At 45.3% G+C, this 72,089-nt stretch overlaps 2 protein-coding genes across 3 annotated transcripts; both read right to left on the reverse strand.

Moving 5' to 3' along the window:
* Positions 1-14,174: 14,174 nt before the first annotated feature.
* LOC145349937 (putative methyltransferase DDB_G0268948) lies at positions 14,175-24,889 on the reverse strand. Of its 2 annotated transcripts, none has more exons than XM_080198626.1 (6): positions 24,754-24,889; positions 21,576-21,736; positions 20,781-20,829; positions 20,158-20,258; positions 16,765-16,902; positions 14,175-14,587 (listed from the first exon to the last, which is right to left on the reverse strand). In XM_080198626.1, exons 1-6 carry the CDS (start codon positions 24,862-24,864, stop codon positions 14,497-14,499), a joined length of 651 nt encoding a protein of 216 aa, XP_080054752.1. In that variant the 5' UTR covers positions 24,865-24,889; the 3' UTR covers positions 14,175-14,496. The 2 variants fall into 2 exon arrangements, with proteins under 2 accessions (XP_080054752.1, XP_080054751.1); XM_080198625.1 differs by having other exon boundaries at positions 20,616-20,829.
* A 3,822-nt stretch (positions 24,890-28,711) lies between these two features.
* On the reverse strand, positions 28,712-32,180 carry LOC145349936 (uncharacterized). The gene is made up of 2 exons (XM_080198624.1): positions 32,108-32,180; positions 28,712-31,180 (listed from the first exon to the last, which is right to left on the reverse strand). Exon 2 carries the CDS (start codon positions 30,829-30,831, stop codon positions 29,905-29,907), a length of 927 nt encoding a protein of 308 aa, XP_080054750.1. The 5' UTR covers positions 30,832-31,180; positions 32,108-32,180; the 3' UTR covers positions 28,712-29,904.
* Between the last annotated feature and the right edge of the window lie 39,909 nt (positions 32,181-72,089).

Below are 72,089 nucleotides of genomic sequence, written 5' to 3' on the forward strand. Positions count from 1 at the left end.
TGTACTCGTTAGAGTTTAGAAGAATGAGGGGAGATCTCATTGAGACGTATAAGATGATGAATGGGATGGATAGGATAGAGGTGGAGAGACTCTTCCCGCTCAAAAAAGACAGTAGGACTAGGGGGCACAGCCTCAAGATAAAGGGGAGGCGGTTTAGAACGGAGTTGAGGAGGAACTTCTTCACTCAAAGGGTGGTGAATCTCTGGAATTCTCTGCCCGTTGAAGTGGTGGAGGCTGCCTCGCTAAATATTTTTAAGAAGCGGGTTGATGGGTTCTTGATAAGAGAGGGGATTAAGGGTTATGGGGAGAGGGCGGGAAAGTGGAACTGAGCCACGACAGATCAGCCATGATCTTATTGAATGGCGGGGCAGGCTCGAAGGGCTAGATGGCCTACTCCTGCTCCTATTTCTTATGTTCTTATGTTCTTAATAGAATATAGAATCCCTACAGTGCAGAAGAAGGCCATTTGGCCCATCAAGTCTGCAATCACCACAATCGCCCCCAGGCCCTATCCCCATAATCCCACAAACCCCATTTACCATAGTATTCCCCAACACTAAAGGTAATTTAGCATGGCCAATCCACTTAACCCGCACATCTTTGGACTGTGGGAGGAAAATGGAGCCCCCGGAGGAAACCCACACAGACAAACTCCACACAGACAGTGACCCAGGCCAGGAATCGAACCCAGGTCCCTGGCACTGTGAGGCCACAGTGCTAACTGCTGTGCCACTTCTTGAAGAAGAGGAGTCTTGGAATAACTAATATTAAATAGCCAAATGGTGGAGTCTGAATCACATCAGCAGGCAGTCACAGAAAGTCAGAGCCTTCAGACTCCTAGGAAGTTTATTCCAGAAGATTGTAGATGTCAGGGTATTGCAAATGCTGTAGAAGATCACAATCGAGGATAAGATAGAGGGTTAGAATCCCTACAGTGCAAGGAGGAGGCAATTTGGCCCACCGAGACTGTGTCACTGTGCTGCCAGAAAAGGCCAAGCCTAGTACTGGACTGTTCTTGCAAAAAGGCTATACAACCAGGGACAATGCAATTAAAGGCTACCAGGCAATGCAATTAAACCGTATTTCTATGACAAAGGATAATCATGGAGTTATTAGTTTAATGGCTACCCATTAAAAATAAATGGATATGGAAACTGTGGTCTCCACTATCAGGGAACAGACACCGTTTCTGGGCTCGTATTCAGCTCCTGAACTTAAAAAGTACAAAATCCAGGCTGGCCACCTACCCAGGGGACCCACAGCAACCCCAAAACTCCTATCAGGCTCCCCATGGGCAGTTCCAACCTTGCACTGCCCTCTGGCACCCTGGCACTGATAGTGACCCCTCGACACACTGGACCCCAAAGAGGGTCAAGGGGGTGAGTCCAGTGCTCATGTGCCCCTCTGTCACTGCCAGACAGCAGAAAGAGGGTCCCCCCATGGATCCTGGGGATTGGATTGGCTTGGACTGGGGGCAAAGGCCTCAGCACTCTCCCCCGAATGAGGGTCTTGTGGCTGGATTGCCCCTTCTAACCCTAGGAAGCTTGAACAATTCCTGGCATGGTGATTTCAGGCACTTCTCTGATCAAAATCTTTATTCTGGTCTCTTTGAGATGGCCTGATCACTTGAACCTGCATGCCACCTGGAAACCTGGTAGGCTTCCAAATCTCAGCAGTACCCCATTTAGCAGAAGGGATTCCTCTTTCTCTCTTTCAGAAGCTGCAGGTGTGAGAAGACCCCTTTCAAGTCTTCTGACTGACAGAAGTCAGTCACTTTCACTAAGTGGGGGAATATAGCTGCAGGCAACTTAAAAGCAGCTAAGTGCTCTCAGCTCCTTTTCTGTGTAAACATTATGCTTAGGGACAATGAAGGGGGTGTGGGGTACTGTGACGGGATAGGTAAGCAAAACTGACTGCATGCTGTCTTGAAAACCATTAAGCTATCAATCAAAGGACTGGACTAATATTGAACAGAAACAAGACTATTCAAAGGGATTTCAAAGGCTTTGAGCTTTCTGTGAAGGATCAGAGACTTGAAATAAAAGCTATGTTAAAAGAATGGGGACGAGTGAGCATCTAGAATCCCAGCGGGGTGGGCCGGGAGCATCAAGATGGGTTTGCCACTTGGCTTCCATCCCTTTTTAGCCAGTGCCATCGGGATTCATGCCAGTGGCGCATAGGGTTGGAAACTCCAAAGGGTTGTGAACATAACCCAGTCCATCACGCAAACCAGCCTCCCATCAATTGACTCTGAATATACTTCCCGGGGCTGGGGAAGGGGGTTCCTCCTCCCAGGACACTCCGAGAATGTACAGCTGCTCAGAATCCCCCCTGCCTGTGCACACCCCCCATTCCAGCAATGCAGGCCCCCAAGGGTGTTCTGCCTCTGAGCAGGAGACCTTGAACAGGCCAGGCCCTCTCCAGAGCTCGGACCACCAGAAGACTTCTGTCAAGATCAATCACAGATATTAGAACGTAGCAGTCAGCAGGCTGCCTCCACCTCTGCTACAGATGTCAGGGTTGCACCAAGACATAGCAGTCGGGTTAGGAAAGCAAAACAAATGTTGATGTCACTTCTGGTTCATGTGTTTGCTCTCATTAAATAAACTGCACTTTACTGAAATCCCTTGGGATGGGTATGTGAATGTTAACTAAAAACATGTTTGATCAAAATAAATTAAGTTTATTTATTAGTGTCATAAGTAAGGCTTACATTAGCACTGCAGTGAAGTTACTGTGAAAGTCCCCTAGTCGCCACACTCTGGCACTTGTTCGGGTACACTGAGGGAAAATTTAGAACAGTCAATGCACCCTAACCTGCAAGTCTTGCGGATTGTGGGAGGAAACTACAGCCCGTGGAAGAAACCCATGAAGACTTGGGGAGAACGTGCAGACTCCACACAGACAGTGACCCGAGCTGGGAAATCGAACCCAGGCCCCTGGCGCTGTGAGGCCACAGTGCTAACCACTGTACCACCATGCTGCTCGCATGCAGCAGGAGTTGACTCAGAGGACTGCAGCATCAATCCAAACAATTGGAACATGAACACAGCTACAAGTTCAGTGTGGAGAGAGAAGTGAGCGCTGTTTAATGGAATGCAAAGAGAAAAGGCCTTACATTTGTAAACATCAACGAGAATCACAGTCGGTTAAAGAAAAACTGAACAAAGTTAAAACAAATAGTTTTCTAAAAGGTTGGCTCAGTTCAAACAGTTTATAAAAAGCTGCTCTTACAACTGATGGCAGCTCAACAGGTAACTGAGAAGTGGAGATGTTATAACTTTATTGAAGAAGACCTCTGTGCGCTCCCACTCTCTCTCCCCCTTGTACATACACACACACAAACATATACACAAATAAAAATACACGCATTCAATTCACTCAGACGCTCACATGCACCCGCTTAGAATCTCTCACACACACACATATTAGCCAACACACACTTTCACACTGAATCACACACACTCAACACGTATCACATTCTCTTGTTTTCTCAAGCACTCTCACAATGGCAATCCTACACACAATTATGCTCACTCACAACCCTCACGCTCACACACATTCAGATATTCACTCTTGTACTCAAACACACACAAACTCAGACATTCACAGACACACACACACACACACACATACAATCTATCACTTTCACGCACTCTCACATTCTCTCTCATATGCACACACACACACATTCAACTCTCGCACTCACACGTTGACAATCCCACACCATCACACACAAACACAAATAAGCTCACTCAACCTTCGCACTTTCACACATACTCAGATATTCACTTTCATACTCAAGCACATACAAACCCAGACAGTGACACACGCTGGCACACTCACACTCACTAACACACACACACACCTGCTCCTACACACGGAGACTGGGTTGGGGGGGGGAGGCGGAATGGGAGAGGCTGCAGCTGGGTGTAGCATGGGATGGAGGCTGGGGTGGGGGGTGATATGAGGGCAAGGGTGGATGATTTAACCCTTCAGACACTGGACTTGAGATGTCGTCATGCAGGTTCCATTAACACTCACTGTCACGCAATCAACACCCAACTCAGAAATAAGATACTGATGGATTGCCTGTGTTAAAACATCACTGACAGACAAGCTGTGATTACCTCCAGATCTGTCCACACAATATTCAAGAACTCCCTGCACTCAACGTGTCTCTGAATTAGTCCCAGGGGGAGATTCTTTTCTCATTCCCTGTTTTTAAAGTTTATTTATTAGTGTCACAAATAGACTTACATCAACATTGCAATAAAGTTACTGTGAAAATACCCTAGTCACCACACTCTGGTGCTTGTTCAGGTGCACTGAGGGTAAATTTAGCATCGCCAAAGCACCTAACCAGCACATCTTTTGGACTGAGAGAGGAAACTGGAGCACCCGGAGAGAACCCATGCAGACATGGGGAGAACATGCAAACTCCGCACAGGCAGTGACTCAAGCTGGGAATCGCAACCAGGAACCAATGCTAACCAATGTGCCATCCCATTTATTAAACATCTCTACCACGTTTCTCATTTATATCACTTCACAGAACATACCAACACCATAGAAAATGAAGTTTATAGTGCACACTCTGTCAAATTTAAAAATAAAACATTGAAAGGAATGAGTTCAATGTACAACATTTGTAGATGATGTTCGGATCAGAACCAACTAAATCTGCAAGCAATAAAAATTTAAAATGAGATTACATGAATTAAACATGATCTAACTGGTCAAGTCAGTCTGTATAGATTCAATCAGTAAGCTGGACAATCTAAGAAGTGCAGCATGCGGTAAAGAAGGCAGACAGAATGTTGGCCTTCATAGAGTCATAGAGGTTTACAGCATGGAAACAGGCCCTTCGGCTCAACTTGTCCATGCCACCCCTTTTTTTAACCCCTCAGCTTGTCCCAATTGCCTGTGTTTGGCCATATCCCTCTACCCATCTTACCCATGTAACTGTCTAAATGCTTTTTAAAAGACAAAATTGTACCCGCCTCTACTACTACCTCTGACACTCACCACCCTCTGCGTGACAAAATTGCCCCTCTGGACCCTTTTGTATCTCTCCCTTCTCACCTTAAACCTACGCCCTCTAGTTTTAGACTCCTCTACTTTTGGAAAAAGATATTGATTATCTAGCTGATCTGTGCCCCTCATTATTTTATAGACCTCAATAAGATCACCCCTCAGCCTCGTACGCTCCAGAGAAAAAAGTCCCAGTCTATCCAACCTCTCTTTATAATTCAAACCATCAAGTTCAGCAGTCTTTTCTGCACTGTTTCTAATTTAATAGTATCTTTTCTATAATTAGGTGATCAGAATTGCACACAGTATTCCAAGGGTGGCCTTACCAATGTCTTGTACAACTTCAACAAGATGTCCCAGCTCCTGTATTCAATGTTCTGACCAATGAAACCAAGCATGCTGACTGCCTTCTTCACCACTCTGTCCACCTGTGACTCCACCTTCAAAGAGCTATGAACCTGTACCCCTAGATCCCTTTGTTCTGTAATTTTTGCAACGCTCTACTATTAACTGAGTAACTCCTGCCCTGGTTCGATCTACCAAAATGCATCATCTCACATGTATCTAAATTAAATTCCATCTGCCATTCGTCAGCTCACTGGCCCAATTGATCAAGATTCCATTGCAATCCTAGATAACCTTCTTCATTGTTCATTATGCCACCAATCTTGGTGTCATCTGCAAACTGACTAATTGTGCCTCCTAAATTCTCATCCAAATCATTAATATAAATAAAGTGGACCCAGCACCAATCCCTGAAGCACCGCTGGTCACAGGCCTCCAGTTTGAAAAACAACCCTTCATAATCACCCTCTGTCTTCTGTCATTAAGCCAGTTTTGTATCCATTTGGCTACCTCACCCTGGATCCTGTAAGATTTAACCTTATGCAACAACCTACTATATGGTACCATTGCGAGAGGTTTCACATACAGGAGCAGGGATGTGTTGTTGCAATTATACAGGACCTTGGTGAGGCCACACCTAAAGTACCTTGTGCAATTTTGGTCTCCTTTTCTGAGGAAGGATGTTCTTGCTCTCGAGGGAGTGCAGCGAAGGTTTACCAGGCTGATTCTGGGGATGGCGGGACTGATGTATGAGGAGAGATTGACTAGGTTAGGATTGTTTTTGCTGGGGTTCAGATGAATGAGGAGCCATCTCATAGAGACTTAAAATTCTAACAGGACTAGACAGGCTAGATGCAGAGAGGATATTACCAATGGTGGGGAAGTCCAGAACCAGACATCAACAATCTGAGGATTTGGGGTAGACCTAACTTCATTAGGACAGAGGTGAGACATTTCTTCACCCAAAGAGTGGCCAGCCTGTGGAATTCATTATCACAGGAAGTAGCTGATGCCAAGACACTGAATGTATTCAAGAGGCAGCTGGATATAGCACTTGGGGCAAACAGGACCAAAGGTTATGGGGAGAAAGCAGGATTAGGCTATTGAGTTGCATGATTAGCCATGATCGTGATGAATGGCCTCTTGCTCCTGCTCCTATCTTCTATGTAGGATGGGTGGGTTTGGGTAGTTGATTATATGAGTTAAGGGCCTATTCCTTTTGCTGTTAGGCAGTCCCTCAGGAACAAGGATGGCTTGATGCCACTTTGCTGGGTTCTGAGATAGCTGATAGGTCTGATGAGTGATCGGCACGCACGCAGGACAGGTGCTGCTTGAAAGGTCGGCTGGATGAACGGTGGGAGATTTCTGCACTCCCTCCAAAGCCTTCACTTCATCCCTGCACACTCCCAATGAAGTCTCTCAATGCACTCAGTACCTTCCCGAATAAAGTTTACTGATTAGTGTCACAAGTAGGCTTACATTAACACTGCAGCAAAGTTACTGTGAAAATCCCCTTGTCACCGTACTCCGGTGCCTGTTCGAGTACACTGAGGGAAAATTTAGCACGGCCAATACAACTAACCAGCACGTCTTTCGGACCATGGGAGGAACTGCCCTAGACACATCCTCATAGAACTCCAATAAATTCGTCAGACACGACTTCCCCTTAATGAAACCGTTCTGTGCCTGCTCTACCAAACAATTCTCCTCAAGATGCCTCGCTATTTTCTCCTTGATCACGGATTCTAACATTTTTCCTACAACAGACATTAAACTAACCGGCCCATAATTCCCCGTCTTTTGCCTGCCACCCTTCTTAAACAACGGCGTAACATTAGCCGTTTTCCAATCTTCCGGCACTTCCCCGGAATCCAGCAACGTTTGGAAAATAATCACCAAGGCATCCAGTATCACCTCCGCCATTTCCTTCAGAACCCTTGGATGCATTCCATCCGGTCCAGGGGACTTGTCCACAATCAGTCCCTCCAGTCTGTCGAGCACCGCCTCTCTAGTAACAATAGTGATGCTAACCACTGGGCCACTGTGCCACCCAAGAGGACTTAGTTATCCATCTGGCAACCAGCTCAACCAGAAAATTACTGTGAGGAACAAGGATTGATATTCTTCTGCAAATGATCGCCTATGAGTGGTGAAAGGAAATAGTTTGATAGTGACCCGAGCCAGGAATCTATGACGCTGTGTGGCAGGAGCCCATGGCGCTGAGAGGCAGCAGTGCTAACTGTTGTGCCACCCATTGGATTAGCCACCAAACAGCAAAGAATACAAGTAGAAAAGCACAAAAGACAAACTTGAAAAACTGGGCAGTTCCACTAAAATCAGGCGGTTTTATCCTTGCACAGTGGAAAGCCAGTCTAGCTGGGCTCTACAGCCAGATTAGAAAGCAGAACAGATGATGCTATAGATGCAAGAGACAGCCACCTTCGATAACCAAGAGAAACCTACGATGGATGTCTATATTCCTTTGGAAGATTTCTGGATTCTTTCTTATGCTAGTCTCTTATACTTTCTATTTGCTGGTATTTCTTTTTTCACTTCTGAACTTTTTATGTTCATCTGCTTCTCACAATATTAACAATCTGAGATCTGTCAAATGCAATATTTTTTTGCTGCACCTTAGATCTCTGTTTCTTTTGTTGTCCAGGGAGCTCTGCATTTGTTAGTCTTAACCCTCATCCTCATGGGAATATACCTTGAGTGACCCAGAGTCTTGTCTGATAAAAATCTGCCCATTGTCCAATGTCAGTTTTGAATTTTTGATTGTATAGCGGTTTACTGGTGTAATCATTTTCTGTGTTAGTCTCGCATGATACCATCCATATTAACACAGAGCTGTAGATCACTTTCTAAGTTACACTTAAGGTAGTGTTTGCATTAACACAGAGCTGTTAGCTGGTGTAATCCCTTCCTGTATTACACTCAAGATACTGTCTATTAACATAAAAGCCTTTTGCTGCTGTAATCCTTTTCTGTGTTAAACTCGAGACTGCCTGTATTAACACAGAGCTGTTTGCTGGTGTAATCCCTTTCTGTGTTATCGAATGATACTGTCCATATGAAAACTGATATTTAGCGTTGTAATCCTTTTCTCGGTTACACTTCACCTTCTGTCCATGTTAAAACAGATGTTAACTGGTGTATTTCCTTCCTATGTTGTACTTGAGTTTTTAGACTGTCTTTCCAAGATGCAGCATTTGGTTCAGCATCAGTAGATCGTCATATGCAATGATTCACAAACTAGTTTTGTTTGTACTCTTGTACTCTGTTTGTAGTCAGTTAATAGATCACTGGGAAATTCATCTCTGTTTCAATTTGTATTAGGTTTATTGTATTGAAAATTTTGTATCTTCGTGTTTAGGGAGAACTTAAGAAGAAGAGGAGGGGCACTTGATCCATTGTGCCTGCATTGACGCTTTGTTAGATCAATTTTAAACTAGGTTAAGTTATTTATTAAAGTCACAAGTAGGCTTGCATTAACACTGCAGTGAAATTACTTTGAGGGTCCCTTAGTCGTCACACTCCGGCGCCTGTTCAGGTACATTGAGGGAGAATTTAGCATGGCCAATGTACCTAACCAACGCGTCGTTGGAGTGTGGGAGGAAACTGGAGCACCTGGAGGAGGCCCATGCGGACACGGGGAGAGCGTGAGGTCTCCACACGGACAGTGACCCGGGCCGGGGATTGAACCCAGGTCCCTGGCGCATTGAAGCAGCAGTGCTAACTACGGAGCCATTATGCTGCCCAACTCATCCCACTGCCCCATCTTTTGTCCAGAACTCTGAATGCCCAGCTGCTTTGTGTACTTACCTGTCCTTCCTTCCAAAGATGCTGTCTCCCCACATTTGGATAAACATTCTGTGTTCTATCAGCTCACAGTAGAGAAATGTCTCTGAATCACCCTTCTGACTCTCAGAGCTTGTAACAAAATCAGAGTCCATAACTAAAGATAGGTAAGAACTCAAGTTGTGCAACAAGGGGACATCTCTTTAGAAACATAGGATCCCAATGCCCATCGAGCCTACACTGACAGCAATCCACCCAGGCCCTAAACCCTTAAAACACCATGTTTACCCTGATAATCCCCCGAGAATAAGGGCCAACTTGGCATGGCCAATTAATCTAACTTGTACATCTTTGGACTGTGGGAGGAAACTGGAGCACCCAGAGGAAACCCACACAGACACGGGGAGAACATGCAGAGTCTGCACATACAGTGACCCAAGCAGGGAATCGAACTCTGGTCCCTGGCATTGTGAAGTAGCAGTACTAACCACTGTGCCACTGTACTAAGTACCAAATTTAGCAAATGATTGGATTGTAGAGTACATGTCACAGGAAGTAGTGAGGCAAATAGCTTGGATGCTTTTAAATGGAAACAAGTTGAAACAAAAAGGAAATAGAAAGATCTGTTGAGCCTGAATAATAGATGGAATGGGAGCAGACGGGAGTGGAGGATAACCACCAACTCGGATCATTTGGGTCAATAGTCTTTTTATGTTCTGTATGTTCTATGTAAATTGGCCATCTCTGTTCCAGGGCAAATAATCTTCATATTCGCGTCTGTTTCCCTATCTCTTTACCTTCTCGTTAACTGTCTTCTTTAACTGTCAGCAGCTTTTGAGATTGTGGTACTGTGTAGCCCATGAATTTACAGAGTGAATTCTCAAAGTACTTTCAAGCAAGAAGCAATCTCAAACCCAACAGGTGACAGGTGCCAAAAATATAAAATCAGTAGAACGGAATCAAACCAAAAATATTCATAAAGAGCAATTCCTGCAGAATGGTGAGCTTTCTTCTGATTCCGAAGCAGGATATGTTGAAGGAGTGATCTGGAAATGAACTTGGATATTGTTGCATCCTATATAATTATTCATAAGAGAAGCCTTCAGAGTGACTTACATTTTTCCACTTTGTAACTCATAGTTTGTGTTCTCTGGTATAGTCGCAGTATTTTGGTAAAGGATTAAGGTTGACAAAGAAATTGATAATCTGCAATGTTACCTGTGGCTCAGTTAGTAGCAATCGTGTCTCTCTGTCAGCTAGCTGTTGGTGCAAGACCCAGTCCTGAACTCAAGCATATACCCCAGATTGATATTCTAGTTCAGTACTGAGGGAGCCTTCCACTGTAAGGGGAAACAAATCTTGGACCCCAACCCCAAGAGATATTATGAAGCCTGATTAGACCCCAACAATTTTTCTGTTTTGATATAAATATGAGGTTAGGATGATTTGCTCCAGGAGTAATTCTGTTGACAAATTAAGGATCTTTTATCAAAACATGCTTTATTCATAACAGTTTAAACATAACTCAAACAAAATGAAGCAGCTTTTAACAGTTGGACAACAGTTAAAAACTGAAAGGAAACAAGTCCAATCTATGACTATTTCAGTTCCAAATAAGCAACAGTCCTCTGAGACTCAATGCCACTTTAAGTACAGTAAGAAATCTCACAACATTAAGTTAAAGTCCAGCAGGTTTATTTGGAATCATGAACTTTCAGAGCACTGCTCCTTCATCTGGTGAGTGGCAAACTGGGTTCACAAAAACGGCATATGTAGGCAAAGACACAATTGCAAGATAATGATTGGAATGTGAGTCTTTACAGATAGAGACATTGCAAGTGGAAAGAGGGATCATCACAGGTTAAAGAGGTGTGAATTGTCTCAAACCAGGGCAGTTAGTAGGATTTTGAAGCCCAGGCCAAATGGTGCGGGTTACAGACAGTGTGATATGAACCGAAGATCTCGGTTGAGGCCGTCTTCATGCGTGCAGAGCTTGGCTATCAGTTTCTGCTCAGTGATTCTGCGTTGTTGTGTGTCTTGAAGGCAGCTTTGGAGAGCACTTACCCAAAGATCGGCTACATACAAAGATCGGCTAAATACAGTCAGCAAACCCAGGCATACTTGCTATAAATTGGGTTAACACCCTTAAACTTTGAGTGGTTTTGATTTCCAGAGCAGCTTGCAGACTTGTGTCTTTAAACAACCCCAGCCAGAAACTGAAAAACTGTTTCTCTGCTACAACCCTAGCTCCTCTCATTAACCATATTATCACATGGCCTTGCATACCTAAACACACCTTCCATTCCTTTAATCAAAAAAAGGAGACCTTTTCATTTAGAAATAAAAAGCAATTAACTCTCTTCTAAATAAACACTACATGATTAAAATGAGTAACTACCCTGCTTTCGCTGCATCTAAGATGCACATTTGAGGGGAACTGCTGGCATCTTGAGAGGAACTGCTTGATAGAGCAGACGCAGCACGGTTTCCTTAAAGGGAAGTCGTGTCTGACAAATTTACTGGAGTTCTATGAGGATGTGTCTAGGGCGGTGGATAGAGGAGAGCCGGTGGATGTGGTCTTTCTTGATTTTCAGAAGGCGTTTGACAAGGTACCTCACAAGAGGTTATTACAGAAGGTCAGGGGGCATGGAGTTGGGGGTAGGGTGTTAGCGTGGATAGAGGACTGGTTGTCAAATAGGAGGCAGAGAGTGGGGGTCAATGGGTGCTATTCGGATTGGCGGTTGGTGACTAGTGGAGTGCCCCAGGGGTCGGTGCTGGGGCCTCAGCTATTTACCATTTATATAGATGATCTGGAGGAGGGAACCGAGTGCAGGGTGTCGAAATTTGCTGATGACACCAAAATTGGTGGAAAGGCAAATTGTGCAGAGGGTGGGGAGAGTCTACAGAAGGATCTAGATAGGCTGGGCGAATGGGCCAGGAAATGGCAAATGGAATTTAATGTTGGCAAGTGCGAGGTGGTCCACTTTGGTAGGAATAATGGTAGGAAGGATTATTACTTATGTGGAGAAAAACTGCAGCAGGCGACGGTGCAGAGGGACCTCGGGGTCCTTGTGCATGAGTCGCAAAAACCCAGCTTGCAGGTGCAGCAGGTGATCAGGAAGGCGAATGGGATGCTGGCCTTCATAGCGAGGGGGATTGAATATAAAAGTAGGGAGGTCTTGCTGCGGCTGTATAGGGCATTGGTGAGGCCGCAGCTGGAGTACTGTGTGCAGTTTTGGGCGCCGTACTTACGCAAGGATATTTTAGCCTTGGAGGGAGTGCAGAGGAGGTTTACGAGGCTGATGCCGGAGTTGAGGGGGTTGAGCTATGAGGAGAGGCTGAATAGGTTAGGCTTGTACTCGTTAGAGTTTAGAAGAATGAGGGGAGATCTCATTGAGACGTATAAGATGATGAATGGGATGGATAGGATAGAGGTGGAGAGACTCTTCCCGCTCAGAAAGGATAGTAGGACTAGGGGGCATAGCCTCAAGATAAAGGGGGGGCGGTTTAGAACGGAGTTGAGGAAGAACTTCTTCACTCAAAGGGTGGTGAATCTCTGGAATTCTCTGCCTGTTGAAGTGGTGGAGGCTGCCTCGCTAAATATTTTTAAGACGCGGGTTGATGGGTTTTTGATGAGAGAGGAGATTAAGGGTAATGTGGAACTGAGCCACGACAGATCAGCCATGATCTTATTGAATGGCGGGGCAGGCTCGAAGGGCTAGTTGGCCTACTCCTGCTCCTATTTCTTATGTTCTTATGAAACCAGAGCCCCTGGAGAAAACCCACACAGACACAGGGAGAACGTGCAAACTCCACACAGACAGTGACCTGAGGCCAGAATTGAACCCAGGTCCCTTGCGCAGTGAGGCAGCGGTGCTAACCACCGTGCCGCCCTTAAACCTTCTCCATTTTGGTCGGCCCCCATTCAGTGTCTCCCACGAGTTAGCTGGAATGTTTGATCACTCTAAGGATGTCCTCAAAGATCATTTCTGCTCTCCTGGGAATGTCTAGTGATGGCCCAGTTCCCAGCGGAATAGTGGCTTCAGGAATCTAGTGTCGGTTATGAGGGCCGACCGAGGGCAGCACTGGATGTGTTGGAGATCAGGGTAGTTACACAAGCTGGCCTTGATCCAGTAGGCCAGCACGGACTCGGAGACAGGCCATTCACTGGAGAGGGGGCAGACTTCATACTACAGCCACCATTCAGATTGGTATCAGGAAGCAATTCTTCACCCAATCACATATTCCTCTGCTGAAGAAGAACAATCCACCCCGTCCACCCAGCACCCCGGCTGTATCCATCCTGTGTTCAAACAGCCAACGATTGAGGAAAACAGATTCAACAGGAATAGAGAAAGCTTCTTGATACAATTGCCTTGGGAGACACAGCCTCCACACATCTCTGGGCCTCACATCTGTGGCAGCCTCAGCTCCGCGCTGGAACTTGGCACAGACCTGATTAAAATATTTAAAACTTCATTTTAGACTTATTAGCGGGCCCGGGACTGAAGGCTCCAAACTCGCTAGGCTCTCCCTGCCCCTGCCCCTGCCAGGAGTGTTTCACTCTAGCGGGGTTTATTCTAGCTCCCCTGGAGCTGGAGGCCCAACCCCACAGGAGTGAAGGGAAGAGGCCATGGATGTCCCCCCCCCCCCAGGAGGTTGGAGGGGGAGACGGGGTTGTCCCCTGCACATTGCCAGCTTGGGAGTGCCAGCCTGACCCCTAGCACTGCCCAAGGGGCAAAGTGGCAATGCCCAAAAGAGTACCTTGGCACAGCCCACCGGCCATCAGGCTGTGCCAAGGGATGGGGGGGGAGGGACCACTGCCACTCTGCACTTAAGATCAGTGACAGAGGAAGGACAGCAATCGAGGCTGGCCATCAGGATGGGGGGTGGTATTGGGGTCTGGGGGGGAATTGGGAAATCAAAGTGGGCTGGGGTGGGGGCTAGGCTGGCCCGGATACATCGGGGAGGCCAGCAATTGGGGGTGAGGGGGGGATCAGAGGGGCAGTGATGTAGGGTCGCAGGCCTGGCCAGTGATCAGGAAGCTGGCAGTGTGGGGCTACTGCGCATGCGCCAATCCCCATTCTGACAGATCAGTGCACGCGCAGTGGCCCCCTCAGCACTATGCTGCCGGCCTCTCCAGCGGGAATAGGCCCCGCCCACTGATTTTCAACATAATTCAATGTGGGTGTGGATGAAACATTTTGAAAATCCCGCTGCAAAAAACAGCAGGAGTTACTCCAGTTTTTATGTGAATTTGGCACTTGGAATTTTTTTGGGAGAATCCCGGCCAGTGTTGCTCGGAGTCTGTCGGGCTCACTCAGGTTTGCTTGCCAGTAAGCAGAAAGCAGTCCGCTTCACTTCCAGTACAGCATCACTGGGCGTCACTCCCACAGTCTGCAGAAAACTGCAAAGAAATAAAAGCGTGGAATGAGTGGAATGAGCCCATTGCCATTAACCCACTGCAGCAAAATATGGCAAAACACGTCCGAGACAGGAGCAGGCTGGATAACACGTCCTTATTAAAATGTAAATGGAACACTGCTTGAGGGGAGGGGGAGATTCACTGGGAATTGCACAGGCAGTGGCATAGTGACTGGACCCGTAATCCACAGACTCTGAGTAATGCTCTGAGTTCGAATCCCACCACGGCAGATGGTGAAATTTGAATTCAATCAAAAATCCGGAATTAAAAAAGTCTAATAATGACCATGAAACCATTGTCAATTGTTGTTAAAAAAAAACATCTGGTTCACCAATGTGGGAAGGAAATCTGCCGTCCTTACCTGATCTGGCCTCCAGACCCACAGCAATGTGGGTCTTACATACCCTTTGAAATGGAGGGCAGTTTGGGATGGGCAATATAAATGCTAGCCCAGCCAGCGATACTCTCATTCTGTAAACTTTTTAAAATTCCAGGATTTATAGATCAATCATATTGCTTCAGTTAACAGAGGAAGCCCCTGTGTGTGTGTGTGTGTGTGTGTCTGTGTGTGCGTGTGTCTCAAGGAGGCTGTGTACAATCATAGAATCCCTACAGTGCAGGAGGCAGCCCATCGAGTCTGCATTGAACACAATCCCAACCAGGCCCTATTCCCGTAACCCCACATATTTATCCTGCCAATCCCCCGACACTAGAGTTTAGCACACCCAATTAACCTAACCCACACATCTTTGGACAGTGGGAGGAAACCAGAGCACCCGGAGGAAACCCACACAGACATGGGGAGAACATGCAAACTCCACACAGACAGTGATCCGAGGCTGGAATTGAACCCGGGTTCCTGGTGCTGTGAGGCAGCAGTGCTAACCACTGTGCCACCGTGCCGCCCCCAACTTCCACATGGAGTGAGTTCCCCCCTCAGCCAATAATCCAGGCTGGCACTGAGGGAATGCTGCAGTGTCAGAGGTGCCAGCTTTTCAAATGTGACGTTAACCAAGAACCCTGGCCTCCCCTTCCAAGTAGATTTAAGGGACACTTTTTGAAGAGGAGCGTGGAAATTCTCCCCAGAGCCACTGATGATCCCCCACCCAACATCACCACAACAGACTAATTAGTCATCGTCCCACTCGCATCCTGCAGTTCAGCCCTCATGTTTCTCACACTATCACGATGAGTACAGCTTAACGCTATACCGTGCTGTCTGAAAACGTCTGGGATGTCCTGGGGTCGTAACCGACGCTACAGAAACGCTCAAATCTTCCTTGCTGTGTTCCTGCCATTTTAACACTGGCCTCCTATGCCAGGGACTGCTGATGACGAGAGAGCCTCCGAGACCCCCTCATCCACACAAACTTACCCTCCCCAAATTTAAAGCCAGCCTTTCCTTTATTTGATAAGCTCTCATTTTAGTCAAGAATTATTTACTGCCCAGGCAACCACATCCTGAGACGTGAGGTTGGATTTTCCTCTGACTTCCGCCTTTGTTTGGGATGGTGAACGGTAAAACATACGATCATTATGTCCACCTTATGAACTGAAAATGACTGACAAAAGACCAGTGTCACCCACACTTATCCATAAGTGTGACCCGCACCCACCCTAGGCTCGTTCAGTGTTCATGTTCAGCTTGTCCAAAGATACACGGGTTAGGTGGATTGGCTAAATTGTGCCTTAGTGTCAGCAGGACTGGCTGGGTAAATGCATGGGGTTACAGGGATAGGGTGGGATTGTGCGTGTGTGTGTGTGGCTGTGTATGTGCCTGATGGACCGAATGGCCGCCTCCTCAGTGCGAGGTACCCAGGTTCAATTCCCTGCTTGAGTCACTGTCTGGGCGCAGTCTGTACATTCTCCCTGTGTGTGTGTAAATTTTCTCCGGGTGCTCCGGTTTCCTCCCACAGTCAGAAAGATGTGCTGGTTGGGATGCATTGGCCATGCTAAATTCTCTCTCTGTACCCGAACCCGTACCAGTGTGGCAACTAGGGGATTTTCACAGTAACTTCATTGCAGTGTTAATGTAAACCTACTTGTGACACTAATAAATAAACTTTAAATATTTCTGCACTGTAGGAATTCTATGATTCTAAAGCCTTTAGCAATAGTGAGTCCATCAAATCAATTCCTACTATCGTTACCACTCTTACCTTTGCTCCATTCTCTCAATGGAAGCTTTCGCGCGTTCCGGATCCTTCTTCCGAAAGGTCTGGTAATATGATAAGGATTCGAAGAAGCCTTTGACCCATGAGACTGACGCTTGTCGCTTGAAATGAATGTTATCAACTCTGGCGGGCGAAAGAAAAAGAAATCTGTTTCGAATTTGAAAGCACAAAAGGCTGGAAACACACTGCAGGTCAGGCAGCATCCGTGGAGAGGGACCGAGACTCAGGCTGGGATTTTCCACCCCAGCCCACTCACCGTGTGTTTTCCTGCAGCAGACGTGGATTGTCATTGGCCACTGATGGGATCTTCCAGTCCTGCTGAAGTGAACAGCATTTTGCACGGTTCACTCGCCACAAGGGCAGTCCCGCTGTAGTGGGGTAACCTTTGACAGGACTGGAAGATTCCACCAGCTGGCAGGACTGGAAAATCTCACCCTTAATGATCCAGCTCAACAACCTATTGACAGAACTGGAGGGAGTCGGAGTTCGTATTACATTTATTATCTCTCAGAGTAAAAACCTACTCCTTTCTTTTCCTGTCTTATCAATCTGAGCTGCCATCTCTAATGTCTCCTGAAACTATCTGCTAAATCCCTCTATTCCTTCAAAGCTGAACTGGGCCAGCAGCACACAGACTGTAGCTACACGGGTAGATCAGGGTCTAGGAATCCTGCAGAGAGAAAGCCATCCTCTTCCTCCCCACAGCCCGTATAAGGCACTTGTCAGGAGTGTTGACATTGATACTGGGACATTAAGATACCAAGGGTCCATTACGTAACAAGCAAGCTTGAGTACTCAAAGACGGTGGCATAGTGGTTAGCACTGCTGCCTCACAGGACCAGGGACCCGGGTTCAATTCCTGGATTGGGTCACTATGTGTGCAGAGTCTGCGCGTTCTCCCCGTGTCTGTGTGGGTTTCCTCCGGGTGCTCCAGTTTCCTCCCACAGTCCAAAAGACATGCTGGTTAGGTGCATTGGCCATGCTAAATTCTCCCTCAGTGTACCTGAGCAGGCACCGGAGTCTGATGACTAGGGGAATTTCACATTCATTTCATTGCAGTGACTTGTGACACTCACAAATAAACTCTGAAGAGTTTCTCTTTCAGAATCTCCTCCACGGGCTCTGTAACCTGAGTTCTCACTGTATATACACGTGTGTGCATTCGAAATGTATGGTCCACATTTATTTTTTAATCTCTTTCTCTGTCAGCCTGGGCCTTCTGAGGACTTCCTCCTCCATCTCTTCCTGAAATCCAAGAAACTCTTCTCAAAAATCACAGAATACTGCAGTGCAGAAGAGGCCCTCCAGCCCATCAAGTCTGCACTGATTTATGAAATGCCCTGACCTGCCCACCTAATCCACTTGCCAGCACTTGGCCCACGGCCTTGAATGTTCTGGCGTGGCAAATATTCATCCAGGTACTTTTTAAAGGATATGAGACATCCCACCTCCACCACCCTCCCAGGTGGCACATTCCAAACCCTCACCACCCTCAAATGCTTTTCCTCAAAACCCCTAAACCTCCCACCCCTCACTTGTGTCCCCTCATAAATAACCCTTCAACAGTTGCTCCTTATCCACCCTGTCCATGCCTCTCATAATCTTGTACACCTCGATCAGGTCGCCCCTCAGTCTTCCCTGCTCCAATAAAAACAACCCAAGCCTATCCAAACTTTCTTTAAACTTAAATGTTCCATCCCAGGCAGCATCCTGGTGAATCTCCCCTGCATCCCTTCAAGTGTGATCACATCCTTCCTATGATGTGACAAACACAACTGCACTCAGTACTCTAACTGTGGCCTCACCAAAGTTCTATACAACTCCATCATAACTCCTTTGCTTTTGTAATCTATATACCCGATTGATAAAGGCATATACCGTATGTGTTTTTCACCATTCTACTAACATGACCTTCCGAGATCTGTGGACAAAAACGCCAAGATCCCTTTGTTTTTCGGAACTTCTCAGTGTCAGGACTTTCATAGTAACTTCCTTCTCATTCCACCTGTCTTTTTTCCCCAACCTTTATCCCTCCTCCAAACCATCATCCTCCTGCCGCACTAACTTATTTCCATTCCCCTTGGCCAACCCTCTGCATATCTCTCCTGACATTCCCCCAGATTTCAGCTTGCCGGGATTTTAATTAAGACTCTACCTTTAAACCGTGCTCTGGTTTCCTCCCAGACTCCAAATTAAGTAATAATATTTCCACCTTTGACTATACTGCACACCCTACTTACTTTGCAGCTTCTCATCATGCTAAATTGCCCCTTAGCATCCAAAGATGTGTAGATTAGGTGGATTAACCATGCTAAATTGTCCCTGAGTGTCAGGGGCTTAGCAGGGTAAATACGTGGGGGTACAGGCATGGGACCTGACTGGGACAGTTGTCAGTGCAGGCTTGATGGGCCAAATGGCCTCCTTCTGCACTGTAGGGATTCTTGTGATTTTATGAACCCCAGTTCTTCAACTGCAATGTGCTCAGAAAGAAGCAATGGAGATAACAGTAGGCAGAAGACTCTGGTGTGGGTAGATCCTACCCTGGCCCTGTGAGTCACAATATAATTATATTGGAACTCCATCTAGAGTTGTGGGATCTACTGGGAAGAGGTGAAAAAAAACAGCTGAAAATCCAGTTGAAACAACATGTACCTGAAAAATTCCCCTCCAATCCCTTTAATTGATCAGAGACCAGTTTGGGCGATTTGATTGCTATTGTCTAATACCTGTCTATTCCATGAGGTTGTTCCCATGAACAAAACCAGCTAGAAATTATGTCCCATCCAGCGACGCCCATGTCACAGGAATAAATTAAAATAAAGACAAGTACCCTATCAGGAAAGTTGATTTTTTCCTTCAAAAAATATATTTTAGTCATAACATTTGTAAAAGTGCATTACAAAATATCTGGATTTGCAAGTGTGATAAAATTCAACTTCTCACTATAGAGCATGTTCCACATTGGGAGGTGCCACAATATAATTGTGGAACTCTTATTCGGGACAACAGATAAAGCCTACCTCAGAGAAGGTGCTAAATGGAGCAATGTCCTCAGGCTGGCACGGACAAGATGGGCCAAATGGCTTCCCTCTATACTGTAACTTCTCCATGGTATGTGGACAGATACACCTTTAGAGATAACCTCAGTGTACTGACTGGGAACAACAACCCTTAACTAGTGAATGTTACAGACTGATAATCCCAACAGATCGCGAGGTTTAATATAGATAAAAACTATTTCCTCTGGTGAGGGAAGGCCAGAACGAGGGACAGAACATTAATATTGAAGCTCAGTGAGGGCTAATAATCAGCAAGCACCCCTTCACCAGTTTATTGAATCTTAGCTCAAGGATTGTTGGTTGTATTATCCAATCTCACCTTTCTTTGTCAGGGAATGTGATAGCGTCAAATATCTCCTCGTATTTATTCCGGACCACATGACATCTTTCACTCATGTAGGGTGCAAGGGTTTTGAACATCTGGAAGCAAAAAATATAAGAGTGAACTGGTCAACATAAGATCATCAAACTAAGGACATGACTATCAGTTACAACGAATGTGTCCCCACCTCCCCGATTCCTCCTCATGGCAAAAACATGACTGAAGAACTATGGTGACCTCAATCCTGACCTCAGCCAATTCCGATGACCCCTGACCCCCACCCCCCGGGCCTACTCCGACCCCCACCTCCCCCACCCCCGCCTCCCCAACCCCGGGCAACTCATTGCATTCAGTCAGCGGAACTGGGGAACTTCTACAACTACACCTTGCGGGATCTGTTCCTGTTTCAGTTGAAATAACTGAAGGTTCCCAATTGGTCCCAATTACTAACTCACCTCTTGGACAATCTGAGTCAGCTGCTCTGAGCAGTCATTGTAATGTAATTCAAAGGGAACTTGGCAACAATACAGAGCCACACAGCCTCTGGGCTTTAGAACCCGCTCAACCTCCTTCATAAACTTCTCCATATCAAACCAGTGAGCCGCTGCTCCTGCTGTTACCAGGTCAACGGAACCATCCTCGAATTCCAGCTCCTCAGCGAGGCCTTGTCTGTCAAGTCAATCCACAAACACAGCAATACGTTAACTGCAATATGGCTGTAGATTTGATGTCCCAGAGACACAGAGAGAGAGAGAAAACAGCCTTTAACCGCCCTTTGCCATGGTCCTATGAGGTGAACTGAAAGTGTTTAAACACACTGATCCTGATGTTAAGGGTTTGACTTGATTCAGAATAGAAATCTCTCTTGGAAACTTAGATTTTTTTTCCCACAGCACTGACTATCTGCCAGCATTCAGCTGAGAGCAGTGACTCTGTTTGAAGGACCCCCCCCACCATTGCAAATGGATTTGTGATCACAACCCCCCTCCAAACTAAATTATAGTTACAAAATGATACTCATCTTGTGAAAGTGGGACATATAAAAAGTGTTTTAATAATGGCACAGTGGTTAGCACTGCTGCCTCTCAGCGCCAGGGACCTGGGTTCAATTCCAGCCTCAGGTCGCTGACTGTGTGGTGTTCGCACATTCTCCCCGTGTCTGCGTGGGTTTCCTCTGGGTGCTCTGGTTTCCTCCCACAGTCCATAAATGTGCAGGTTAAATAGATTGGCAATGCTAAATTGCCCCTTACTGTCCCAGGATGTGTAGGTTAGGTGGATTGGCCATACTAAGAAAGGACAGTTTAGCATGACCAGTCCATCTAACCTGGAACCAATGGCTCAGGGTGCAACATGTTGGAAAAGGGGCAGCACAAACATGCGTGGGTGGCGAGAACACGTATGTATCCATGAGTTACCTGTAAGAGACGTTCTCTGGTCCATCCACCTTCCTGGCCTCCTCGATCTGGGCTCTGCTCACATCAATCCCAATCACTCTTTCAAAGTAAGAAGCCAGGCCCCTAGTACTCTGACCTGAGCCACATCCAATATCCACCGCAAGACTGAACGGCTTCCCCTTCTAAAAAGACCACATTTTTGAGCTAGACACACATCACTACAACCTGCCCACCCCAACCACCCTCACCCTGGCATGGAGTAAAGTCCCACCTTTCACAACTTAACTGTTCATGTTTACACGTACCGGGACATTGTACTTTGTACACCACAGGAACAATGTTCACTTAACCGTGATTTTCTTCTCTGAGAAGTCTCCGGAAGCTCCTTCCATGAGTCAGGGCCATGAATACTTAATCCTTTATGCATTTTTCCAACAGGAATGAGAAGCAGGGGCTGGAGTGGTCGCAGCTAAAGTGTAGCCAAGCTGAGAAACTAACCTGGAAACACCGGGATCTCTCGGTCCAGACCTGCAATGAGGCTCTGTTCAATTTCAAGACATGAAGATTTTTGTCTGACACTTTCTAGTTGACTGATTTTTTTCCACAACTGTCTCACATTGCTGAGCCTCCCCCTGCCTCTCAAATACAGGTATCATAATGTGCTGGGCACTAACTGCACAAATCAACATTCAGCCTTTTGCTGGATGGATAGGTGATTAACTAATCAGGGAATTACTCTGCTTTCCTCTTCAAACTTACAGATTTAGCCTTTATCCGGTGTCTGGAAAGTGAGGAATTATATCTTACGTTGGTGATGTCAGTTTAAAGTTTATTTATCAGTGCCACAAGTAGGCTTACATTAACACTGCAATGAAGTTATTGTGAAAATCCCCTAGTCACCACACTCTGGTGCCTGTTTGGGTACACGGAGGGAGAATTTAGCACGGCCAATACACCCTAACCAGCATGTCTTTTGGACTGTGGGAGGAAACCAGAGCACCCAGAGGAAACCCACGCAGACATGGGGAGAACATGCAGACTCTGCACAGACAGTGACCCAAGTTGGGAATTGAACTCAGGGCCCTGGTGCTGTGAGGCAGCAATGCTAACCACTGTGACACTGTGTGCTCATATCACTGGTCACGTAGTGGAAAACTGGCTGGTGCGAGTGTGATTATTGTCACTGGATTAAGAGACCGAGAGAATGCAGGGGTCAAAACAACAGTGAGAAGTGGTTTTGATAATGGACCAAGAGGAACGTCAATAACAATTTACATAGGGCGATAAAAGAAATGGTTTTGAAGTGGGTTCTTTTAATTCAAAGGACGACATATACAAGTTGTGAAAAATTGTAAAAAGTGAGGTAAAGATAAGTTAAGTTTACTTTTAAAAATATAAGAACTAAGGTAAAGAAAGTAAAGTTTTAGGAAAAGGACACTTCTGGGAGACTGGATGAAACATTAGAAGATAGAGAGACCAAAGGGAATGAGTGCATTTCAGCAAACAATGAAGCCTGTATGAGGGGATAGCTGCTTAGATCTCCCCGAAAACAGTGTGAACAAAGCCAGACCTGGGGAACAAATTGCTATCAATCTCAGAGGTCATCCCAAAAGCAAAAGGGCATCACATGGCAAAATTAGTATTCTATAGATCTAAAAATCTATAAAGACTGTTGCCAAGCAGAAAAAGGAAGGATAGCTCCGAGTATAGTTTAAATTAAGGCATGCAGGTTATTAGGTTGATTGGTCATCTAAATTGACCCTAGTGTCAGGGGGATTAGCAAGATTAATACAGAGAGATTATGGGGATAGAGCTTGGGTGGGATTGTTGTCAGTGCAGACTCGATGGGCCGAATGGCCTCCTTCTGCACTGTAGGGTTTCTATGATTTTTATCTTTTGGAATTGTTTTAAAGCACTGTTAATTATATATACTTATTTTTGCATTTAAGTGTAATCTTTTAAATTTTATTTTATTTTTAACAAACATTTGTTTTAATATAACATCATCACAATTAGTTGGAGATGTCATTTCCTAATTTCAGAAAACCTCCTTGTAATATACAAATTGCAAAACTGTTTTGGCAGCTGTTTAAGTTTCCTTTGAGATTTTGCAGCCATGCTGTAACACCGAGCTCTCCATCCCAGAGGCCCTGGTATTTGATGCCAAGGACTCATTGTGTTGACCTGTCCAAAGCAGACCAGTTGCCCCTTTATGCTTATTATGGGAGCTGAGGGGTAACTAGTAAGTGAGATGTAACTGAAAGCCAGAAGTTAAAACGGCTATGGTCATAGACTGATGATACGGGCGGGACTGATACTCAACCCTTGAGCCACCAAACCATAGACTGGTTACAGTACAGAAGCAGGCCCTTCAGGTCATTGCACTGCTGCTGGTCACACTCCCCCGACTCATGATTAAATTCCTTCCAAGGCCTGACACACCCCCACACAATTCTGCTTTGTCAAAATGTTGATGGTAGAATCATAACATTTGTCAATTGTTTGCAAGAAAATCACTCATGGTCTAAGTTAAAATGTATTTATTAGTGTCACAGGCAGGCTTTCGTTAACACTGCAATGAAGCCACCATTCAGGTACACTGAGGGAGAATTTAGCATGGCCAATACACCTTACCAGCACGTCTTTCAGACTGTGGGGAGGAAACCCACACAGACATGGGGAGAACATGCAGACTCCACGCAGACTGTGACTCAAGCAAGGAGTCAAATCTGGGTCCCTGGTGCTGTGATGCAGCAGTGCCAACCACTGTGCTGCCTTAGCTGCTCATAAGGGAATTCAGACTTTCCCAGCTTGGTTTAAAGACAATGTTTAGTTTTCTTTCTCCCTTGGATCTAGCTGCAGAGTTTACTGAATCATTTACAGCTAGTTAACTCGAAAGCCTGCTCGCTCACAGACAACAAGGTGTTAGCGACAGGTCCAAGGGCAGCTGATGGATCAACGTGAGTTCAGGGGTTAAAACAGTGTTGGACATTCACCCATCAGCTATTTCCAACATAAAATACGTGGAAACTAATCTCACGCAGATAACCTTGTGGACTCGCTGATGATTATGGCATTGCTGGTCAATAAACCCACCAAAGCTTCAATCACTTCACAAACCCCAGGCTGTCAACTGTTACTGTGCCGGTCACCAGCTGACCATGTCCCACCCTGCCACCACCTCTCTCCAAACTCTCACCTTTCTCTGCAGGTAATCCAGAACCAGGTTGTGGATTTGAGAGGGTGAGGGGAGCCGGTATTTCTGGTAGAGGGCGGCATGTTCCTGCTCCTCAAACAACCGCGATGCCATCTCTGTGCAGTCTCCGGCCAGCAACCTTCCCCCAAAGAAAGCTAACCAAGTCTGTTAATAAACACCCCATGAGATTAAAAGTCATGATTATACTCAGTCTCTCCTTCCAGCTAGTCTGCCTTCAGCACACATTCCAATTCTGTGACTGGACAATGCAGCGTGAGATTAATCAATGCAGAAAACAGCACAAAACCTGAGCAAACTTTGCCTTGGCAAACTATCAGATATCCACCGAGTTTGATAAAAGGTTCTTTCAATTGATAGAAGCCTTGCATGTTGATGTCTTGGAATCATAGAACCCCTACAGTGCAGAAAAGGGCCATTTGGCCCATCGAGTCTGCACCGACACTCTGACAGTGGTCAGAATTTTCCTGTTCCACCCTCCATGGCAATTGGAGCAGACCATCGACCGCAGGTGGGCATTTCCAGTTTTGGGATGAGCGAGGCTGGGAAATCCCACCCAGTATCTTACTCAGGCCCTATTCCCAAAAACCCACACATTTCTCATGGCTAATCCACCTAACCTTTGGACACTAAAACGGTCAATTTAGCGCAGCCAATCCCCTAGCCTCCACATCTTTGGACACTAAGGAGCAATTTAGCATCACCAATCTACCTAATCTGTGCATCTTTGGACTACAGGAGGAAACTGGAGCACTCGGAGGAAACCCACACAGACATGGGGAGAACGTGCCATCTCCACACAGTGACCCAAGCTGGGAATCAAACCCAGGTCCCTGGCCTGTGAGGCAGCAGTGCTAATCATTGTATTGCCCTATACCTTTTCATATACAATCATTTTAAACCACGTAACTATTTTTTATTATTTTCTGTGCTTGTACGTAAACCTGTTGTGGTGTGTGAAATGCAATCTAAAACTGAACCTGGACGGGCTGTTTAATTGAAGGGAAAGATAACTCTAGCACAAAATAAAGAAAAGATCATTTCAAGAACTGATGTGGCATCGGGAGTGAAAAGTCTAAAGTCATTTCGGAAGCAGCTGGCCACTGCAATGAGAAATCTTTTCTTCAGAGAGCAGAAGAAGGTGAATTAATTAAAAACTCTCTCTTCCTCAAACCAGTTTCTGTCTGGTGATTAAAGCGATACAACACCATCCTCTGCTGGTAGATGGACACTATTGTACAAGCAGAGGGAAAGTCATCTGTAATTCACTAAGAGGGTGGTAGCATCAAACCAAAATGATAGGAACATGAACACAGGGGATGTTATAATTTTATTGACAAAATCCTGAGTATTTGCCCACAATCTCATGCACACATCCACACAAACACCCTCAGACTCCCTCATACAACTTTCTCACTCATAACCCTCTCAGACTCTCTTAGTCACATTTATAATTACGTTCTCCAACTCATGCGCATAAACGCACACTCATACTCCGGCACACACATACATACAAACTCACACATACAACCACAAACGCACAACCTCTCAGAATTGGTTTCACATCACTTAGATACACATTCTCACAAGCTCTCACTCACGCACATGCATGTTCTAATGCTCACAAACAGGCAAGCACAATCACACACACACACAATCTCACTTTTATACGCTCTCATTTACACTCGTGTGTGAGTGTGTGAGTGAGAGAGAGAGAGAGAGTGTTCCTATCTCTCTCTCACTCCTAGCACGTATCGCTCCTTAATGGCACGGTAGCACAGTGGTTAGCACTGCTGCTTCACAGCGCCAGGAACCCAGGGTCAATTCTGGCCTCGGGTCACTGTCTGTGTGGAGTTTGCACGTCCTCGCCATGTCTGCATGGGTTCCACTGGGTGCTTCGGTTTCCTCCCAGAATGCAAAGTCCAAAGATGTGTGTGTTAGGTTGATGGGCAATGCTAAATTGACCCTAGTGTCAAGAGTAAATGTGCAGGGTTAAGGGAATAGGGCCTGGGTGGGATTGTGATCAGTGCAGATGCGATGGGCCAAATGGTCTCCTGCATTGTAAGGATATGATTCCGTGATCAACTGGGAATCAGTTAGCTCAGTTGGATTACTGTTCATGATGTAGAGCAACCCCAACAGCACGGGTTGAATTCCTGTACTGACTGAGGTTATTCATGAAGTTCCTGCTGTCTCAATCCTACCTCTCACCCAAGGTGTGCTGATCCTCAGGTGGGCTCACCACCTATCACACCTCTGGGACTATAGCAATGCCCCCACCCCCCAACTCTTTTTGAGCACAGCAGTCATTAGGGTACAAAGTCAACAAAGAACTGCAGTAGCCATTGGCTGATGGTACAAGGATCAGCAGATAAGGATGTCAGGTTTTGTTCAAGAGGTGGGGGTAGGGAGGGGAAACGTGAGGAAGAATATTTCACATACTGCGTGGTAATGAGCTAGAACTCACTGCTCGTGATGGGGGTGGAAGCAGAGATAATGAATAATTTCAAAAGGAAATTGGACTGAATCTTAAGGGAAATAAATTAGCAGGGATACGGAGTGGGGGGTGCAAAGTGGCTGAATGGTTTGTTCTTCAAAGTGCCAGCATGGATCCAATGAGCCAAATGGCCTCCTCCTCTGCCCTACAATCTCAGTAGCTTCCCCAATCTCCCCAGGCCAGCTGGAGCTCTCTGATCCCTCATAAATCTCCTCTGCCACTCAGATCTTTCCTGAAGTGTGAGGCCCACCAAGCCACTTTCTAGAGAGTGGATTTGAAAAGCAGAGAGGTTACATATTCAGAACGATGGTAAAACCTGTACTCATTGGAGTTTAGAAGGCTGAGAGGGGATCTTATAGAGACAGACAAGATAATGAAGGGGATAGATAGGGTAGAGGTAGAAAGATCCTTCCCGTTTAGAAAGGAAACAAGAACTAGAGGACACAGCCTCAAAATAAGGGGGAGTCAGTTTAGAACAGAGTTGAGGAGGAACTTCTCTCAGAGGGTAGTGAATCTTTGGAATTCTCTGCCCATTGAAGCAGTGGGGGCTACCTTGTTAAATGTTTAAGTCACAGGTAGATAAATTTCTGATCGATAAGGGAATTAAGGATTATGGGGAGCAGGGGGGTAAGTGGAACTGAACCTACTATCAGATCAGCCATGATCTTATTGAATGGCGGGGCAGGCTCGAGGGGCTAGATGGCCTACTCCTGCTCCTATTTCTTATGTTCTTACGTACACCATACAAGGAGTACTGCTGATATCTGTATCTTTATTTAGAAATAGAGGCACTGGAAAAGATTCACAAGAATAAAAACCAGAACTGAGAGCATTTAATCTGTCAGGAAAGACTGGGGCATTTCTCTCGAGAGAGAAGACTGAAGGGTGCCCCTGATGAAAATCTTTAAGATTATGAAGGCGGCACAGTGGTGAGCACTGCTGCCTCACAGCGCCAGGGACCTGCGTTCAATTCCTGGCTCAGGTCAGGAGTTTGCACGTTCTCCCTGTGTCTGTGTAGGTCTTCTCCAGATGCTCCGGTTTCCTCCCACAGTCCAAACATGTGTAGGTTAGGTTGGGTGGCCATGTTAAATTGCCCCTTAGCGTTGGAGGGGGATTAGCTAGAGTAAATACATGGGGATACAGCCTGGGTGGGATTGTGGTCGGTTTAGGCTCAATGGGCTGAATATCCTTCCACACTACAGGACTCTGATTCTATGAAGCGGTTCATTAATTTAACAGGGATTTGGTGAGAGTTCTCCCTACTGAATAACTTGGAGAATGAGGAATCTGCTGTGACAGGGAGTAGTTGAGGTGAATAGTGTTGTGATCGTGGAGCAAGCTCCCAGATTCTGGTACGCTTCCGTTAGGGAGCAGTAACATTTTATTCAAATTAGGTAAAAGTTAGGCAAAGGTACACACTAAGAGAATAAAGCCAGAAGATTCCAAACAAACCAAAATAAACTTTATTAAATGAGAAAAGTCAAAACAATTCACAATACCTATCTTATACTCTAACATTCAGGATTTGATTTATTACCACATGTATCAGTATACAGTGAAAAGTATTGTTTCTTGCGTGCTATACTGACAAAGCATACCGTTCATAGAGAAGGAAAGAGTGCAGAAGGTAGTGTTACAGTCATAGTTAGGGTGTAGAGAAAGATCAACTTATTGCTAGGTAGGCCAATTCAAAAGTCTGACGGCAGCAGGGAAGAAGCTGTTGGCTGGTACGTGACCAGGTAGACATGGCGTAACAAACAAACTATAGTCAAACACTCCACATTGGTCAATAAATGACAGATGCAACCAAGACAGATCCCACAGATTTCTCAATAACCCACCCAGATGTCAGTGTCCATTGTGAATGACAATTATGTTAAACGTCTGTCTCTCTCACCAGGGATTTCCAATCTTCACTTTCAAAGATCCAGCCTCTGGACTGTCTCCAAAAGTCTTCCCGACTCATGCAGCCTCAGCGACTGTTCATCTCGAAGGTTCAATCTCTTCTCTTGAGACTGCGTTCCACCATTTCCACCAACTCACTGGCTCAGCTCCATTGCTCCAAAGGATTACCTTTGCCCCAAAGGCTGGCAGCACCTACTGCCTTTTCAGCTCTCCTGGGTTCCTCCCGAGTCTTCTTCACCTGGAGCCTGCCAACAGCAGCAGTGTTGCAGATGGAAGCCCCTTTCTTTGCTGCTATCCCTGGTGATCTCCTCCGGGTGGCTCCTTCCCCAATCATTCTGTGGCAGCATTCCCTGGGCTCCCCCATGCAGGGTTCTTGGTACTGGGATGCCCCCATGTTATAGCCCCAAATCATGGGCCTCATGCTAATTGTAGGGGCACTACCAATGTCCCAGATGGCTGAGTCCTTTAGTTAAGGAAGCAAAACTAGAACAGCGCACACAGAGCTTTTACCTTAGATCCACCTGTGGTGACGGAAAAACACCATCTACTATCCAGGATAAAATAAGTGAACTATGTCAGTCTGAGCGGAAGTGCTCTCTCCCAGGTTCAAAGCCACTGGAATCAAAGTCGTGAGACCGACAAGCCCTGCAAAGCGAAACCCCCTGACCCTCCCATTTCACCAACAGTCAGACTGGGCATGGTTCAATTCTGGGTGTGAATAGCAGCGCTGATAATCACTTGTGAACTCGCTGGTGTCTCAGCAAGATTGATAACTGAGTAAACCCCTTCCCACAAGCAGAACAGGTGAATGGCCTCTCCCCTGTGTGAACACGTTCGTGTGTCATCAGGTTGTACAGCTGAGTGAATCCCTTCCCACACTCGGGGCAGATGAATGGCCTCTCTCCAGTGTGAACTCGTTCGTGTCTCCGCAGGTGGGATGACACACTGAATCCCTTGCCACACGCAGGGCAGATGAACGGTCTCTCGCCGGTGTGAACTCGCTGGTGTGTCATCAGGTTGGATGATTGAGTGAATCCTTTCCCACACACAGGGCACATGAAGGGTCTCTCCCCAGTGTGAACTCGCTGGTGTGTCAGCAGGGTGGATGAATCGCTGAATCCCTTCCCACACTCCGGGCAGGTGAGTGGTCTTTCCCCAGTGTGAACTCGCTGATGTGCCAGCAGGTTGGATGACCGAGTGAATCCCTTCCCACACTCTGGGCAGGTAAATGGCCTTTCCCCAGTGTGAACTCGCTGGTGTAACAGCAGGTGGGAGGAATCAATAAATCCTTTCCCACAGTCAGCGCAAGTGAAAGGCCTCTCACCTGTGTGAACTCGCTGGTGGGTCAGCAGGTTGGAGGACTGAGAGAATCCCTTCCCACACTCGGGGCACGTGAACGGTCTCTCCCCAGTATGTACTCGCTGGTGGGTCAATAGATGGGAGGAAACACTGAACCCCTTCCCACAGTCAGAGCAGGTGAACGGACTCTCCACAGCATGAACCTGCTGGTGTGTCTGCAAGGTAGATGATGTGGTGAATCCCTTCCCACACACAAAGCAAGTGAATGGCCTTTCCCCAGTGTGAACACGTCGATGGGTTTCCAGCTCTGATGGGAACCGGAATCCCTTCCCACAGTCTCCGCAATTCCATGGCTTCTCCATGGTGCCAGTGTCCCAGTGTCTCTTCAGAATCAACAATCAGTCGGAGTTTGTTCACACACAGAGAGCACACATGATCCCTCCCGGATGTGAATGGTGCTATGATATTTTGGGCTGTGTAGCTGGTTAAAGCTCTTTCCACGGTCAGTGCACTGGAACACTCCAGGTGTGCACATGTCTCAGTGCTTTCCCAGTCACACCAACATTTAGAATCACTTGATCCAAGAAAGAACCATGTCTCCTTCTAAATTCAATGGCCAACAATACTGAACTCACGTGAATTAAGCAACTCCCTCAAATCTTGATATGGTATGTTTCAAGATCTGTCTGCAAATCCTCCCCTTCTAATATCCTGTAAAACAAATATACCAAGTCAACCTGTTAGTACAGGATACAAAGTCAGAACAGACATTTCTAGATTCTGTGGAACATTCTTTCCTCCCTTATCCTGCAAACGTTGTCTCCTCTGACATCATTCTGCTATGTCTGACACACATCTTCCCAATTCTCCTGAAGGTGCCAGTTCATGTTGATTGACAGGTCATCACTTCCTCTCCAGACAGAGAGCAATCTTCATGCAGGTTGCCAGCCATCTATGCGTGACTGGGGGTGAATACATGGCACTGATTAGAGGTATGAGAGGAGTGTGAGATTGCATTTAGGCAACAAGGGGAGGCAGATGTTTTACAGGTGTACCATAGAAAACATCCTTTCCTGGAGCCCATATCCAGCTCGTACAGCTCCTGCTCTGACCAAGAAACTACAAAGGGATGTGAAAGAAGCCCAATCTATCATGCAAACCAGCCTCCAATCCACTGACTCAGTCTATACTTCCTACTACTTCAAAAATAGCCAGCATAATTTAGGACCCCCAAATACTCCGGACATTCTTCCCTCCACCTTCTTCCATCAGGAAAAAGCTACAAAAGTCTGAGATCACATACCAACCGACAGCTTCTTCCCTGCTGCTGTCTGGCTTTGAATGGACCTACCTTATATTAAGTTGAACTTTCTCTACACCCAAGCTATAACTGTAACACTACATTCTGCACCTTCTCCTTTCCCTGTCTCCTATGTATTCTATGAACAGTAAGCTTTGTCTGTAAAGTTCGCAAGAAACAATACTTTTCATTGTGTATCAACACATAATAAATTAAATCAAATGATTTCAAAAGGATCTGCACCCTCCCTGGATTCACTTCCTTTCCCTTCAGTTGCTGCAAGTCAATAGTTTAAACCCAGAATTAGAAAGTAAATGAGAGAGAAGAGTTTCACTTACTGATATTCAACAGGGATGAAGTTTTATTGTGTGAAACTGAATCTTCATTCGGAGATGGAGCAGCAGCTTCCCCAGCCGGTGAGAAGCAGCTGAACAAATTCCCAACCCCCACCCTCAGACAATGCGGAACACCAAAGGCACAAACTCCGCCATCTGATTGGTTGGAGGGCCAGATCCTTCCGGTCTTCCAGTCTTTCCTATTGGTCAATCTCCCATTTGCTGCGTCTGCGCACAACATGTTCACCAATGCGCATGCGTCGCTCCTGCTATTGTTTGTACATGCGTGTCACAGAATATCCCACGCACATGCGCAACATTTCACCACGCCGTGAATGCGCAGTCCGGCTCTCAGTGCTGCACATGCGCCGTCCCACTTTGACTGTGCACATGCGCAGTCTCAGCCGCCTGATCACGCGGCGGATAGGGCTGGTTCTCGCCCGCGAGGGATTCTGGGAGCTCTGGTTGCCATTACGTAGCCGTAGAACGGTCTCGAAACTCCTGGGAATGGAGGGAAGATTTAAGGGTGGCAGGCGCAACGACACCACCCTCACTCAAAGCACACTTGGGTAGTCACGGAATTTGATTCTTCTGTCCTCTTGATAAAACAATTTATTAAATAAAGTGAAATAAACGTTTTGATATCTCGGTGACAGCTCGGAGAGAGTAATAAGTGACTGAAACTGAACGTGAAAGTCGGCATGTTCATGAGAGGAGAATTGGAGACAAAATTGAATAATGGGATGGATTGAGGTTACAATCAATAAAGACAAGGAATTACGTGGTGAGCAGAGATGTATAAATTGAGAGAGAGAAAGACCGTAGAATCAAAGAATCTTACAGTGCGGGAGGAAGCCATCGAGTCTGCACCAACTCTGTGACAGGTATCTTACCCAGGCCCTATCCGCATAACCCCACATATTTACCCCACTAATCCCACTAACATACACATCCTGCGACACGAAAGGGGCAAATTAGCATGGTCAATCCACCTAACCTGCACATCTTTGGACTGTAGGAGGAAACCAGAGCACCCGGAGGAAACTGATACACAGGCAGGGAAAATGTGCAAACTCCACACAGTCATCCAAGACTGGAATCAAACTGGATTCCTGGTGCTGTGAAGTATCAGTGCCAACCACTGTGCCACTATGTCGCCCATTGCAAGATGTTGCAAGAAAAATAGAATTGTCCATTCTGAAGTTCTATCCTTCACTTACAGTGCTGTCTTTTGTAAACTCCATTTACGGACAAAAGGTGTTTCTCCTGGCTCTGTATCCACTAGCCAAAAGAACCTGTCAACTCTTTCATTACTGAGCTGTACAGAATAGCTGAAGGCTGCAATTACAGTGACCTGAAATCTGAACTGATCAGGGATAGAATAGTTGGAGTGGCAGACAACAGGCTCTCAGACATGTTTCAAGAGAAGGAAGATTTAAATCTTGAGAAAGTCAGGCAATCTGAAATCTGTTTTCAGCACAAGATCCATGTTAAGAAGCGAAAGCAAACTGTTGTATAAAGTAAACTCGACTGTTGTATTAGTGAATCAGCACAGAAGCTGGCACACTCTAGGCCAAGGAAAGTAATACCTAAGCAACCAGTACTGTGACCAAGCCAACACTGTGATCAAAGTGCTCCCATAGGCATGATTGATGTCTGGCAATTTCAGCCCTAGCAGTGTAACAAACTGGAGACTGTCTCTGTGACCGTTCCTGAAACTGACTGCCCCAGGGAGAGCTGTTTACCAACTCTTGAACTGATCTGTTGACCTATCAAAACAGGCTGCAAAACAGGCCACAGAACAATGGATTTCATGACATGTTGGACAGAGACATATGTAGGGACAGTTCTTTGGGTCTTTACTGTACCTGTGTATATAGCCTCTGGTAGTTAATAGTGACTGTTGAGCTACTAAGATTATGAATAGCCTAATAAGACCTACCAAACTACGCTCAACACTTTGCAACATCTGTTCCTCCTCCTATGTGTGTGTGTGTGTGCGTGTGTGTGTGTGTGTGCGTGTGCGTGCATCCATTAGGCCATAAGACATAAGAGCAAAAGTAGGCCATTTGGCCCATCGAGCCTGCGCCACCATTCAATGAGGTCATGACTGACCTGATGTGCTAATCTTCTGCTCCACTTTCCTGTCTTTTCCCCATAACCCTCAATTCCCTTACCGATTAAAAATCTGTCCATCTCAGCCTTGAACATACTTAATGACCCAACCTCTACAGCCCTCTGCTGTAAAGAATTCCACAGTTTCACGATCCCCAGAGAGAAGAAATTTCTCCTCGTCTCAGTTTTAAATCTGCTACCCATTATCCTAAAACTATGCCCTACAAGTGGAAACATCGGGCAGAATTTTATGACCTCATTGTGCCTATTTTACGGCAGGAAAATTGTAAAATTGGGCGTGATGTGACTAGCGGGAATGGTGCCCATTTTTGTGTCCATTCCCATTTTACCAAGAAAAAGAAACCAGCGCAATTGGGAGCCCACCCTAAACAAGCAAAACATCAATTTACATTTTTCTGCATGCATTACAATGTCATTGGTGAGTTTCACTCCCAATCGTCCTAGCTCACCTGCCTTAACCACCTCATTCACTGCAGCCGGATTGTTCAGGAAAACACCTCCTCCATAAAAGTCAGATTCAGCACTTGATCGTTGAGGATGAGCGAGAACGTCTCTGCATTCAAACTGCTCCGTGATGCTCAGGAGGGGGTTGTTTCATGGTGGCCATGTTGCATTTTGGGTCGGGAGACTATGACTGTGTGAGGAGTGGGGTGTGATGGGGGGCTGTAGTTGCTCATGGAGTCCAACCTTGGGCTCTCAGCACAGAGCCTGCTCAGAGTGCTGACCTTAGGCTTTTGCGCTGACTCTGTTGCTGGTGGGGGATAGACTGGGGTGGGGGGGGGTTGTGTTGCCGTTCCTGGGATTCTGGAGGGGACATGGAGAGTGTGTGCTGCTGGGTGTCTGCTTGGGAGGGGTGGGGGTGTGGGTATGGGGAATGTGTGTTGCTGGGGAGTGTGTGGGGGGGTATGGGGAGTGCATATTACTGGTGATCTGTGGGTTGGAAATAGGGAGGGTGTGTTGCTGGGCTGAGGGAGACCAGAGTTCTTTAACCACTTCATCTGTCTCTCCCCTTCCCCAAAATCCCCCCACTTGCCTTCAGATTGACAAGATGGCTTTTACAATGCAACCCACTGACTCTGCTGTTCTTTTGGTTGCTGCTGGAACTGAGGAGGAGGAGCAGGAGGATGAATTGTAGACAGAGGAGGCCCAGGCCTTATCACTCGCAGGAAGAGAGGGAGACGGCCACTGGATGCAGGACGTGGCCACCATTCACCCCAGGGGGTGGTGGGTGGGGGCAGAAGGAGGGAGTAGAGATACTAGAATTCTCTGAGGCTGAATGAATTCAGAAAAGAGTTAATTGCCGGTATTTTACCACCTCACCACCTAAGGCTCATAAGATCTAGTCTGAGGTCAATGGAGAATGTGGGGGGGGTTGGGGGTTGGGGGGGGGGGTTGGGGGTTGGGGGGGAGGGCGTTGGGGGTTGGGGGGGGGTGCGGTGAGGCAGTAAAATTCCAGCCAAAGCTTCCCCTCCTCAAACCTGTTCCTCAAACTTGTGATTAAAGTGATACAACACCACCCTCTGCTGGCAGACACATACTACTGCACAACCTGAGGGAAAACCAGCAGGAAATCGAAGGCAATCCAAAATTACAACATGAACACAGGTTCAGTGTGAAGAGAGAGGGTGAGAGTGTTTAATGGAACTTAGAAGACACACTTAACACAGACATTCACACAACCACCCCCCGCATACACATTCTGACCTATACACACTCACACTCACAGAACGAGATTCTCCAGCCTCTCAGTCGTGTGTTTCCCGCCAGTGGGAGGTGGCGCGCTGCTTGATAGTGTCAGGATTCTCCAGTCCAGCTGCTGTCAATGGGAATTCCCCCGCGCTGGCGGGAATCCTGCGGGTGGTGGTACACCGCTATCAGGACTGGAGAATCCCACTGGCATGAACAGCCGGAGAATTCTGGCCACTCTTTCATTCTGTGTGTCATTGACATTCGTTCGCTATCCCACACACTCACCCTCTGCCTCACAGCGCCAGAGACCCGGGTTCGATTCCTGATTTGGGAATCTGCATGTTCTCCCCGTATCTGTATGGGTTTCCTCCGGGTGCTCCGGTTTCCTCCTGCACTCCAAAGATGTGCGGGTTAGGTTGCTTGGATATGCTAAATTGCCCCTTAGTGTCCCAGAATTTGTAGGTTAGAGGGATTAGCAGGGTAAATGTGTGGGGCTGTGGAGATAGGGCCTGGACGGGATTGTTGTCAGTGCAGACACAATAGGCCAAATGGTCTCCTTCTGCACTTTTGGAGTTCTATGATTCTCTAACACCCTCATACTCATACACACAAACACACACTTCCAAAACAGTCACACTGTCACAAGCATACTAATACACACACTCTCATACTCACATTGACACATTTATTAAAGCTTATTTATTAGTGTCACAAGCAGGCTTACATTATCATTGCAATAAAGTTATTGTGAAAATCCCCTAGTTTTTACATGTGCGTGTATGTTTGTATGCATACATGTGTATGCATACCCTCTGTGTGCATGTGTGCCTATGTCATGTCCATTTGTGTGTCCCTGTGTGTATTCATGTGTCTGTGTGTGTGTTTGTGTGTGTGTGTATGCATGTGTGTGCATGTTTCTGTGTGTGTCCCTGCTCTCTATGTGTGTTTGTCCCTGTGCATGTGTTTGTGCATGTGTGTGTGTCTCTGGCGCTGTGAATATGTGTGTGTGTATGTATGTGTACGTGAGTGTCTCTGTGTGCTATTGAGCCTCAGTATACGTATGCCTCTGTGTCTGTTTCTCTGTGTGCATGTGTGTCTGTGTGCATGTGTGTCTCTGTGTGTGTATGTGTTTCTGTGTGCGTGTTTTTGTGTGCATGTGTGTCTCTGTGTGCATGTGCCTCCATGTGCATGTGTCTCTATATGTGTATTTCTCTGTATATGTGTGCCTCTGTGTGCATGTACACTTCTGTGTGTGTGTGTGTGTATGTGTGTGCATGTGTCTCTGGATGTGTATGTCTCTGTATGTGTGTGCCTCTGTGTGCATGTCCCTCTGTATGCATGTGCCTCTGTGTACCTGTGCCTCTATGTGTGTGTGCCTCTGTGTGCGTATGTCTCTGTAATGTCTCTGTATGTGCATGCCTCTGTGTGCGTGTGCCTTTATGTGCATGTGAATGTGTGTGTGTATATATGTGTGTGTCTCATTATGTCTGTGTGTGTATGTCTGTGCGTGTATGTGCCTCTGTGCGCATGTGCCTCTGTCTGTGTGTGTGTGCCTCTGTGCGCATGTGCCTGTGTGCACCTGTGCCATTATGTGCCTCTATTTGTGTGTGTGTACCTCTGTCTGTGTCCTCTATCTGTGTGCCTCTAAGTATGCGTGTGCCTCTGTCTGTGTGCTTCCACGCATGTGTGTCTCTGTCTGTGTGCCTCTATGTGTGAGTGTGTCTCTGTATGTGGGTCTCTGTATGTGTGTCTCTGTGTGTGTGTCTCTGTGTGTATGCTTCTATGTGTGTGTGTCTGTGTGTGTGTATGCCTCTGTTTGTCTGCCTCTGACTGTGTGCCTCTGTGTGTGTGTGTCTCTGTGTATGTGTGCCTCTGTTTGTATGCCTCTGACTGTGTACCTCTATGTGTGTCTATCTCTTTGTATGTGCCTCTATCTGTATGCCTGTCAGTGTTCTTCTATGTGTGTGTGTGTCTCTGTGTGAGTGCCTCTGTCTGTGTGCCTCTACATGTGTGTGTGTGTCTTTGTGTGTACCTCTGTCTGTATGCCTTTGCCTGTGTGCTTCTATGTGTGTGTGTGTCTCTGTATATGCCTCTGTCGGTGTGCTTCTATGTGGGTGTGTCTGTGTGTGTGTGCCTCTGTCTGTGTGCCTCTATGTGTGTGTGTGTGTGTGTGTGTGTGTCTCTGTGCGCATGTGCCTGTCTCTGTCACTGCAGCTTGTCTGCCCAGAGACTCTGGGTCAATAAATGTGACGTGAAAAATATCTCAGTCAGTAAGCTGCCTGGCGAGAGGGGAGCAGCAAATTGAATTTGAAAATGAGTTAACCAGTTTAACGACCTGCTTAAATAAATCTGAATTGTGCAACTATTTTTGCAAAGCCTCTGGTGATAGATCCACAGCAACAGATTTGTTTATCAGACTTTAAAATACTGCTGCAACCATTACTTCTGAATGAGCCTGGATATAAATATTACAGATATTAAATACAAATATGATGATGCTTCCACACACACACACACACCGGTTAGAAGCTCAAAACATTTCTGGAAACATAGATAATTGTAGGTTTTTTCTAAATTGAAAGAGAAAGCATTTAATTGTGCTCTGTATGAATGTGGCGGCTCTGGCTACCAATGGATATGCCTGTTATTTAATAACAATGACACAACACACACAAGAATTAGAAGCAGGAGTAGGCCTTTCGGCCCCTTGAGCCTGCCCTGCAATCCAGGAAGATGACCGTTGATCAGAATGTGACCTGAACTCCACTTTCCCTGTGTCCCTAAATTTGTTCCCCTGTCCCCTCTGGGGAACTGTCTGGGCACCAACCAAATTTATTGAACCCTGGATCAGATTCGCACTAATTGTTATGCTTCAGGTGAGGAGAGATGAATTGGCCCCATTTCTTCATTCAACTCCCTAGTTAGAATCATAGAAGAATCATAGAATTCATACAGTGCAGAAAGGGGCCATTCAGCCCATCGAGTCTGTACTGACCACAATCCCACTTAGGCCTTATTCCCCACAACCCCACACATTTACCTTACTAATCCCCTGACCACTAGGGTCAATTTTAGCATGGCCAATCAACCTAACCTGCACATCTTTGGACTGTGAAAGGGAACTGGACCACCCGGAGGAAACTCACGCAGACATGGGGAGAACATGCAAACTCCACACAGACAGTGACCCAAGGCTGGAGTTGATCTCAGGTCCCTGGCACTGAATGGCAGCAGTGCTAACCACTGTGTCACTGTGCCATTGTTGACAAGGTTACTTCAGAAAGAATCCCTTCCCTTATGGGTGCCTTTTCCCAGCTCCAATATATTTATCTTTTAAAAGAAGCCAATTTAATCAAGTTTTGAGTAAAAGAAAAACTGTGTTTATTAACTACTAAACATGAGGAATATTATAAATTACGTGCACTTAAATTTACACAGGTTTGAAATGAGGATTCAGTCCAAAAAAAAGTATATGAATCAGACTTTCACTTGTCTCCAAGGAGTAAACAGTGAACTGTTGCAGACATTTGAGGTTTGTGATTCCGGTAGGTTGACTTCAACAGTTGAATAGTTGGTTTCAAGATTCCCAGGGTCCTGCAGTTTGAGAAGTTGTCATGTTCCCTCTTAGCTGTGGCTTTGCCTACTCGACTTGCTTCAACAATCAGAGAGAGCAAGAGAGACTGATATTTTTACCTGCCAAAGCAAGAGGGACTCTGCTGTCTTTTTATTTCTGTGACACTCATTCTGACACACCTAGCACTAGTCCACGCCTGACCAGCTTTTGCCATTGGCTTTTATCCCATTCCCTTGTATATTCCGGGAAGACAAAAATCCACAAATTGTGCTAGGACATAACTTACAGAATGTATTTCCAACTGAGATGATAATCAGCTTCCATAATCTCCACAGGAGATGGCAGTTCACGTTTCCATGGTTTTTTTCCTTTCCAATGTCCATCTGAGACAGGGTATGATATTTCATTGTCTGTCTCTGAGTATCACTCACACTGGAGAAATTCAGATAGTGACTGAACTCTGATCTGTATGTTCATTTTTTTAAAAAATGTCTTATTTAAAAGTTCAATATGTATGTAATTGAGGGCTTTTCCCCATCATCATGACACCTGTCTGCCCCCTATAACCCTTGACTTGCCCTTGCCTATCAAAAATCTGTCTAACTCAGCCTTGAATAAGTTTATTGACCCACAGCCGCCGCTCTTTAGGGAAGAGAAATCCATAAACTAACCATCAACTGAAAGAAAAAAGTTCTGCAGCGCCAGGGTCTTGGGTTTAATTTCGGCCTTCGCTGGCTGTCTGTGTGGAGTTTGCACCTTTTTTTATTCATTCGCAAGACATGGGCGTCACTGGCTGACCAGCATTTATTGTCCATCCCTAGTTACCCTTGTTCAGAGGACATCAAGAGTCAACCACATTGTTGTGGCTCTGAAGTTACATGTAGGCCAGACCAGGTGAGGAGGCAGATTTCCTTCTCTAAAGGACATTAATGAACCAGATGGCCTTTTCCAATAATCGACAAAGCTTTCATGGTCATCAGTAGATTCTTAATTCCAGAGTTTTTTTATTATTGAATTCAAATTCCACCATTTGCCATGGCGGGATTCGAACCCAGGTCCTCAGAACATTAGCTGAGTTTCTGGATTAATAATCTAGCATTATTATTACTCGGAAGAATATCACCTTCTCCCCGTATCTCCTTGGGTTTCTTCTGGATGCTTTGGCTTCGTCCCACACTCCACACTGTAGGTTAGATGGATCAGCCATGGGAAATGTGTGGGGTTACAGGATAGGACTGGAGAGAGGGCTTGAGTAAGATACTCTGTCAGAGGATCAGTGCAGAATCAATGGGCTGAATGGCCACTTCTGTACTGTAGGGATTCTATGATTCTATAATAAAAGCAAATTACTGCACATACTGGAATCTGAAACCAAAAGAGAAAATGCTGAAAAATCTCAGCAGGTCTGGCAGCATCTGTAAGGAGAGAAAAGAGCTGACGTTTCGAGTACAGATGACCCTTTGTCAAAGCTAAAAGGCACAGAAAGTGGGAGATATTTATGCCGCAGAGTGAGGGAATGAAAGATGAGTCATAGCCACAGAAACCAGGGAAAGAGAATAGAATGTGTGAACGGCCAAACAGCAGAGAAACTGAAGTCAGAGCATGAGCTGTGACAGATGATGATGTGGTGGAGGAGGAGGGAATAGGTGAGATAGAGGTAAAATTGGAAAAGGGAAAGCAAAGGGGAGAAAAGGTAAGGAAAGGGGGATCAAGTAGGGGGAAAGGTGGGGGGAAGAAAAATGAAGAAAGACAATAAAGAAATTAAAGGCAGAGAACAGTAAAAATGAATTAAGTGAAAAGAAAGGGGCTGAGGTGGGCTGGAACTCATCAGCAGAAGTTGTTGAATTCAATGTTGAGATCGGAAGGCTGTAAAATGCCAGGTCGGAAGATGAGATGCTGTCCCTTGAGTGAGTGGTGGGGAGCCACCTTCTTGAACCACTGCAGCCCGTGTGCTGCGCGCACCCCCGAGTGCAGTAAGGGAGGGAGCTCCAGGATTTTGACCCAGCGACAGTGAAAGGACAGTGATATATACCCAAGTTGGGATGGTGAGTGGCTTGGAGGGGAACGTGTAGATGGTGGTGTTTCTGTGGGTGGGATTTTCCCACCTCACTCGCCCCAAAACCAGAAAATCCTGCCTGAGGTCGACGGACCTTTCCATGGTCCACCCCTCGCCCACCCCAATTCTCGTGGTGGCCAGGCCAGTAAAATTTATCCCTTCTGTCTGCTGTTCCTGCCTTCTAGATGGCAAAGGCCACAGCTTTGGAAGGTGCTTTGGAAGGACCCTTGGGTAAGTGGCTGCTGGCTCTGTTGATATATAAAAACCAGGCCCTCAATTACCACTTTAGGACAGAAATGATTGGATCACCACCGAAAATTGTCTTTTCCCTCTGTGCATGCTGATTTCAAATCATCCACTAGAGGGCAGCATGGGGCACCAACCCTGATGTTCTTCACCTTCAGTGTACACAGCAAGAGACCAAGAAACTGTGGCCACCTTGTCAAGTCCCATCCTCAGCCCCATTCTGGTCTATCAGTCGGTTTTAGAGCAGCAGAACGAAGATCATAAAATAAACTTTAACTGTTCCCTCTCCGATACTTTCAAGCAAGCATTCCTCATTCACATTCCATTGTTGATCAAAAGTGCTTTTCAAATTATCTTTGCGATGGGGAACCACCAGCAAATACTGATCCTTGTTTAAACTATTGTAACATAGTTAACAGCAGAAGCTTTTTTCTCACTTTGGAACATAATGAGGACATGATAAGGTGATATGCAACATGTATTGCCCATCCCTAATTGCCCTCGTACAGAGTGGCATGCTTGGCCATTTCAGACAGCAGGTGAGAATTGGGTCTGGAGTCACATGTAGGTCAGGCTGGATAAGGATGACGGATTTTCTTCTCTAAAGGTCATTAGTGAACCCGATGGGTTTTTACAACAATTGATGATAGCTTCCCAGATCTCCAATATTGAGACTCACTTCAATCCCAGGGCAGGACGGTGGCATAGTGGTTAGTCTTGCTGTCTCACAGCACCAAGGACCCAGGTTTGATTCCCGGCTTGTGCGGAATCTGCATGTTTTCCCCACATCTGCATAGATTTCTTCCGGGTGCTCCGGTTTCCTCCCATGGTCTGTTGGTTAGGTACATTGGCCATGTTAAATTCTCCCTCAGTGTAGCCCGAACAGGTGCCAGAGTGTGGTGACTTGGGGATTTTCACAGTAACTTTATTGCAGTATTAATGTAAGCCTACTTGTGACAATAATAAATAAACCTTATTAATTGAATTTCAATTCCACCAGCTGCCATGGTGGGATTTGAACGCTTGCTCCCAGAGAATTAACCTGGGCCTCTAGATTACTAGTCTAGTTAACACTATCACCACACCGCCATCTCCCTGTAATGCCCAAGTAACAGAAGAATTAAAGCAATGTTGGAGACTATGAGGGACTTACTAACTATGGGATTACCTCCCGCATTCAGATATTTACTCCTGAGCGAAACAATTTTCAAACGGGGCTTCCGCTGTAGAACTTAGGAGAAAAGTTGGAAGCACAATGGTGTGAAATGACAGGAATGGAATGTCTTTCCATCATTCGCACTTCGTTTATCTCAAAAACACTCCTAGGTCGGCTATCATGAGAGTACAAACTGGACAATGGGTGGGAAACCCTCACTTCTGTTTCAACATGTCTATACAGAGGGTGGTAACTTGTGGCATGAACTATCAGGAAGGCCTTGGAAAAATGTCTGGGAGAGTTAGGTAGATATTTGAGTGAGCTGAAGGGTGGCATTTTGGATTTAAAAAGATATTCAGACACAGCGTTCACGAGTGATGGATCCTTTATTGCCTTCTTATTGATAAAGAGAGAAGAACTGAAGATTTCTTAAGGACTCTTCAATCTGCTCTGCTCAATTGTGTACAGTCAGCTTTTCTATAGGGCACAGCTTCTAGTAAAGATAATTGTTTCCAGTCACATACACCGGTAAATTATTTACATATGATACAAGGAGACAGGCCCAAGACAATAGATGTTTAATCACATCCCAACGGTAATATCATAGTCTTTAGTGATAGATGGGTAGAATGTCCATTCAAACAATGGTCACTTAATCATGTTTTGATGCTGTTAGCAAGGACATTCAGCTATGTGCTGTTGATAGATATAGTAAAACGTCCACCTTTTGTCTGTGCTATCTATTTCCTGTATATGCAGAGACAGCCAATCTACAGGGAGGATGCTGCCAATTTTCCTGGCCCCCAGGCCAACCCTCTGCTGAGCTCAGTTCTTCTCTCCCACAGGAAGCTAATAATTTCTGGGTTATTATCCTGAGCAATGGTGGTGGGTTACTCAGGGAGTGGCAACATACTCTTTTATATGCATGTTGTAGTCTGGAACTATGGACAGTAATGGTTGAGCCGCTAACTTCCTTTCCACCATGAGGTTGAACGGGAATTTATCCTGATTCTTACCAGCTATCATTGGCATGTTTTGGAAGGATTTGCAGATTCCGTCATCCCTTGGCCATCCACTCCTGGGATGAGACTTGAACCTGGAGCTTCTGACCCAGAAGCAGGGGGCGCTACCCACTGCCCCACAAGACCTCCACTATCTCGTGGCATGGCTTGGTGTGAAATTTTGTTTGATAGCACTCCTCAATGTGGCCATTTCAGAGACATGGATAGAGCAGGGACAGGAATGGTTGATGCAGGTTCTGGGGTTCAAATGTTTCAGTAAGATCAGGGAAGGTGGTAAAAGACGGGGAGGTGTGGCATTGTTAGTCAGGGACAGTATTACGGTGGCAGAAAGGACGTTTGATGAGGACTTGTCTACTGAGGCAGTATGAGCTGAGGTTACAAACAGGAAAGGAGAGGACACCCTGTTGGGAATTTTCTATAGGCCTCCAAAAAGTCCCAGAGATGTAAAGGAAAGGATTGCAAAGATGATTTTGGATAGAAGCAAAAGTAACGGGGTAGTTGTTATGGGGGATTTTAACTTTACAAGTATTGACTGGAAAAGCTATAGTTCGAGTACTTTAGATGGGTCAGTTTTTGTCCAATGTGTGCAGGGGAGAGGGCGGGAATGTGGAACTGAGCCACGACAGATCAGCCATGATCTTATTGAATGACGGGGCAGGCTCGAAGGGCTAGATGGCCTACTCCTGCTCCTATTTCTTATGTTCTTATGTTCTTATGACACAGTTTGTAGATAGACCAAAAAGAGGCGAGGCCACATTAGATTTGGTACCGGGTAATGAACCAGGCCAGGTGTTAGATTTGGAAGTAGGTGAACGCTTTGGTGATAGTGACCACAATTCAATTGCATTTACATTAGCAATGGAAAGGGATAGGTATATACCTCAGGGCAAGAGTTGTAGCTGGGGAAAAGGAAATTATAATACGATTGGGTGAGATTTAGGATGCATAGGATCTGGAAGGAAACTGCAGGGGATGGACACAATTGAAATGTGGAGTTTGCTCAAGGAACAGCTGCTGCGTGTCCTTGATAAGCATGTATCTGTCAGGCAGGGAGGAAGTGGTCAAGCGAGGGAACCGTGGTTTACTGAAGAAGTTGAATCTCTTGTGAAGAGAAAGAAGGAGATTTACTTCAAGATGAGACGTGAAGGCTCAGTTAGGGCGCTTGAGAGTTACAAGTTCGCCAGGAAGGACCTAAAGAGAGAGTTAAGAAGAGCCAGGAGGCCTTTGGCAGGTAGGATCAAGGAAAACCCTAAAGCTTTCTATAGGTACGTCAGGAATAAAAGAATGATTAGAGCAAGATTAGGGCCAGTCAAGAACAGTAGTGGGAAGTTGTGCGTGGAGTCTGAAGAGATAGGAGAGGTACTAAATAAATATTTTTTGTCAGCATTCACACAGGAAAAAGACAATGTTGTTGAGGAGAATACTGAGATATAGGCTATTAGGCTGGACGGGATTGAGGTTCATAAGGAGGAGGTGTTAGCAATTCTGGAAAGTATGAAAATAGATAAGTCCCCAGGGCTGGATGGGATTTATCATAGGATTCTCTGGAAGGCTAGGGAGGAGATTGCAGAGCCTTTGGCTTTAGGTCATCATTGTCTACAGGTACAGTACCAGAAGACTGGAGGATAGCAAATGTTGTCCCCTTGTTCAAGAAGGAGAGTAGAGAGAATCCTGTTAATTATAAACCAGTGAGCCTACTTCTGTTGTAGGCAAAGTTTTGGAAAGGATTATAAGAGATAGGATTTATAAGCATCCAGAAAGGAATAATTTGGTTAGGGATAGTCAACATGGTTTCGTGAAGGGTAAGTTGTGCCTCACAAACCTTATTGAGTTCTCTGAGAAGGTGACCAAAGAGGTGGATGAGGGTAAAGCAGTTGATGTGGTGTATATGGATTTCAGTGAAGTGTTCGATCAGGTTCCCCACGGTAAGCTATTAGAGAAGATACGGATGCATGGGATTGAGGGTGATTTAATGAAAATCAGAAATTGGTTAGCTGCAAGAAGACAGAGGGTGGTAGTTGATGGGAAATGTTCATCCTGGAGTTCAGTTACTAGTGATGTACCGCAAGGATCTGTTTTGGGGCCACTGCTGTTTGTCATTTGTATAAATGACCTGGATGAGGGCGTAGAAGGATGGGTTAGTAAATTTGCAGTTGACATTAAAGTCAGTGGAGTTGTGGACAATGCGGAAGGATGTTGCAGGTTACAGAGGGATGTAGATAAGCTGCTGAGCTGGGCTGAGAGGTGGCAAATGGAGTTTAATGCGGAAAAGTGTGAAGTACAGGGCTAATGGTAGGTTAGTGTGGTTGAGCAGAGAGATCTTGGTGTCCATGTGCATAGATCCCTGAAAGTTGGCACCCAGGTTGATAGGGTTGTTCCGAACGTGAATGGTGTGTTAGCTTTTATTGGTAGAGAGATTGAGCTTAGGAGCCATGAGGTCATAAGAACATAAGAACATAAGAAATAGGAGCAGGAGTAGGCCATCTGGCCCTTCGAGCCTGCCCCGCCATTCAATAAGATCATGGCTGATCTGTCGCGGCTCAGTTCCACTTTCCGGCCCTCTCCCCATAACCCTTAATCCCCTCTCTTATCAAAAACCCATCAACCCGCTTCTTAAAAATATTTAGCGAGGCAGCCTCCACCACTTCAATGGGTAGAGAATTCCAGAGATTCACCACCCTTTGAGTGAAGAAGTTCCTCCTCAACTCCGTTCTAAAACGCCCCCCCTTTATCTTGAGGCTGTGCCCCCTAGTCCTACTGTCTTTTTTCAGTGGGAAGAGTCTCTCCACCTCTATCCTATCCATCCCATTCATCATCTTATACGTCTCAATGAGATCTCCCCTCATTCTTCTAAACTCTAACTAGTACAAGCCTAGTTTATTCAGCCTCTCCTTATAGTTCAACCCCCTCAACTCCGGTATCAGCCTAGTAAACCTCCTCTGCACTCCCTCCAAGGCCAAAATATCTTTGCGCAGGTGCGGCGCCCAAAACTGCACACAGTACTCCAGCTGCGGCCTCACCAATGCCCTATACAGCTGCAGCAAGACCTCCCTACTTTTATATTCAATCCCCTTCGCTATGAAGGCCAGCATCCCATTCGCCTTCCTGACCACCTGCTGCATCTGCAAGCTGGGTTTTTGCGACTCATGCACAAGGACCCCGAGGTCCCTCTGCACCGTCGCCTGCTGCAGTTTTTCGCCCCGTAAGTAATAGTCCTTCCTACCATTCTTCCTACCAAAGTGGACCACCTCACACTTGCCAACATTAAATTCCATTTGCCATTTCCTGGCCTATTCGCCCAGCCTATCTAGATCCTTCTGCAGACTCTCCACACCCTCCATCATGTTGCAGCTGTACAAAACTCTGGTGCGGCCACACCTGGAGTATTGCATACAGTTCTGGTTGCCACTTTATCGGAAGGATGTGGAAGCATTGGAAAGGGTGCAGAGGAAATTTACCAGGATGTTGCTTGGTATGGTGGGAAGGTCTTATGAGGAAAGGCTGAGTGACTTGAGGCTGTTTTCATTAGAGAAAAGAAGGTTAAGAGGTAACTTAACAGAGGCATATAAGATGATCAGCTGATTAGATAGGATGGACAGTGAGAGCTTTTTTCATCGGATGGAGATGGCCAGCGCGAGGGAACGTAGCTTTAAATTGAGGGTTAATAGATGTAGGACAGATGTCAGAGGTATTAAGTAGTAAGGGCGTAGAATGCCCTGCCTGCAACAGTAGTGGATTCGCCAACATTCGGGGTATTTAAATTGGATAAACATATGGATGATATTGGAATAGTGTGGATTAGATGGGCTTTAGATTGGTTTCACAGGTCAGCGCAACATCGAGGGCCAAAGGGCCTGCACTGTGCTGTAATGTTCTATATTCTGCCTTGTTTTGTATTGATTCATGGGATCTGAGCACTGCTAAAAGGTCAGCATTTATCGCCCATCCTTACTTGTCCTTGTACAGTTTGTGATGTTTTTGTTGCTGATTGATTGCTTTTGATATCTATCCACATTATCGATTGCATTCCATTTTAAACAATGCAATATTTGGACCAATCAATATGTCAACAGGACAGTTGAATAAATCAATGTCTTGTGCCTTGCCTTCACTTTGATGTATAACCTTCAATATTATCTTTATTCATTCTTGGATGGTAGACATCAGTTTATTTGAAAGTTTATTTTTTATTGTCACAAGTAGACTTATATTAACACTGCAATGAAGTTGCTGTGAAAATCCCTAAGTCGCCACACTCTGGCACCTGTTGGGGTACACTGAGGGAGAATTTAGCATGGCCAATGCACCCTAACCAGCACTGGAACACCCGAAGGAAACCCATGCAGGTACAGAGAGAATGTACAGACAGCAACCCAAGCCAGGAATTGAACCCAGGTCCCTGGTGCTGTGAGGCAGCAGTGCTAACCACTGTGCCACTGTGCCGCCACTGGCAAGGCTGGCAATTATTGCCCATCCCACAGCAATTGTGGGAGCTTGCTGTGCACAAAATGCCTGCCGCATTCCCTACATTAAAACGGTGGCAACACCTCAACAGTATGTCATTGGCTGGCAAACACTTTGGGGCGAGCTGGGGTCATGAAAGGTGCCACATAAGTTCAAGCTTTTTGGAGAATTTGGTGCTCAGCAATGGAAAAAGCTTTATAAAAAGAATAGCTGTTCCCGACTTACACAGAGATCTTTCAGCTCATTGCCGCAGTGCAAGGCTTGCTGGTTTCCTGCTGTGTCCCAGCCAAACCATAACCATCTCACAGCTGTAAAAATTGCAGCTATTGTTCAGGAACCTGACATCATTTCTTGTAAACGCTGTCGTTTAATATAAACAATATCATGGAGACCAGCCCCTACCTTGGAATGTTGTTTTTCATACACCAGTCCCTCATCAGTTTGATGATGCTTGCTACGTTCCACATGGAAACTATTATTCTGAACAAATTGATTCAAATGTTGTGGACATTTACCCCGATGGGATTGTCCCATCCCACTGCAGTGGACGAAGTTTTGGCTGGGTACCAAATTCTCCGACCTCGCTGCGGTAGAAGCCTGGCTGGTAAAATCGTGCCCTTAGTGTTGAGACTGGGTCCCTCCAATCCAAGTCATAGTGCAGAAAGAGGCCATTCGGCCCATCACATCTGCACAGACTCTGGCAGAGTATCTTACCTGGGCCCTCTTCCTTACTCTATTCCCATAATTCATCATGTTTACCATGACTAATCCATCTAATCTGCACATGTATGGGCTAAGGGGCAATTTATCATGGCCAATCCACCTGACTGCACATCTTTGGACACTAAGGGACAATTTAGCATGGCCAATCCACCTAATCTACACATCATTGGACACTAAGGGACAATTTAGCATGGCCAATCCGCCTAACCTGCACATCTTTGGACACTAAGGGACAATTTAGTATGCAAATCCACCTAACCTGCACATCTTTGGACACAAAAGAGGAATTTAGCGGGCCAATTCCCCCTGTCTACATATCTTTAGACGCTAAAGGGCAATTTAGCATGGCCAATTCATCTAACCTATACATTTTTGGACATTAAGGGGCAATTTAGCATGGCCAATCCACCTAATCTACACATCATTGGACACTAAGGGGCAATTTAGCATGGCCTAGCATACACACCTTTGGAATGTGGGAGGAAACCGAGCACTCGGAGGAAACCTACACAGACACGGAGAAGGTGCAGACTCCACACAGACAGTGACCCAAGGCCAGAATTGAACCCAGGTCCCTGGCACTGTGAAGCAGCAGTGCTAACACTATGCCACCGTTCTCCCTGTACCCTTTTCAAACTCCTTCTTACAGTTTCAGCTGAGCAGACTTCAGCCCAGCAGGGATTGAATGTCCCAGACATACCATAGATATTTGATAACACGCGGACACCAGGCTGCTTAGTAAATCCTTTCAGAATTAATGATTTTCTTCTTACATTTGATTGTGAATGGACAAAGGTGAGGTACAATCAGTGGTGTCCCTGTGTATCCCGACACTCCCCAGACTGGCCTTGCATCTTCCACCCGCCATAGTCTTGAGCTCATTTGAAAGATAGCACCTTCAACAGTGCAATGCTCCCCCAGTACTGTACTGGACTACCAACCTGACCAATTACACTCAAATCTTTGGAGACCATACTTAATCAATAAGAAATTGGAGCGGGTATAGAAATTCTGTTGAGCTTGCTCCACCATTAAGTAGGATTTTCTTTCTTGACTTCACTTTTCCCTCAACCCCACACCCACACCGCAATCGTCCACCGCCCCACCATCACTGTAAATAGCTCTTTCTATCAACCCGATCAAACTTCTCAATCAGATTATTCCATAATATGTAAATTCAAGGGACTATATTTAAAGCTTATTTATTTATTAGTGTCACAAGTAGGCTTATATGGGGAGATAACAGCCTAGTGGTATTATCATTAGGCTATTAATGTAGAAACTCAGCTAATGTTCTGGGGACCCGGGTTCGAATCCCACAACAGCAGGTGGTGGAATTTGAATTCAATAAAAAATATCTGGAATTAAGAATCTACTGATGACCATGAAACCATTGTTGATTGTCGGAAAAACCCATCTGGCTTATTAATATCCTTTAGGGAAGGAAATCTGCTGCCCTTACCTGGTCTGGTCTACATGTACTCCAGACTCATAGCAATGTGGTTGATTCTTAACTACCCTCTGAACAAGGGCAACCAGGGATGGGCAATAAATGCTGGCCAGCCAGCAATGCCCATGTCCCACAAATAAATAAAAGAAAACTTAAGACTGCAACGAAGTTACTATGAAAATTCCCTAGCCGCCACATTCGGGCGCCTGTTTGGGTACACTGAGGGAGAACTTAGCATGGCCAGTGCCCCAAACCAGCATGTGTTTTGGACTGTCGGAGGAAATTGGAATACCCAGAGGAAACCCACACAGACACGGAGAGAACATGCAAACTCCATACAGACAGTGACCCAAGCCGGGAATTGAACCCAGGTCCCTTTGAGGCAGCAGTACTAACCATTGTGCCACCATGCCAAACCTGTTCTGTGCGACCTATCTATCCTCATAGTTTAACTTTTGCAACCTGAAATAGCTCCAGTGAAACTGGCCTGCAAATGACCCCCTCCCCCCCCTCCCCAATTTCCAAGGACTTCCTGAGGTTCAATGCCCAAGACCGAGTACAGTGCACCAAACAGGATATTAATCAGAGCTTTAAAAATCTGCATTGTAACTTCCACACCTTTTGTATTCCAGTCTACAACAGATACGGAATAACATCCCATTCGCTCTTTTAATTATATTTTGTATCTGCCTCCCAGTTTCTAGCTCAGTTCACCAATCGAGCTTCTCACTGCTCGGGAAATATTCTGATCAATCCTTCTTCAGACCAGAGTGGAGTATCTCACATCTCCCCGCACACTGACCTCCGTCTGCCAGTCTTGTTCGCTCACTTCCACTATCGAGGTCCTTTGCACATTTCCTCCTCTCCTATGCTTTTCAGTCAGGGAAGTGGTTCGCTGAGGTGGCTAAAAGCCTAGTGTGTGGTTCTGCATAGCATCAGCATTCCCAACCTGGCTGAGGTAGCCTTGGGCACTGGCTTCATAACTTGAGCCCTGGGGGTAGAAGGCCATGGCAAACCACCACTGACCAGAAAATGGCCAAGCTAATAGGATAGGATCCCTATAATGCAGAAGGAGGCCATTCAGCCCATCAAGTCCGCACTGACCACATTCCCACCCAGGCCTTAATCCCATAACCCCACATATTTATCCTGCTAATCCCCCTGACGCAAATGTCAATTTAGAATGGTCAATCATTCTAACCCACACATCTATGGACTGGGGGAGGAAACCGGAGAATCCGGAGGAAAGCCAGGCAGATGCAGGGAGAATGTGCAAACTTCACACAGACAGTGACCTGAGGCTGGAATTGAACCCCGATCTCTGGCACTATGAGGCAGCAGTGCTAACCACTGTGCCACTGTGCAACCCTGACGCAGTTCAGGATGAAGCATCAGCAGGCCAATGAGCCAAAGACCTGCCTTTAGACAGAACAGATACCATATCATACCCCATCAGGCAATATACCTTGTCTTGCTGTATCATACCATAGCATATCTTACTTTACCATACTGTTCTATGCCATGCCACACTACCTTACAAAACCATACTGTGCCTTATCATACTGCATCATACTGCACCATACCACACCATACCACACCATACCCCACCATACTGCACCATACCACTCTATACTGCACCATACCACACCATACCCCACCATACCCCACCATACTGCACCATACCACTCTATACCACACCATACCACACCATACCCCACCATACCGCACCATACCACTCTATACTACACCATACCACACCATACCACATTATACTGCACCATACCCCACCATACCCCACCATACTGCACCATACCACTCTATACTGCACCATAACACACCATACTACACCATACCACACCATACCACATCATACTGCACCATACCACACCATACTGCACCATATAACACCATACTGCACCATACCACTCTATACTGCACCATACCACACCATACCCCACCATACTGCACCATACCACTCTATACTGCACCATAACACACCATACTACACCATACCACATCATACCGCACCATACCACACCATACCACATTATACTACACCATACCACATCATACTGCACCATACCACATCATACTGCACCATACCTCACCATACCACATCATACTGCACCATACCTCACCATACCACATCATACTGCACCATACCTCACCATACCACACCATGCTGCACCATACCTCACCATACCACACCATACTGCACCATACCTCACCATACCACATCATACTGCACCATACCACTCTACACTGCACCATAACACACCATACTGCACCGTCTCTCAGGAGAGACTGAGGGATTTGGGGTTGTTTTCGCTGGAAAGAAGGCGGCTAAGAGGGGATCTTATTGAAACATATAAGATGATTAGAGGTTTAGATAGGGTGGACAGTGATAGCCTTTTTCCTCGGATGGAGAAAGCTAGCACGAGGGGGCATGGCTTTAAATTAAGGGAGGGTAGTTATAGGACGGATGTCAGGGGTAGGTTCTTTACCCAGAGGGTGGTGAGGGATTGGAATGCCCTGCCAGCTGCGGTTGTAAATGCGCCTAGTTTGGGGACGTTTAAGAGATCCGTGGATAGGTTTATGGACGAAAAGGGATTTGTTTAGGTTAGAGGGTCATTGTTTTTTAACTGGTCGGCGCAACATCGTGGGCCGAAGGGCCTGTTCTGTGCTGTAATGTTCTATGTTCTATGTTCTATGTTCTATGTACCACACCATACCACATCATACTGCACCATACCTCACCATACCACACCATACCACATCATACTGCACCATACCACTCTATACTGCACCATAACACACCATACTGCACCATACCGCACCATACCACATCATACCACATTATACTGCACCATACCACATCATACTGCACCATATAACACCATACTGCATCATACCATGCCATACTGCACCATACCACATCATACATCATCATACCACACCATACTGCACCATACCACACCAACCGTACCATATGTCACCATACTGCACCATATCACACCATACCACACCGTATGTCACCATACCACACCATACGTCACCATACTGCACTATACCACACCATATGACACCATACCATATCATACCGCACCATATCATAATATTCAATGTCCTTCCCAATTTTGAGCATTATCATCACTGCTGTCTGCTACAGCCTCTTCTGTTCTGGAGTTTGTAACAGATCATTACTCATCTACTAAATGAGCCATACATCTCCAGGTGTGATTGGACTATCAGCTTAAAGCTAAAGTAATGAAATCTACAATAAATTGACAGTGACTCTACACACCGATGTACCACAGTGGGGAAGGGTTATCAACTGCAGCATTATATCTGGAACTGACGAGATTTACTCCACAAGTAATGTGTCAATTAGCAGCAGACGTGGTTGATTTTCTTTCAATGTGAGCATGCAGATGGGAAACTCTCTGTGTCTGCCTGGGTATTTCAGGAAAGAGTATTGGGCATTTAATGAGTTTCAGTGGCTTTCCTGTGTAAAGTGTTTCCTCTTTCTCACAAGTAATTGCAGTTTAACCACAACTCTTCCAAAGTTACTGCAGGGCATTCAGCCATCAATAGAAGTGGGCTTTTCTTCAGATTTTTCTTTGATTTCTCCCAGAAGGTGCCAACTGTTGCTAGGTCATCAGGGTTGGAGGAAGTGGCAATCCTTCAGGGCCTCACACGAGTGATTGTTCTAAACCTGTCCGACAGGGCAGGTAATTGTGGGCATTCGCAGTTAAATGATTTCACGCCCCTGAGTAACAACATGTTCACTGGATAACAACATGCAGTGATTTACTGGATAATGACATGCAATGGTTCTCTGGATAATGACATGCAGTGGTTCACTGGATAACAACATGCAGTGGTTCGCTGGATAATAATATGCAATGCTTCACGGAATAATGACATGAAGTGGTTCACTGGATAACAACATGCAGTGATTCACTGAATAATGACATGCAGTGATTCACTGGATAACGACATGCAGTGATTCACTGGATAACGACATGCAGTGATTCACTGGATAATGACATGCAGTGATTCACTGGATACCAACATACTGTGGTTCACTGGACAACAACTTGTAGTGTTTCATTGGAGACAGCATGCAGTGATTCACTGGGTAATGAAACAATCAAGAACAAGAAGGAACTGCGTCATGATGATTAGCAAAAGAAGTAACAGCGGCTTAAGGAAAAGAAATGCAGGAGCAGTTAATATCGGAATGCATGGCAGAACTACCAGAGCCTGGGAAAGAAGGTACAAACAGGCGCAACATTAGGGCTAAGTGTTGAAATGATTTTGAGAGCGAAGACCTGAAAGGCTGTTCTTTATTCAGTGATCAGAACCATCAGCCCTGGAATTTCTGATTTTTTTTAAAGCCAGTATGTCAGCTTAGTTTAACTGAGATGCTGTACTGCAACTTCTGATCTCTGGGGCAGCTTCATGGTCTGATTTTGAAAAGCCTACAAAAAGTCCACCAAATGCCCAAAAGGCTAAAAGCAGCAAGCAAGAGTTTTCTTTATAAAATATCTGATTGAAAACTGTTAAATCCCTTCACAGCTCATTGGATGCTGGAGGTTGGGTGAGGTTGAAGGGTGAGGGGGGGTGTTGGGGTGAGTGGTTGAAGTGAGGAATTGAGGAGGTGGGGGTGTGTATGGGATTGCATTGTGGTGAGGTGACGGGATTGAGTTGGGGGAGTGAGGTGACTGGTTTGGATTATGAGAGGTCAGGTGAGGAGGTGTTGGGGGACGTGAGAGAGTGGGGGTGTGAGGATGAGGTGAGGGCTTGGATGAAGAGGTGGGGCAATGGGGTTGGAGGTATATGGGGGTGAAGTGAGGGGGTGAACGTATATGGGGGAGAGTGGGGGTGCATGAGAGTGAAATGAGGGGATGGGGTGAGGGGGAGGTGGTGCTGTGAGGGGCTGAGTGGGTAAGGTGGTTGGATTGAGGGTGTATGAGAGTGAGGTGAGGGGATGGACGTGCATGTGTGGAGCAGGGTAGGTGTGAGGGGTCAGGGGGTGAGGATTTGGAGTCAAATATTAAATACCTTTGCTTTTGAATTCAATGCAGCATAGAAATACTCATCTGGATGTTCATTATGCACAAAAATAGACACAATTCTGATGGCACATTCGCTGGAATCTTCCAGCCGTTCACACCAGCAGGATTATCCAGTCCCGCTGCTGGGAATGGAGATTTAGCTGAATGCCAAATTTTCTGTCCTCACTGGCAACAGCCAGAAAGTTGCAGCTGTTGTGAGGATGTATCAGAGGCTTGAGAATCATGCGCCTCATCGAAATAAATATAGAAATCTAAAAAACAGGTTCTGTGCAAAACAGAGTGCGGATTCATTATTGCTAGTTTTATTACTCTTCCAAAGTCTGGGAATGCAATCCTTATTTTTTTCAGTAAGAAATTGTACAAAGAAAGGTTTTGCAAATCTGTACTCCAGGTCGGGTGCACCTCAACTAGGCTGTACATTCATACAGTCATAAAATCTGACAGTGGAGAAGGAGGCCATTCAGCCCATAGAGTCTACACCAACCACAGTCCTACACAGGCCCTATCCCCATAACTCCATGCATTGACCCTAGCTAGACCCCTGACACTAGGGTCAATTTAGCAGAGCCAATCCAACTAACCCACACATATTTGGAGTGTGGGAGGAAACCGGAACACCTGAAGGAAGCCCACGCAGACAGGAGAAGAACGTACAAACTCCACACAGACAGTCACCCAAGCCAGGAACCGAACTCAGGTCTCTGGCGCTGTGAGGCAGCAGTGTTAACCACTGTGCAATTGTGCTGCCTATTCATTGAGTACAACATAATTTGTATGACAGCTTCTGGAGGAAGTAGACACAGCCCAGTTGTTGATTTCGACCTGCACTGAGTTCTTGTCCATACATCATTCATCTCTGAAAAATTAAGATCGATGTATGTTAATTCAATGTATGTTTTTCCTGAGCTGTGTTACCATACAATCCCTACAGTGCAGAAAGGGGTCATCTGGTCCATTGAGTCTGCATCGACCCTTGAAAAGAGCATTCCACCCAGACCCTCCCTTCCAGCCAATCCCCATAACCCCATACATTTAGCATGACCAATCCACCTAACCTACACACCTTTGGACACTAATGGGCAATTTAGCATGGCGAATCCACCCAACCTGCATATTTCAGGATTGGAGAGGAAACTGCAGTACCTGAAGGAAACCCACGCAGACATGGGGAGAATGTGCAAACTCCATACAGACAGTGACCCAAGGCCTCAATCGAACCCAGGTTCCTGGCACTGTGAGGCAACAGTGCTAACCACTGTGCCACCCATGAAAAGATTAACTATATTGCACTATTCCTTCACCCACAACTATACTTTTACAGAGATACTCAGATTCATCGGAGAACACAAGTTAGGAAATCTATCTTATACTCTATTGCTCATAATAAGTACACAGCCCATGTAAACCAATAGATGATCTGTGATCAGGTACACCACATTCTGAAACCAGCCTTCACAAACAGATGCTATGGATCTCCCATCAACTGCCCTCTCCCCAAGACAATTGCCACACTGTGAGCAACGTGCCTCACAGGAACTTTGTCTTTCACAAAGTTTGCCAATCTCAACATTCAAGGTACTCACTTTGGAATCGCTCCCAAACAAGACATTCTCTTGGATACTTTCCACAAGGGTCCACTTCCAGGATTTTGATCCCTCCTTCCAACGTTCCTGACAACTTGGTATCTCCCCTGAGATCACTGTTACCTTAACTTTAGAGCAACTCATCTGAGATCACCACACAAACTAATACTGTCCTTATATCATTGTCACTCCCAACATTAATGCATATGTATTGAGCGATATTTGTAAGTAGATACCAATAATTTGAGCTATCAATTTCCTCAGACCTTTCTGTGATTGCATTCTGAATCGATTGAATCTGGAAAGGGTAAAAAATGTCAAGCACGATTGAGGGGGAGGACTGGGCGGAGGGGGATGGGTGGAAGAAATAAAAGGCCTGGAAACAGGAGAGGCAGCGGAAGCTGATTTCTCTGCCTGGCCTTGCTGAATACTTGATAGAATCATCGAATCCCCACAGTGCAGAAGGAGGTCATTCAGCCCTTCAAGCCTACACCAATGACAATCCCACCCTGCCCCTATCCCTGTAACCCCACGTATTTACCCTGCTAATCCCCCTAACCTACACATCTTGGGACACTAAGGGTCAATTTACCATGGCCAATTAACCTAAACCACACATCTTTGGACTGTGGGAGAAAACCAGAGCACCCGGAGGAAACCCACGCAGACACGAGGAGAATGTGCAAATTCCACACAAACAGTGACCCAAGGCTGGGATTGAACCTGGGTCTCTGGTGCTGTGAGGCCGCAGTGTTAACCACTGTGCCACCGTGCTGCGCCGACTTCTGCAAAAAAGCTTCTCCTTTGAGATTGTGTTCGAGCCGAGGAACAAAACAGGAAAACCTCCAGTTCAGCGATGAATAGTTTGAAAGTAATACAGCGAGCATCTCTTGAGATTTTATCAGGTGGTGCTGGTAGACAGAGAGACTCCAAAAAAACCCAGCTTGCATGGCGTCATTATTTCACTGGGACTGATATTAGATAGCTGTGTAGACAGACAGTTTATATTCAGGTAGACAGAGGTTTCAGTGTGGCATATCCAGAAAAACATTCAAAATGAGTTAAGCATTTTTACTGATGTCAATTGAAAAATGATGCCAAGAATGGAATTCTGGCAGTAAAATTGTCAGGTACCTTGCAGCACCTGGAACCCATCCCACCTTGAGCCTTAAGAGAGTACCAAACGGCCTTTGTAAGCTCTCATAAGGCAGACAGGTGACATACGCCGATAACATTCTGTAGATTGTGAATACAAATGTTAGGCAGGATTTTACAAGGAATAATCAGAGAAATGCGCGTGTGATGAAATATTTATGAAACTAATTTAAATTATTCACGGGGGTAATCTTTTACCATTCCAGATCTCTGATACAATCAAAGAACCCAATACGCATTGCCCTGCTGAAAGGCAGCAGAAGCTCTGACTTTCTAGAAGAATCTTGACAACCACCCTCCACCCACAGCCCTTCCTCCCTCCACCCTCATTGTCACTATCTCTTGCCAAGACCACAGGAAAGAAAGCGTGCAATGGAATTAAGGCCACCGTTCTGTGATAAGAAATAAGCTGAACAGAACAAGAGACAGCCCAATCCCCTATTTTATAAAACTCTCAAATAGCATTTAAATAATTGCAAATTAAATGAATGCTAGCCAACAACACACGATCATGGGCTTTAATACAAAATGCAGTGTTGTCAACTTCTCATTTTTATTCTGTAAGGAGACCTGCATTTTGCACCGTATTGTAATTATTTGTATAGCAAAATGTTCGTAATTGAGCAATTATTCATTTTTTATATTTCAATTATCTATAACTGTTATGAATTATAATTACTTGTTTTATTTGCTTTGTCATCACAATTCGGCACCTGCCTCCATCATAATTTTTCAATAACCCAATTATCTATCGATTTAACATCTGTCTTTGGACATAGCAGCATTCGCTGCGTTAAAATCCGGAAAACACAGGGATTAATTTCCATGGGGATTCTTCCCGTTGTCGCCTCAACATTGATGGTACAGCCGCGAGAAACCCAGGAAATGCTGTAAATACTCCTGGGATTTTGCTGCTGCTGTTCTGCTTGAATGGCATCTGGAGCGTGCAGTTCAAATCAGGGTACTGCACTTCAGCAAGGGAATATTGGTATTAAAGGGGCTGCAGTATATATTCAGCAAAATTAAACCAGGGATAAAAGAGTTAAATCTTCAAAACAGGTTGCATAAACTGGAGGGGGCGCATGGTGGCACAATGGTTAGCATTGCTACCTCACAGCACCAGGGACCCGAGTTCAATTCCCAACTTGGGTCACTGCACAGTCTGTAAGTTCTCCCTGTGTCTGTGTGGATTTCCTCCGGGTGCTCTGGTTTCCTCCCACAGTCCAAAAGAAGTGCTGGTTAGGTTGCATTGGCCATGGTAAATTCTCCCTCAGTGTAACCCGAACAAGCGCCAGAGTGTAGTGACTAGAGGATTTTCACAGTAACTTTATTGCAGTTTTAATGTGAGCCTACACATTCACCACATTTAATGTGGTGAATCTCACTGAGGTATTGAAAATGATGAAAGAGCTTGCTTGGTAAAGCAGAGAGTGGGAAACTATGGATTGAGGGAGTCCAGAACCAGGTGGGGGTGGGGGCAGGGGCAGGGTGCAGAACTTTAAAATGAGAGCTAGGCCTTTCAGGGGTGATGTCAGGAAGCTTCTTCACACCAAGGATGTGGGAATCTGGAACTCCCAACTGCGCAAAAACATTGTAAACTATATTGGCAATTAAAAGTATCAAAACTGATCAATAAGTGTTTTTTGTTTGAGATATGGAATCAAGGCAGGTAATCCCCGACCCACCCCAATCCCACCCAATAAACCCTGTCAATCAAGCTCAGAGAGCTCAAGCAACTCAGCCCTATCTGCACTTGGATTTCTTATTCATCTGCTTACACTTTTCAGAAATGGAGTTTTGGCAAGGGTTGTCCGTTACAGATCAGGTTGAACGATCGTAAATCAGAACATCACAATCTACTGGTACCTGCACCTTGAAATGAATGAAGCTTAATGGAAATTCCCGATTGTGTTATGAGACTGCCTATTGGTAACAGTCAATGGAGATGCAGTACAGGAAAGAGATACGAATCTGGTGAAATGGTGCAACGACAATAATCTCTCTCTCAAATGTCAGTAAAACTTCATCAACTTCAGAAGACGTTGTGAAGAACATGCGCCTGTCTAGAGTCATAGAGGTTTACAGCATGGAAACAGGCCCTTCGGCCAAACTTGTCCATGCCCAGTTTTTACCACTAAGCTAGTCCCGCTTGCCTGCATTTGGCCCCACTATACGAATCTAACCCATGTAACTGTTTAAATGTTTTTTTAAAAAGACAAAATTGTACCTGCCTCCATGACTACCTCCAGCAGTTTGTTCCAGCCACTCATCACCTTCTGTTTGAAAAAAAATTGCTCGCTGGACCTTTTTGTATCTCTCCCCTCTCACCTTAAACCGATGCCCTCTAGTTTTAGCCTCCCCTACTTTTGGGAAAAGATGTTGACTGTCTAGCTGATCTATGCTCCTCATTATTTTATAGACCTCTATAAGATCACCCCTAAGGCTGCTAAGCTCCTAGGAAAAAACTCCCAGTCTATCTAGCTTCTCCTTATAAATCAAACCATCAAGTAGTAGCATCCAAGTAAATCTTTTCTGCACTCTTTCGAGTTTAATAATATCCTTTCTATAATAGAGTGGCCAGAATTGTACACAGTATTCCATGTATGGCCTTATCAATGTCTTGTACAACTTCAACAAGATGTCCCAACTCCTGTATTCAATGTTCTGACCAATGAAACCAAGCATACCAAATGCTCCATCACCACCCTGTCCATCTGTGACTCCACTTGCAAGCAGATTTGAACCCATACCCCTAGATCTCTTTATTCTATAACTCTCCCCAATGCCCTACCATTAACTGAGTAAATCCTGCCCTAGTTCCTTCTATCAAAATGCATCACCTCGCATTTATCTAAATTAAACTCCATCTGCCATTCATCAGCCACTGGCCCAACTGTTCAAGATTTTGTTGCAATCCTAGATAACCTTCTTCATTGTTCATTATGCCACCAATCTTAGTGTCATCTGCAAACTTACGAACCATGCCTCCTAAATTCTCATCCAAATCATTAATATAAATGACAAGGAACAGTGCGCCCAGCACAGATCCCTGAGCTCACAGCTGATCACAGGCCTCCAGTTTGAAAAACAACCCTCTAGAACTATCTTCTGTCTTCTGTCATCAAGCCAATTTTGTATCCAATTGGCTACCTCACCCTAGATTCTTTGAGATTTAACCTTACACAACAACTTATCATGTGGTACCTCTTCAAAGGCCTTGCTAAAGCCCATGTAGACAATGTCGACTGCACTGCCCTAATCTACCATCTTCTTGGCTGCCCCTTCAAAAAACTCAGTCAAATTCATGAGACATGATTTTCCACTCACAAAGCCATGCTGACTGTCCCTAATGCCTCTGTAAATGCCTGCAGTTCCTGTCTCTAAGAAGACCTTCTTACAACTTACATACCACAGTCATTGGGCTCACCAGCCTTTAGTTCCCAGGCTTTCCCCTGCAGCCCTTCTTAAACAAACACACAAAATTTGCCATCCTCCAATCTTCAAGCACCTCACTTGCGGCTGTTGATCATCCAAATATTGCTGCTAGGGAACCCGCAATTTTCTGCCTAGCCTCTCACAATGTCCTGGAATACACTTTATCAGGTCCCAGCTATTTATCTACCTTTATGTGCTTTAAGACTTCCAGCACCTCCTCGGTAATATGTACTCTCCTCAATACATCACTATTTATTTCTCCAAGTTCCCTAATTGCTATGCCTTTCTCAACAGTAAATATTGATGAGAAATATTCACTTAGGATCTCACCCATTTCTTGTGGATCCGTAAATAGAACATAAGAACATAAGAAATAGGAGCAGGAGTAGGCCATCTAGCCCTTCGAGCCTGCCCCGCCATTCAATAAGATCATGGCTGATCTGTCGCTGCTCAGTTCCACTTTCCCGCCCTCTCCCCATAACCCTTAATCCCCTCTCTTATCAAAAACCCATCAACCTGCGTCTTAAAAATATTTAGCGAGGCAGCCTCCACCACTTCAACGGGCAGGGAATTCCAGAGATTCACCACCCTTTGAGTGAAGAAGTTCCTCCTCAACTCCGTTCTAAACCGCCCCCCTTTTATCTTGAGGCTGTGCCCCCTAGTCCTACTGTCTTTTTTGAGCGGGAAGAGTCTCTCCACCTCTATCCTATCCATCCCATTCATCATCTTATACGTCTCAATGAGATCTCCAGTATGATTCTGTTGATCCTTAAGAGGCCCTATTCTCTCCCAAGTTACTGTTTTGCCCTTTATGTATTTGTAGAAGTTCTTTGGATTATTCTTTACCTTCTCTGCTAAAGCAATCTTGTGTCCCCTTTTTGCCCTCCTGATTTCTCTCTTAACTCTACTCTGATACCCTCTGTACTATTCAAGGGATCCACCTGATCCCAGCTGCCTATGCATGTTATATGCCTTTCTCTTCTTCTTGACCAGGGCCTCAATCCCGAGTCATCCAGGGTTCTTTACTTCTACAAGCCTTGCCCTTCACTCTAAAATGAATGCACTTACCCTGAACCTTCGTTAACACACTTTAGAAAGCCTCCCACTTACCAGATGTCCCTTTGTCTGCCAACAGACTCCCCCAAACAACTTTTGAAAGTTCATGTTTAATACCATCAAAATTGGCCTTGCCCGAATTTAGAATTTTAACTTTTGGGCCAGATCTATCATTCTCCATAGCTATCGTAAAACTAATGAAATTACGGTCACCGGTCCCAGAGAGATCCCTCACAAACACTTCTGTCATCTGCTCTGCCTTATTTCTCAAGAGAAGGTCAAGTTTTGCTCCCTCTCTGGTGAGGCCATCCACATGCTGAATAAGAAATTCCTCCTGAATGAAGTTAAAAATGCATTTATTAGTCACAAGTAAGCCTACACTGCAACAAAGTTATTATGAAAATTCCCTAGTCACCACACTCACCTGCTCAGGTACACTGAGGGAGAATTTAGCTTGGCCAATGCACCTAACCAGCACCTCTTTCGGACTGTGTGAGGGAACCGGAGCACCTGGAGGAAACCCACATAGGCACGAGGAGAATGTCCAGAGTCTACACAAACAATGACCCAAGCCAAGAATCAAATCCGAGTGCCTAGAGCTGTGAGGCAGCAGTGCTAATGACTGTACCAACATGCCACCCCATACACTCATTAAATTTCTCTCCATCCAAACACTGACACTATGGCTTTCCCAGTCAATGTTGGGAAAGTCAAAATCCTCTACTATTAACACGCTATTTTTCTTCGAGCTACCTGTAATTTCCTTATATATTTGCTTCTGAATTTCCCATTGACTATTTGGGACCTATAGTTCTACCCATATAGACTCAGTGGACGAACCCTCAGAAATATCCCCTCAGTTCTGCCACAATGTTCTCCCTAATCAAAAATGCAATTCCACCTCCTCTTTTACCTCCTGCTTTATCTTTCCTGTAGCCACTGTACCCTGGAACATTGAGCTGCCATGTTTCAGTAACAGGTATAATGTCCCAGTTCCATCTACCCATCCATGCTCTGAGTTCATTTGCCTTGTCCATCAGACTTGTTGCATTGAAATAAATGCAGTTTAATCTGGACTTCCCTTGCACTCTGCCCTGTACTTGCCTGACCTGTCTAGTACTAGGATTACTGACATTCCCTTTACTATTTAATGTGCTGTCTTTAACTTCTGAGCTGTGCTCAACCTTCTCTTCTGTCTCCCTGCTGCTTTGGGTCCCACCCCCTGCCAAACTAGTTTAAACCCTCCTGATTGGCTCTAGCAAATCTTCCAACCAGGATTTCATCCCCCTCCAGTTCAGGTGCAACTCATCTCTCTTGAACAGATTGCCCCTGTCCCAGAAGCGATCCCAATGACCCACAAATCAAAATCCCTGTCCAGCTATCAAGCCATGCCTTCGTCTGCCTAATCTTTCTATTCCTACTCTCGCCAGCACGTGGCACCAACAATAATCCAGAAATTACTACCCTTGAGGTCCTGCACTTTAGCCTTCTGCCTAACTGTCAATATTCACATGTTAGGGCTTCATCCCTTTCCCTACCTATGTCATTGGTTCCATGTGTACAATAACCTCTGGCTGCTTACCCTCTCCCTTGTGAATGTCCTGCAACCCCTCAGTGACGTCCTTGGCCCTGGCAGCAGGGAGGCAACACATCATCCTAGAGTCTCGATTGCAGCCACAGAAATGCCTGTCTGTGCTTCTAACTAGCGAGTCCCCTATTACTACTGCTCGCTTGCTCTTTTCCCGATCCTGCAGCAGAACCAGGTGTGGTGTCATAGGCCTGGATGCTGTTGGTATTTTCCCCTGAGAGGGGGAAATCGTGGTGAAGGGGAAATGTCAACAGCTTCATGTTTCTCGGTATCAAGATCACAAATAATGTGTCCTGGTCCCTCCATGCTGAAGCTATAGTTAAGAAAGTCCACCAATGCCTCTATTTTCTCAGGAGTCTTAGGAAATTCAGCAAGTCCACTATGACTCTGACCAATTTTTACAGATGCGGCTTGATAAGGCTGTCCTGACCAAGACAGCAAGAAACTACAAAGGGTTGTGTACATAACCCAGTCCATCACGCAAACAAGTCTCCATTCCATTGACTCCATCTAAACCTCCCACTGCCTTGGGAAAGCAGCCAGCATAATTAAGAATTCCAAGCACCCCAGGCATATTTTCTTCCACCTTCTCCCATCGGGAAAAAGATACAAAAATCTAAGATCATATACCAACTAACTAATTAAGAAAAGCTTTTTCCCTGCTGCCGTCAAACTTTATAGGGACTTACCATATGTTAAGTTGATCATTGTCTACACCCTAGCTGTGACTGTAACACTGCATTCTGCACTCTCTCCTTTCCCTCTCCTGAACGTTCTTTATAAAAGGTTAGCTTTAGCTGTAGAGTGCGCAAGAAACAATACTTTTCACTGCATCCCAATACATGTGACAAAAAGCAAATCATATCAAATCAATAATGGCTGCAGGAATTAAGAGCTGGGACACTTTTGGCTGGTGTTCATGTGTGAGTGGAAAGTGGTTGAATTGGGTGTGTAATGAGTTAGCGCACTATCCTTTCACCTCATAGATCTGAGTTCAAAAGCATTCCAAGCTGATGAGCTGAAAGTCTAATTGATGCCCCAGTGAAGTGATTTTTACAGTTTCTGGCCTGAGTAAGTCCGCAGCACATTCCAAAGTAGAATTTGGCCCTGGCTGTCACTCACTGAGGCTGCATGTGTTCCAATTGGAAAGTAGGGGACTGGTTCAATAGGGAGGGCTGGCCTTTTGAGTTTTGGATAGAGGTATGTTGATCGGCGACTGTAGAGGGAGCATTTACTTACTCGTCTTGTGACTAACCCAGTGACGTTCGATCGAGTGTGAATTAATCATTTCACCTGACCTGCACTATACCTGATCTGAGAATACTTGATGCCGTCACTGGGCACAGAAGTTTGGAAAGTGCTTCATTCCCCACTGTTGACATCTTTCACTTCGATGCCACGTGGAAACTTGCCAACAACAGTTCACAGCCCAAGATTTGGATCAGGAAAAATTGACTCCAGATGCTACAATTGAGTGAAGAACTCACGTCAGCCAAACTTCTGTCAGCTGTTTAAATTGGCATGTTCCACTGTGCACACCAGCGAGAAAAGCCATGCAGGTGTTGAGTTTAGCCAACATTTTTTGATTTCATGTGCAATGATTCAGAAAAGAATGGGAATTTTAATGAAAGACTTGGGCTTTACTAAATCCAAATCCTTTCCCAAACCAAAAGCAAATACTGCGGGTGATTTTTAATTCCTATTTTTACCATGTAACGAAGCTGAGCTCCTCCATACCACATCTTTCAAGGTAAGAAGTCTCACAACACCAGGTTAAAGTCCAACTCACCTGATGAAGGAACAGCACTCTGAAAGCTCGTGATTCCAAATAAACCTGTTGGACTTTAATCTGGCTTTAGAATTATCATAGAACAAAGAACAATGTTGTGAGACTTCTTACTGTGTCCAACACTGGCATTTCTACATCATGACATCTTTCAAAGCCCTCTTGATAGTTTTTTCTTTATCTCCTCAGACTTGACCTGGACAAGTTCTAATGAAAGGTGCACATTAATTCTGTTCTTCCTCCACAGGTGTGTTTTTACCTGATGTATATTTGCAGCATTTGATTTGATTTGATATGAGTTATTATTGTCACTTGTATTGTGATACAGTGAAAAGTGTTACTTCATGCACGCAATGCCGACAAAGGATACCATTAATAGAGTACATAGGAGAGAAGAAAAGGAGTGGGTGCAGAATGTAGTGTTACAGTCATAGCTAGGGTGTAGAGAAAGATCAACTTAATGTATGGTAGGTCCATTCAAAAGTCTGATGGCAGCAGGGAAGAAGCTGTTCTTGATAAGGTGGTACATGATCTCACCTTATCCCGATGACGGAAAGTGGAAGAAAGAAGGCCCAGGGTAAGTGGGGATCCTTAATTATGCTGGCTGCTTCCTGAGACAGTGGAAAGTATAGATGGAGTCAATGGATGGGAGGCTGGTTTGCATGATGGACTGGGCTACATTTACAATGCTTTGTAGTTTGTTGCGGTCTTGGACAGAGCAGGACCCATACCAAGCTGTGATATATCCAGAAATGATGCTTTCTATGGTGCATCTGTGAAGATTGGTGAGAGTTGGAGTTGACATACAAATTTCCTTAGCCTCCTGAGAAAGGCAAGGGGTTGGTGGGCTGTCTTAAGTGTGGCGTTAGCATAGAAGGACCAGGACAGGTTGTTGGTGATTGGGTCCCTAGGAACTTTAAGCTCTCAACCATTTCCACTTTGTCACTGTTGATGTAGACAGAAATGTTCTTCCAAAAACCAAATTCCAACTGAATCCAATTCATTGTCAAGAGAGACAAACAAGATCCAAGTTGACAAGGTAAGGCATTGCACGCCATCTTGGACTTGATCTGACGTTTAATATTAGCCAAAAGGCCAAGAAGGAAGTGGCCAGTCATTTTGGCCCCAAAGGTGATGTTTTTGTGCCAAAATGGTGTCTGCACCGCTCCCAATCATTTCCTGTGCCAAACCGACCAACTTGGTGAGGTGATTGTGTCATTGGTCAGCATTTAATGTATTGCACTGTAAACTGGAGTTACGTTTCTTCTATTATTCATTGATGTTGGAGGTTTTAAAATCAAATAAAATTATTCAAACTTTTCCTGTCAATCTCCTTTTAATCCAATCTTTCTTTTCCTCCCTTTCTATCTTGCATCTGACTTGACATTTGAATTCACCGACTCTTAGTTTACACCTCCTTCTCAGTCCTTGCACCATTAGTTTCACAGCCCTTCACTCTGTTAAAACCTGGACAGGTAATGAGGTTTTTACATGAGTTTCTAGGTGCAGGCTGCTGTAAATGTGTGTCCCTCTGTCTGTGCTAGCTGCTCAAAGCAAGAATACTTGCCAAAGAGCCCAGTGGAGTCTTTTACTGTTAATCTGCAGCTACCCACAGTTCTGGCTGATTAGGAAACGCCTGCTCTAACTTTCTGCCTGTAGGTAGAAAGGAAAGATTGAAAGGTTGACAATTAATCTGCCTGACCACAACACAAGCACACTTTCCACAGCCATCAAATCCTGGTGTGGGATTCTTTTTTAAATTCACTTGTGGGACATGGGTGTCACCGGCTGGCCCACATTTATTGCCCATCCCCTTGTTGCCTGAGGGCAGTTGAGAGTCAACCACATTGCTGTGAATCTGGAGGCACATGTGGGCCAACCGGGTAAGGGTGGCAAATTTCCTTCCCTAAAGGACATTTGTGAACCAGATTGGTTTTGCCGACAATCGACAGAGGTTTCATGGTCATCAGTAGATTCTTAATTCCAGATAATTTTCTTATTGAATTCAAATTCCACTACCTGCCGTGGTGGGATTCAAATCCTGGTTCCCAGAACATTAGCTGAGTTTCTGGATTAATCGTCCAGCGATAATACTACAGGCCTCAAAACTGGAACTTCTGGCCACTGCGCCGCAACACTTTCTTTGCTCCGTATGAGATATTCCAATGAATGTAATGAAATGAATGCGGTTAATTTCAAACCTATCACTGTGTCCAGCTTCCGAGAAACTATTATTGACAGACAGGGGAAGTGGTGATGCAGTGGTATTATCACAGAACTAGTGGTTATGAAACCCAGGGAAATGTTCTGAGGGCCTTGTTTTGAATTTGAATTCCATAAAAATCTGAAATTAAAAGTCCAATGATGACCATGAAACTATTGTCGATTGTTGTATAAATTCATTTGATTCACTAATGTCCTTCAGGGCAGGAAATCTGCCGTCCTTACCTGGTCTCCAGACCCTCAGCAATGTGGGTCTTAAATGCCCTCTGAAATGGCCCAACAAGCCGTGTGGTTCAGGGGCAATTAAGGATGGGGAGCAAATGTTGGCCCAGCCAGCATGCCCACAGCCCGGGAATTAATTAAAATGAAAGAACTATCCAACACAAATCCCTGGGTTGTGTTCTTTGGAGTTCAGAAGGTAAAGAGCTAAGTTTTCAGGATATTGAAGGGTACAGATAGGCCAGACAGGAGAAATATTATCAGCTGGGTTTGGGGAGTCCAGGACTACGACAGTCTAAAAATTGAAGCTAGATCCATCAGAATCAAATTAGGAAACCTTTCACACACTGATGGAAACTCTCCTCCTCAGATAGTAATTAATGCTAGATCAATTGCAAATTTTCAATCTGAGATTGATCAGATTTTTGTGAACCAAAAGTATTAAGAGATATGGGACAAAGACAGGTATATGAGACGAGGTTGCAGGTCTACCATGATCTCACTCAATGGCACAACAGGCTTGAAGGCCTAAGTGTTCCTATGTTGCAAGGGATTGGGGAGAAAACTGCAGTAGAGGAGACAAATATCAAGGCCCTGAGATTCTGCCATGGGCCTCCTGGCTTTGCCCTAACTCCAAGATACTTTTCTAATTTTCACACTTAAAACAGGAGTATCGAGTTATGCACATCATTTCAAACTGTGAAGAGGTTAAAATAGAAGGGGCATGAGGGCCACCTTAGCAATACTGAAGATTGTTTGGGATCAAGCATTATATCTTACAAATCACTTCACTCACTATCTCACACTAAAATAGTTGCACCAGGAATGTATCAGGGCTTCTCCAAAATGTAAAGAAGTTGGCCTAAAATACCAGGCCTGATTTTCAATGAAAATACCTTCATGCCATTAAGAGACATCAAATCATCTGCAACAACAACATGGGCTTGGAGAGTGTGTTTATGGAAACGGCGCTATGGAGTGAAATGCATTTCTTTGGTGTGTTTTTGACATTAATTATTAAATGATGGCCTCACATGGGTGAAGTTTAACCAAACATTGTGTATTTGGAAAGGTAAAAGATTTATAAATATTTGAAATTCACCAGATGCCATTAGTTTGAAAACCATATTTAAACGTCAGATTTGGATAGCTTTGGGTTTGGTTGGTGATCTTTGCACAATAGACACATTGATTGCTTGAATCTCCCACTGTTATTGCTCAGGAGGTATGCTGTTTGACATTAGGATATATAACATACAATGCTTGTATAATAAGGACAGTGTGAGAAAGTTTTCCTGATAGGACCTTCAGAAAACCCATCTGTCTGATTGTAAGCTCAAACTCCATTTGTTCAACGTGGTCACTTAAGGTCAGAAAATAGCCTCCAAAGGTGGAAATAGGTAGATCCAGAGTTCTTTTATAAATCAATTTGCTCTTTGTGAGAAAGAATGTCTGAGGTCGGGCAATGGTTTGTGACTACCGGCTCCTCCCTTTGGAGAGATGCCAAATTATCACGTTAGGTGACTCATACCACTCTCACCTCTGAGACAGCCAATGGTGGATTCAAGCCCCACCCCAGAGTCTTGAGCACGTAATACAAAGTGACACTCCCAGTGTAGTGCTAAAGGAATGCCGCAGTGTTAGAGGATGAGCTTAATGTCTCATCCTCCAACACTGTGGCACTCCTTCAATGTCTTGTGGTGGCATTCAAAGTGCAGGAGAAGCCCTCCTCGATGACCTGTGCCAATGCAACATAGCCAAATTCTTTTACATTGGTGATTAGGTAGATGGAACTTCAGTTTAAATCTTAATCCAAAGGATGGCACCTCCAAAAATACAGCACTCCCTCTGTAACACAGAGCTAGATTTTCTGTTTAAATCCTGTGGTCCAAATTAGATACGTAATCCACGACATACAAACCAACCTTCCGTCAAGTGAGTGATTGCATCAGGTCCATTCATTTATAAAAGTCTCCCCTGCTCATTAAGCTTTTACTCTGCATACATTTCTGTAGTTTTAACAGGACGTGACTAGATCAGATTCTCAAGTTTTTACACATTACTGCTTGGGAAAATGTGTTGTGTGCAAACAGCTTATGTTTCAGATCGATGACTTTTCATCAGCACAGGGAAAGGTTAGAGATGTAACAAGTTTCAAGGACATACAGAAGCAAGGGGAAGTGGAGGGAAGAACAAAAATAGGGAAGACCTGTAATCTTCCTGGACGGAGGGCATGGGAGATTATAACAAAAAAGAAGGATGATGGTGGAAATCAAGAGGAGATAGTAAGTAGGACATGTAAATAAACAAAAAATCAGTCTAGAGGATGTGTAAATGGCAGTAGCAGAATTTATAAAGAAAAAATACTGCAGATGCCAGAATCTGAAACAAAAACAGAAAATGCTGGAAAATCGCAACAGGTCTGACAACATCTGTGGAGAGAGAATAGAGCCAATGTTTCGAGTCTGGATGACCCTTTGTCAGAGCTCTCTCTCCACAGATGCTGTCAGACCTGCTGAGATTTTCCAGCACTCTCTGTTTTGTAATAGCAGAATTGATATCAGCTTCTGTCTTAAAGAAATGGGAGCAAAGGTTGTGATCTGAAATTGTAGATCATAGAATCCCTACAGTGCAGAGGAGGCCATTTGGCCTATCAAGTCTGCACCAACCACAATCCCACCCAGGCTCTATTCCCATAACCCCACATATTTACCCCGCTAATTCCCCCTGACACTAGAGTCAATTTAACATGGCAATCAACCTAACCTGCACATCTTTGGACTGTGGGAAGAAACCAGAGCACTCGGCGGAAACTCACAGGGGGAATGTGCAAATTCCGCATAGACAGTGACCCGAGGCGGGAATTGAACACTGAGTCCCTGGTGCTGTGAGGCAGCAGTGCTAACCACTGTGCCGCTGAGCCAATCTCGACATTGAGTCCAAAAATTTGTAAAGCAACAATTGAAGCTTCCCATTTTAAAACCATGAGCTTTCTTTGTAGTCTGCTTGAGATGTTGCTTTTAGCATCGTATGAACATGAAACTCCGAATGCTTCTGCTTTCTGTCATCGCACAGCTTCCTTCTATTCAAAACTTAATTACTGCTTTCCATAACCAACACAGCAAGGGGAACGGTTTGTATTTTTCTTTGTTCAGGCAGTGTATCTTGTACAGTAACTGCATCCTTACCTCTGGGAACAGCTTGATATTCAGGCAAAGCCTTTGTTTTTCACTGAACATTAAACCATAGTCCTGATAGGCCATCTGTATTTTTCTACAGAGTAGCAGGGTGATTATAAATACTTTCACCCAGGCTGATCCTAGACAGAATGAGTGTGGGACTG

Source organism: Carcharhinus amblyrhynchos, chromosome 11 (genome assembly GCF_965287045.1).
Source record: "Carcharhinus amblyrhynchos chromosome 11, sCarAmb.v2.hapA, whole genome shotgun sequence".
Lineage (NCBI taxonomy): Eukaryota > Metazoa > Chordata > Chondrichthyes > Carcharhiniformes > Carcharhinidae > Carcharhinus > Carcharhinus amblyrhynchos.

Excerpts from the sequence above, each read along its gene's own strand:
- LOC145349936 (XM_080198624.1), bottom strand. The coding sequence starts at position 30,831 with ATGGAGAAGCCATGGAATTGCGGAGACTGTGGGAAGGGATTCCGGTTC.
- LOC145349937 (XM_080198625.1), bottom strand. The coding sequence starts at position 24,864 with ATGGCATCGCGGTTGTTTGAGGAGCAGGAACATGCCGCCCTCTACCAG. Across the intron at positions 16,903-20,157 it reads ACATTCCCTGACAAAGAAAG|AGTTGATAACATTCATTTCA; the intron begins GTGAGATTGGAT and ends TTCGCCCGCCAG. Across the intron at positions 14,588-16,764 it reads ATTGAGAGAATGGAGCAAAG|TTTTCTGCAGACTGTGGGAG; the intron begins GTAAGAGTGGTA and ends ATTTCTTTGCAG.